General features: G+C 42.5%; 3 protein-coding genes across 3 annotated transcripts; 1 reads left to right on the top strand and 2 right to left on the bottom strand.

Moving 5' to 3' along the window:
- The first annotated feature begins 12171 nt into the window (after window positions 1–12171).
- LOC108413447 (zinc finger protein 850-like) lies at window positions 12172–26544 on the top strand. The gene is made up of 5 exons (XM_037543371.1): window positions 12172–12481; window positions 17580–18583; window positions 22828–23083; window positions 23385–23444; window positions 25373–26544. Exons 1-5 carry the CDS (start codon window positions 12397–12399, stop codon window positions 26203–26205), a joined length of 2238 nt encoding a protein of 745 aa, XP_037399268.1. The 5' UTR covers window positions 12172–12396; the 3' UTR covers window positions 26206–26544.
- Window positions 26545–27128: 584 nt separating this feature from the next.
- On the bottom strand, window positions 27129–32107 carry LOC108413448 (lysozyme C II-like). Its single transcript, XM_017685963.2, has 5 exons — window positions 31954–32107; window positions 31726–31859; window positions 30290–30448; window positions 29811–29886; window positions 27129–29082 (listed from the first exon to the last, which is right to left on the bottom strand). The coding sequence occupies exons 2-5, from the start codon at window positions 31853–31855 to the stop codon at window positions 29016–29018; spliced, it is 432 nt and encodes a 143-aa protein (XP_017541452.1). The 5' UTR covers window positions 31856–31859; window positions 31954–32107; the 3' UTR covers window positions 27129–29015.
- A 10976-nt stretch (window positions 32108–43083) lies between these two features.
- Window positions 43084–47711, bottom strand: LOC108415232 (fish-egg lectin-like). Its single transcript, XM_037543372.1, has 5 exons — window positions 47620–47711; window positions 45814–46041; window positions 44292–44338; window positions 43864–43991; window positions 43084–43473 (listed from the first exon to the last, which is right to left on the bottom strand). The coding sequence occupies exons 1-5, from the start codon at window positions 47672–47674 to the stop codon at window positions 43332–43334; spliced, it is 600 nt and encodes a 199-aa protein (XP_037399269.1). The 5' UTR covers window positions 47675–47711; the 3' UTR covers window positions 43084–43331.
- Window positions 47712–53251: the final 5540 nt, after the last annotated feature.

The following is a 53251-nucleotide window of genomic DNA, read 5'->3' on the forward strand; positions in this document are numbered from 1 at the left end:
CCTCCAATCACATGCTTGCCTCATACCTTAAACACAACAGTGCATCTAACAGTCAATAAACACAGAACAATACTGCAGATTCGCTACAATATGATAGTGCCTGAGGGAGACATGGCATTACTGAGGTAAATATGATAGTGGCTAAGGGAAATGTGGCATTACTGAGGTAAATCTGCTGGTGGCTGAGGGAAATTTGGCATTACTGAAGTAAATATGATAGTGGCTGAGGGAGACATGGCATTACTGAGGTAAGTATGATCGTGGCTAAGGGAAATGTGGCATTACTGAGGTAAATCTGCTGGTGGCTAAGGGAAATTTGGCATTACTGAGGTAAATCTGCTGGTGGCTGTGGGAAATTTGGCATTACTGAAGCAAATATGATAGTGGCTGAGGGAGACATGGCATTACTGAGGTAAATATGATAGTGGCTAAGGGAAATGTGGCATTACTGAGGTAAATCTGCTGGTGGCTGAGGGAAATTTGGCATTACTGAAGTAAATATGATAGTGGCTGAGGGAGACATGGCATTACTGAGGTAAGTATGATCGTGGCTAAGGGAAATGTGGCATTACTGAGGTAAATCTGCTGGTGGCTGAGGGAAATTTGGCATTTCTGATGTAAATCTGCTGGTGGCTGCGGGAAATTTGGCATTACTGAGGTAAATCTGCTGGTGGCTGAGGGAAATTTGGCATTTCTGAGGTAAATCTGCTGGTGGCTGAGGGAAATTTGGCTTTACTGAGGTAAATCTGCTGGTGGCTGAGGGAAATTTGGCTTTACTGAGGTTGTTCTGGACTGAGTTCATTTCATGGGTAATTGGTGTGTTATTTCCTCCTCCTGCCACTAGGTGGTGTCTTGAATTCATGGTGGGCATGTAACACTTAGAAGAAGTCACCTAGAATCTTTGTTTTCAGTCAGACTAGTTCGGGGCATGGTAAATTGAGCAGCTGATGAATCCAAACTCATGTCTGTGAGTATTTTTGAAGGATATTGCTTGTATAAATATATGATGCGTATATTTACGCATATTGGTAATTTCGTTGAAGTAACAATTGTTGATTAGTAGCTTGCTAGGCTAGTTGTAGGCCATATGCTTGGATATGTGTATTAGATATTGTAGCAGTTACATATTTTATGCTGATTGTGTGTTTTATTTTGTTTCTTCATTTTAGTTTTACACCTTTTGCATGCTGTCAGTTTGAATAAATTTACCAAATCTGACCAGTGTGTTATGGGAGTCATCTGTCTGTCTAATTGAAGAAGGGGAACTCTTTAATGAGGGCAGAACAGTAAAAAGACGAACTCAACAGTGATTTCTACAGCAGCGAGTAAAATATCCTGCCTGTTCTACATCTCCCAGTTCCAAAATGTCAGTAAAAGAAGAAAAGGATTATGAAACAAGGTCAGGGTGTTCACGCTCATCTAAAACATCGAAATCATCGAAGCACTCTGTGAGATCTGCAGCTAGCTTGGCTGCATTGGAGGCACAAGCTAAGGCAGAAGCTGCACGGGCAAGAGCGTTGTATGCACAAAGGGAGATTGATGTTAAAGTAAAGAAGGCTCAGCTGAAAGTAGAGGAGACGCGTCTTGATGCCACATGGGAAGCCATACAGCAAGAGAAGGAGGCCGACGCCGCTTGTGCTGAAGCTAATGTATTGGAATCGGCAGTGGTTTCGGCAGCTATGGGGGAGCTCAGTGGAGTTTGTGATGTCGACCAAGGCTCATTCTATCATTCAGCTGAGAGAACAGAGAAATATGTTCAAGAACAGGCTGCTTATGTGAAAGTTAATGAGCGCACAGACGATCCAGAGCAGGATAAAAAGGCGGATTTTATTCTCTCAGCAGCTGTTAACCTCAACTCTAATGATAATTCTCAGATACATCATGAGCTACCAAGTCAAGGTGACAGTCAACATTTGTCTTTGAAAGCCACAATGCCAACTGCAACAGCTGCTTATTCAGAACGGCCACCAGGGCAATTCACACCAAAAAGAGAAGGTGGATTTATTGCATCACACTCAGCATCTGAACCAAAGAACCGATGGACACCCAGACGAGATACAGCGGATTGCAGCTATCCAAGGGGAGAAGAATCCAGTGCAAATGTATCAGTGCTGGGAAGGTTCTTAGCTCGCCGTGAGCTACTTACAGCTGGACTCACAAAGTTCAATGACAGACCCGAAAACTACTGGGCTTGGAGGTCCGCCTTCTTTAATGCCACTGAAGATCTGGGTCTGAAGCCTAGTGAGGAACTTGACCTGCTGATTAAGTGGCTTGGTCCAGAATCTGCGGAGCATGCAAGGAGAGTGAGGTCAGTTCGTATCAACCACCCTGGTGAGGCCCTCAGTATGGTCTGGCGAAGATTAGAGGAGGTTTATGGATCACCAGAGGCCATGGAGACGGCTCTCTTTAACAAGCTTGAACGGTTCCCCAAGTTCTCCAATAAAGAACCCAAGCGGCTACGAGAATTAGGTGACCTTCTCCTGGAGATACAGGCAGCCAAGGAGAATGGGTTCCTGCCTGCTTTGGCTTACCTGGACACAGCGCGAGGCATTAACCCTATCCTGGAAAAATTGCCATTCAACCTTCAGGAGAAGTGGATGGTGCACGGTACGAAGTATAAAGAAAAACACCACGTCATCTTCCCACCCTTCTCCGTGTTCGCTGACTTCATATGTGCTGAAGCAAGGATGAGGAATGATCCGAGCTTTGCTGCCGCAGCTCCCAGCAACACGCCACCTAAAGGGGAGAAATTCTTACCAAAGTCAGCTAAAACCCCGATAGCCGTGCATAAAACAGAGATGGCCAATCCTGCCAAGGGGAATGAGACCAAGGGTTCAGACAACCTGAAGAAAGAGTGTCCCATACATAAAAAGCCCCACCCCCTACCTAAGTGCAGAGCCTTTAGAGCGAAACGGCTGGACGAGCGTAAGGCCTTCCTTAAGAAAAATGGCATATGCTTCCGTTGTTGTTCCTCAACCTCCCACCAAGCTAAAGACTGCAAGGCTATCATCCAGTGCTCTGAATGCAACAGCGATAAGCACATTGCAGCCCTTCATGCCGGTCCTGCACCATGGTCGAGAAAGCCAGCTAGCGACCCCTCTGAAGAGCATGGCGGGGAGGGAGAGGAATCTACTCCTGCTTCAGTCACTACCTCAATCTGCACAGAGGTTTGTGGAAACAGCGCGACTACTAAGTCATGTGCCAAAATCAGTCTGGTCTACGTATATCCTAGAGACCAACCTGAGAAGAAGACAAGAGCATACGCCATCTTAGATGACCAGAGTAATAGGTCACTAGCCAGGTCAGTGTTCTTCGAGATGTTCAGTGTAGCCGACAACACCTCTCCCTACACACTCAAAACTTGTGCAGGTGTGTCAGAGGTTGCTGGCCGCAGAGCCAGGGGGTTCATCGTGGAGTCGGTTGATGAAAAGACCAGTCTAGCTCTGCCTACACTCATCGAGTGTGATCAGCTTCCTGATAATAGGGCAGAGATTCCCACGCCAGCTGCTGTGATGTACCATCCGCACCTGAAGTCCCTAATCTCTAAGATACCTCCTCTTGACCCTAAGGCTGAAATCTTACTTCTTTTAGGAAGAGACATGATTCAGGTGCACAAGGTCCTTGAACAGCGCAATGGCCCCCCACACGCTCCTTTTGCCCAGCGATTAGCCCTCGGCTGGGTGATAGTAGGGGATGTGTGTATTAACGGTGCACACGTACCCTCACCTGTGAACACCTACAGAACCTACATTCTTGAGAACGGACGTTCCAGCGTTCTGTGTCCCTGCCACAACAAGATCGAAATCAAAGAGAAGCTCAACCCCACTTGCCAGTTCCAGAGTCGTTCAGTCTCAGAACAACTGTCCTTGCCAAATGACAAAACGCGACACATGGGGGAGTCCATCTTCTGTCACACAAAGGACGATGACAAGACGGCTCCATCTATGGAAGTTATTGCTTTCCTGAGAATTATGGAGAAGGAAATGAAACAGGGTGATGACAATAGCTGGCAGGCTCCACTCCCCTTCCGCAGCCCACGTCAGTGTCTGCCAAATAACTTTGAGCAGGCAAGGACCCGTCTCGCTACAGTCATCAGGACACTCAGGAAACACCCAGAGAGGAGAGAACATTTCACTGAGTTCATGAGCAAGCTCTTCGAGAATGGACATGCTGAAGTGGCACCGCCCTTACCACCAGATGAGGAGTGCTGGTATCTACCGTTCTTTGGGGTATATCATCCTCAGAGGCCTGGACAGGTGAGGGTGGTATTCGACTCCAGTGCACAACACCAAGGGGTGTCCCTCAATGATGTCCTCCTCACGGGCCCAAACATGAACAACAGTTTGCTCGGGGTACTGCTGCGATTTAGGAGGGAGCCAGTGGCAGTGACGACTGACATCCAGCAGATGTTCCATTGTTTTGTTGTACGTGAGGACCATTGGAACTTTCTGCGCTTCCTCTGGCATCGCAATAATAACCTGGATGATGACGTCATAGAGTACAGGATGCGCGTACATGTCTTTGGAAATAGCCCGTCACCGTCCGTAGCCACATACGGGCTCCGAAGAGCTGCTGCAGAGGGAGAGAGGGAGTATGGCATAGAGGCTAGGCTGTTCGTTGAGAGGAATTTCTATGTTGACGATGGCCTTCTGTCTGTCCCTTCAGAAGAGGAAGCCATCACGCTTCTTCACAATACTCAAGACATGTTGGCCCTCTCCAACCTCCGGCTTCACAAGATCTTGTCTAACAGGGTGGCTGTGATGAGAGCCTTCCCTCCTGACGATCTCGCTAAGGGGATGAAAGCCCTGGATCTCAGCACAGACCCCCTTCCCATGCAGAGGAGTTTAGGGGTGAGCTGGGATATTTCAGATGACATGTTCACCTTCCAAGTTGCTGATGCAGAGAAGCCTTACACAAGACGTGGGGTCCTGTCAACAGTAAACAGTCTGTTTGACCCATTAGGTTTCGCTGCCCCTGTAATCATTCAAGGAAGGTCCATACTGAGGGAGCTCACCACAGAGTCATGTGACCGGGATGCCCCTCTCCCTGAGGAAAAGTACAGAGAATGGAAGCTGTGGAGGGACTCTCTGAAGGAGCTTGAACAACTCAAGATCCCGCGCCAATACACCTCCATCTCTCTCCGCCAGGCAGGCAATAAGGACCTGTGTGTATTCTGCGATGCTTCCACTACTGCTATAGCTGCTGTTGCTTATGTGAGGACAACCAATGCGGGCAGTCATGTGGAGGTGGGCTTTGTATTCGGCAAGGCGAAGCTTGCTCCACGTCCAGAAACAACAGTGCCAAGGCTCGAGCTGTGTGCTGCGGTCCTGGCTGTAGAGATTGCAGACGCGATTGTGGATGAGATGGACACCATCTTTGACACTGTGACCTTCTATTCGGATAGTAAGGTAGTCCTAGGCTACATCCACAATGAATCAAGATGATTCTACGTCTACGTGAGCAACAGGGTGCAGCGCATTAGGAGATCATCAAGCCCTAAGCAATGGAAGTACGTGCCCTCCGGCCAAAACCCCGCTGACCACGGCTCACGAGCAGTCCCAGCAGGCAGCCTAACTCACACCACATGGCTGTGTGGACCACCATTTCTGTTGACGCCAGCTGAAGTCGAACCTACACCTAGATCCTTTGACTTGGTCGACCCTAGTTCTGACTCGGATGTCCGCCCAAACATCACTTGTCATTTCAACAGGGTTACCAGTGACAAACTTGGCCCTAAGCGTTTTGAGAGGTTCTCCAGCTGGCGGTCACTCAATCGAGCAGTTGCTAAGCTCGTGCATGTTGCCCACTCCTTCACACAGGGGAACAGCTGCAAGGGTTGGCACATCCATGAAGGGCCCTGTCCCACAGAAGACTTAGAGGAAGCAAGAAACGTCATAATACGGGCTGTCCAACAAGATGCCTTCGCAGAGACGTTGGAATGCATTCGGGGAGGACTAGCCATTCCTAAACAAAGCCCACTCCTCAGCCTGTGTCCTTACCTTGACAGTGCTGGCATTCTCAGGATTGGAGGACGTCTGTCCAAGGCAAACCTGGATGGAAGAAAGGTTAGTCCTATAATCTTACCTGGGCCGAACCACGTCACAACGTTGCTCATTCGGCATTGTCACGAGCAGGTCCAGCACCAAGGACGGCACCTCACCGAGGGTGCTGTGAGAGCGGCAGGCCTGTGGATTATCAGTGGGAAACGGCGCATCAGCAGCATCCTTCATCACTGCTTCACATGCAGAAGGCTACGCAGGAAGATGGAGACTCAAAAGATGGCTGACTTACCTGCAGACCGTCTCGGCGCAGATCCTCCCTTCTCATTCGTGGGTGTGGACATCTTCGGACCATGGATGGTCACGGCACGGCGGACCAGAGGAGGGCTGGCTGGCAGCAAAAGATGGGCTGCGCTTTTTACGTGTATGAGCACCAGGGCCACACATATAGAAGTACTGGAATCAATGGACTCTTCAAGCTTCATTAACGCTCTACGACGGTTCTTCTCAGTCAGGGGGCCAGCAAAACAGATCAGAAGCGATTGTGGTACCAATTTCGTCGGGGCCTGTAAGGACTTGCAGATCGACTCTGTGACCAGCGACAAAGGGGTGCAAGGATATCTCAGTGACAATGGGTGTAAGTGGATCTTCAACCCACCACACTCTTCACACATGGGGGGCAGTTGGGAGCGGCTAATTGGACTGACAAGGCGTATCCTGGACTCTATGCTGTTGAAGGTCGGCCCAGCTAAGCTCACACATGAGGTCCTGACTACATTCATGGCGGAGGTCTCTGCTATCCTCAACGCCCGTCCTCTGGTTCCTGTGTCCACAGACCCTGACTCCCCATTCATCCTGACACCAGCGACACTTCTCACACAGAAAGTCGGAGCCCTTCCTCCTCCCAAGGGTGAATTTGACAAGAAGGACCTCTATGGCAAGCAGTGGAGGCAGGTCCAAAGCCTCGCCAACACCTTTTGGCATCGATGGAGGACTGAGTACCTCCCCACTCTGCAGAGACGCAGGAAGTGGGAAAAGGAGAAACGGAATCTGAAAGAAGGAGATGTCGTCCTCTTGAAAAATGATCAGTTGCAGAGAAACGACTGGCACATGGGTATCATCATCAAGACCTTCCCTAGCACAGACGGGAGGGTAAGGAAGGTGGAGATCAAGACTGCAAAGGATGGGTCAAGCAAGACATTTCTGCGACCTGTCTCAGAGGTCGTCCTACTCCTCTCCCCAGAGACTGACTAGGGTTTATTCTTCTTTAACTCCCCTTGTTAAAGGTGGCATCTTTTTAGATACCAGGCGGGGAGTGTTCTGGACTGAGTTCATTTCATGGGTAATTGGTGTGTTATTTCCTCCTCCTGCCACTAGGTGTCTTGAATTCATGGTGGGCATGTAACACTTAGAAGAAGTCACCTAGAATCTTTGTTTTCAGTCAGACTATTTCGGGGCATGGTAAATTGAGCAGCTGATGAATCCAAACTCATCCTCTTTTGAAATCTCTTGTAGACGCATCGTCTGTGAGTATTTTTGAAGGATATTGCTTGTATAAATATATGATGCGTATATTTACGCATATTGGTAATTTCGTTGAAGTAACAATTGTTGATTAGTAGCTTGCTAGGCTAGTTGTAGGCCATATGCTTGGATATGTGTATTAGATATTGTAGCATTATTATATTGTTATATTATATTATATTATATTATATTATATTATATTATATTGTAGTTACATATTTTATGCTGATTGTGTGTTTTATTTTGTTTCTTCATTTTAGTTTTACACCTTTTGCATGCTGTCAGTTTGAATAAATTTACCAAATCTGACCAGTGTGTTATGGGAGTCATCTGTCTGTCTAATTGAAGGAGGGGAACTCTTTAATGAGGGCAGAACAGAGGTAAATATGATAGTGGCTGAGGGAGACATGGTATTACTGAGGTAAATCTGCTGGTGGCTGAGGGAAATTTGGCATTTCTGTGGTAAATCTGCTGGTGCCTGAGGGAAATCTGGCATTTCTGAGGTAAATCTGCTGGTGGCTGAGGGAAATTTGGCATTACTGAGGTAAATCTGCTGGTGGCTGAGGGAAATTTGGCATTTCTGAGGTAAATCTGCTGGTGGCTGAGGGAAATTTGGCATTACTGAAGTAAATATGATAGTGGCTGAGGGAGACATGGCATTAATGAGGTAAATATGATAGTGGCTAAGGGAAATGTGGCATTACTGAGGTAAATCTGCTGGTGGCTAAGGGAAATGTGGCATTACTGAGGTAAATCTGCTGGTGGCTGAGGGAAATTTGGCATTACTGAGGTAAATATGATAGTGGCTGAGGGAGACATGGTATTACTGAGGTAAATCTACTGGTGGCTGTGGGAGACATGGCATTACTGAGGTAAATATGATGGTGGCTAAGGGAAATTTGGCATTACTGAGGTAAATATGATAGTGGCTGAAGGAGACATGGTATTACTGAGGTAAATCTGCTGGTGGCTGAGGGAAATTTGGCATTTCTGATGTAAATCTGCTGGTGGCTGCGGGAAATCTGGCATTACTGAGGTAAATCTGCTGGTGGCTGAGGGAAATTTGGCATTACTGAGGTAAATATGATAGTGGCTGAGGGAGACATGGCATTACTGACTTAAATATGATAGTGGCTGAGGGAAATTTGCCATTACTGAGGTAAATCACCTGGTGGCTAAAGGGGAAATTTGGCATTACTGAGGTAAATCTGCTGGTGGCTGAGGGAAATTTGGCATTACTGAGGTAAATATGATAGTGGCTGAGGGAAATTGTGCATTACTGAGGTAAATCTGCTGGAGACTGAGGGAAATTTCGCATTTCTGAGGTAAATCTGCTGGTGGCTGAGGGAAATTTGGCATTACTGAAGTAAATATGATAGTGGCTGAGGGAAATTTGGCATTACTGAAGTAAATATGATAGTGGCTGAGGGAGACATGGCATTACTGAGGTAAATATGATAGTGGCTAAGGGAAATGTGGCATTACTGAAGTAAATCTGCTGGTGGCTGAGGGAAATTTGGCATTACTGAAGTAAATATGATAGTGGCTGAGGGAGACATGGCATTACTGAGGTAAGTATGATAGTGGCTAAGGGAAATGTGGCATTACTGAGGTAAATCTGCTGGTGGCTGAGGGAAATTTGGCATTACTGAGGTAAATCTGCTGGTGGCTGAGGGAAATTTGGCTTTACTGAGGTAAATATAATAGTGGTTGAGGGAGACATGGCATTACTGAGGTAAATCTGCTGGTGACTGAGGGAAATTTGGCATTACTGAGGTAAATCTGCTGGTGGCTGAGGGAAATTTGGCATTACTGAGGTAGATATGATAGTGGCTGAGGGAGACATGGCATTACTGACGTAAATATGATAGTGGCTGAGGGAAATTTGGCATTACTGAGGTAAATCTGCTGGTGGCTGAGGGAAATTTGGCTTTACTGAGGTAAATATAATAGTGGTTGAGGGAGACATGGCATTACTGAGGTAAATCTGCTGGTGACTGAGGGAAATTTGGCATTACTGAGGTAAATCTGCTGGTGGCTGAGGTAGACATGGCATTACTGAGGTAAATATGATAGTGGCTGAGGGAAACTGTGCATTACTGAGGTAAATCTGCTGGTGGCTGAGGGAAATTTGGGATTTCTGTGGTAAATCTGCTGGTGGCTGAGGGAAATTTGGCATTTCTGTGGTAAATCTGCTGGTGCCTGAGGGAAATCTGGCATTTCTGAGGTAAATCTGCTGGTGGCTGAGGGAAATTTGGCATTACTGAGGTAAATCTGCTGGTGGCTGAGGGAAATTTGGCATTTCTGAGGTAAATCTGCTGGTGGCTGAGGGAAATTTGGCATTACTGAAGTAAATATGATAGTGGCTGAGGGAGACATGGCATTACTGAGGTAAATATGATAGTGGCTAAGGGAAATGTGGCATTACTGAGGTAAATCTGCTGTTGGCTAAGGGAAATTTGGCATTACTGAGGTAAATCTGCTGGTGGCTGAGGGAAATTTGGCATTACTGAGGTAAATATGATAGTGGCTGAGGGAGACATGGTATTACTGAGGTAAATCTGCTGGTGACTGAGGGAAATTTGGCATTACTGAGGTAAATCTGCTGGTGACTGAGGGAAATTTGGCATTTCTGATGTAAATCTGCTGGTGGCTGCGGGAAATTTGGCATTACTGAGGTACATCTGCTGGTGGCTGAGGGAAATTTGGCATTACTGAGGTAAATATGATAGTGGCTGAGGGAGACATGGCATTACTGACGTAAATATGATAGTGGCTGAGGGAAATTTGGCATTACTGGGGATAAATCACCTGGTGGCTGAGGGAAATTTGGCATTTCTGAGGTAAATCTGCTGGTGGCTGAGGGAAATTTGGCATTACTGAGGTAAATCTGCTGGTGGCTGAGGGAAATTTGGCATTACTGAGGTAAATATGATAGTGGCCGAGGGAGACATGGCATTACTGAGGTAAATCTGGTGATTGAGAGAAATTTGGCATTACTGAGGTAAATATGATAGTGGCTGAGGGAGACATGGTATTACTGAGGTAAATCTGCTGGTGGCTGAGGGAGACATGGTATAACTGAGGTAAATCTGCTGGTGGCTGATGGAGATATGGTATTACTGAGGTAAATCTGCTGGTGGCTGAGGGAAATTTGGCATTACTGAGGTAAATCTGCTGGTTGCTGAGGGAGACATGGCATTACTGAGGTAAATATGATAGTGGCTGAGGGAAATTGTGCATTACTGAGGTAAATCTGCTGGTGCCTGAGGGAAATCTGGCATTTCTGAGGTAAATCTCTTGGTGGCTGAGGGAAATTTGGCATTACTGAAGTAAATATGATAGTGGCTGAGGGAGACATGGCATTACTGAGGTAAATATGATAGTGGCAAAGGGAAATTTGGCATTACTGAGGTAAATCTGCTGGTGGCTGAGGGAAATTTGGCATTACTGAGGTAAATCTGCTGGTGGCTGAGGGAAATTTGGCTTTACTGAGGTAAATATAATAGTGGTTGAGGGAGACATGGCATTACTGAGGTAAATCTGCTGGTGACTGAGGGAAATTTGGCATTACTGAGGTAAATCTGCTGGTGGCTGAGGGAAATTTGGCATTACTGAGGTAGATATGATAGTGGCTGAGGGAGACATGGCATTACTGACGTAAATATGATAGTGGCTGAGGGAAATTTGGCATTACTGAGGTAAATCTGCTGGTGGCTGAGGGAAATTTGGCTTTACTGAGGTAAATATAATAGTGGTTGAGGGAGACATGGCATTACTGAGGTAAATCTGCTGGTGACTGAGGGAAATTTGGCATTACTGAGGTAAATCTGCTGGTGGCTGAGGGAAATTTGGCATTACTGAGGTAAATATAATAGTGGTTGAGGGAGACATGGCATTACTGAGGTAAATCTGCTGGTGACTGAGGGAAATTTGGCATTACTGAGGTAAATCTGCTGGTGGCTGAGGGAGTTATGGTATTCCTGATGTAAATCTGCTGGTGACTGAGTATAATACGGCATTACTGAGGTAAATCTGGTGGCTGAGGGAAATATACTGTTACTGAGGTCAATCTGATTGTGGCTTAGGGAGATATGGCATTACTCCATTTAAATTCTTTATAATTGCAGAATACTGTAATTTTAAATAAGGAAACTCAATTTTTAATAATGTCCTGATGTGATGACAACCTTATAGTCAATTCTATACAGTATAGACAATATGTCAAATGTTGAAATGTTGTTTTTGTAAAATATATGCCCATTTTGAATTTGATGCTGGCAAGAAATTGGCTGACCTATTGCAAAACCTATAATCCCCAGTAAAAATCAAGAAATGACTACAAACTCAATAAACCCTAATAGAAATCCTAATGACCTGCTACAAACCCTATAAACCCTAATAAAAACAAATTTTATAAAACCCTATTAGAAACCTTATGTCCAAACTTTTTTAGCAGGGCATCTGGGTATAAGAAATTCTGTAAAACGTTGTCCAAAGTCAGAAATGATTAATTCAGATTACAGTGTAGATTACAGACGTCTGTTCACTCTTATAATCAGGAAATCTGAGACATACCCCACCACAGTCAGTGCTTATGCTCATTCTGCCCAGAAGAGGGCACTGCTGCAACACTTTGCATGTGATGCGCCTCAAACCAAAGGAAGAAGAAGAGAACAAGGAGGAAGAAGAAGACGAAGAGGACAAGGAGGAAGAAGAGCACTACACTGTTACACAAACTGTTCAGACTCAGCTCAGATAGAGACAGAGACAGCAGCTGGTCAGATGGTCAGAGAACTTTCTGCTCATTAGTTTTCAGTCTGAGACAGTGCTGGATTGAGGTGTTTACTGTCTGAGAGGGAAGTCTGTGAAAATGTCCAGCGTTAAAGAGGAGTGTGAAGATGTCAGTGTGATGGAGGCGACTGGACTGAAGACTGAAGACCAGCAGATGGACAGAGGTCAGTGTGGACTCTATATATTCTGCGTAATCAGGGTTAGGAAGGTTCTTCTGGTATGAATGTCAGATAGAGCTCCAACAGATGGTAATACAGAAGACATTTCAGGGGAGACTGCAGATTAAGTGTACACAAGATGCGAGAAAGGTCTTCGTTGGTACGTCATTTTTTATCAGTGTTTAATTATTATTCAAAATGAATTTCTAATTAAATGGATTCTCTGCTTCCAACACACCTGATCCAGCTGTTCAGCTGTTGAGTATATGTGTTTGTGTTAAAGCACGAAAAGCACTATAATGTGCAGATCAGTTGAGAAGCACAGGATTAGGATTAGATAAACTGGGTGTAGAGACCCAGTTTAGGCCACGCCCATGCTTTGCATGCTTTTTACTGATTTGCATTGCACAATTCTATTTTTTGGTTGTAAACTAAAATTAGAAGTCCACAAAAAGGCTGTTGAGTGGTGGGTTGCACGAAAAATAAGATTAAAAACCTGATTCTAAGATGCAAAACAGGGCCAAGAATATGTCATGTAGCTGTTGTCGGAATAAAATCTCATATCTCCAAAATGGTGACTTCACAGGAGAAGGAAAAACATCATTTACTTTTAATGTAAGGCAATGGAACCAGACTTTTTCCCCTCCCCAAGTCATTTTGGGGGGTTTCTTTTGGTCTGTTCATCTTGAAATTTACAATGTAAAGAGCAACAGGCGTTTTCAAATTATGTCAAAAACTGAAAAATGGACATAGGAGTGTTTTCCCACTTGTAAATTGTGCTTGAACGCCTAACAAAGTCATAATTTTCAACTTGTAAACTTGGAGTCCTATTTGATACATAAGTTTGAGTTTTGACGTAACACAATCTTTTACATGAGTGAAAATAAACACACAGATTTCAGTTAATGGGATAAATACGTACCTGATGTGCTTCCTTTAGATCTATATGCCTTTTAATGCATCTATGAATGAGCACCCAAATGAGTGAAGTCACATGTACTGGTTAACCATCTGGTATACAATCCTCCAATGAGCACTCGAATGCAGCAGTAGTTGGCGTAAAGCTATCAACAGTCAGGAGGCCTCCTTAGCCACCCAGCCACAGGGACCTCAGGACCTCATACTATCTATGTCCGTGTGTGCAGCAGAAATTTTCTATCAAGTGGGTTGAAAAGTTAGTTAATTTGCTATCTGAGAATTTGTTGTTAAAAAATGCTATCCAGTACCCCAGATACATTATTTTAGCTAGTTACACTATCTAAGTAATCATCTAAGTTCTGGTGCCGCTGTGAGTGGCAGCCTGTCCATTAGCTCTGTCTTTTGTATACTGTTTTTCCACTTTTCCCTTACTTTTTCTTTTTTCTGTTCACTTGTTTTGCATTTTTAGTGACTGTTTTTTGTAGTATGAAGGACATGGACATGGTTTTCATGCATATGGGCAGAAATAACTGTTTACACAAAAGAAGAGCTGCTGGCGCTTTGAAAAATGGTCGCGCCTGCACAACGCACTCCATTCTGGAGGAGCTATTATCCAAGCCCTGGATAACCAGCGATGTCAAAGGCCTGCTGAACAAGAAGAAGAGAGCCTTTAAACATACAGAGAGAACTCAGTCCAATTGCGAGAGGACAAGGAGTTCTACAGGGTGAAGGTGGAGCAGAAGTTAAGGGAGAATAACATGAGGGAGGTATGGAGTGGTATGAAGTCCATTACAGGTTGCAAGCAGAGGACGGACAGTGCGTTAGACGGTGGCGCAGAGAGAGCCAATGAGTTCAACATCTTCTACAACCGGTTTGACTGCCCTGTTCAGATCTCCACAGCACCTCCATGTCCAGCAGTCACCTCCACACCCTCCCTCTTCTCAGCTCCTGGCACTCCAGTCTCTGTCTGCCTGGATATCAACACCTCATCTGCTCCTACTGATATTCATGCCACCCTCCCAGACGCTGATGGCACAGACATCACAGCCCCAACACCCCCTCTCTTCACACATTAACACGTCAGATCTGACCTGCAGCACCGCTATAGCTCCCCCCCCCGCACATCTTCACTGCAGATCAAGTTAGATGTGAGCTGAGGAAACTCCACACAAGGAAAGCAGCTGGTCTGGACAAAGTATGTCCTAGACTACTTAGGTCCTGTGCTGCTGAGCTGTGGCCGCCCCTACGGCACATCTTCAACCTGAGTCTGCGCTTGGGGAGGGTTCCCACACTGTGGAAGACATCATGTCTCATGCCAGTACCCAATAGGGGGCGACCCAGTGAACTCAGTGACTTCAGGCATGTTATTCTAACATCCCATGTCATGATGACACTGGAGTGCCTTCTCCTACATCTTCTCAGACCCCAGGTTCAACATGCAACAGACCTGGTCTCCTGGCTTACTGACTACCCCACTGGCAGACCTCAGTATGTCAGGCTGAAGGACTGTACATCAGAGAGTGTGGTCAGCAGCACAGGACCACCACAAGGGACTGTACTTTCCCCCTTTCTCTTCACACTGAACACCCCAGACTTTCAGTACAACTCTGAGACGAGCCACATGCAGAAGTTTTCTGATGACACTACCATTATGGGCAGGAGGAGGAGTACAAGACCCTGGTGAAGGACTTTGTGGAGTGGTGCGGTGGGAGCAACCTGCTTCTGAACAGTGCCAAGACCAAGGAGATGGTGGTGGACTTCCACAGGGTTAGGCCACCCACACAGCCAGTCTCTATTGAGGGGGTTGAAGTGGAGAGGGTAATGACCTACAGGTATCTTGGGCAGCAAATGGATGATAGGTTCGACTGGTCAGCCAACACAGACATCCTGTACAGGAACGGTCAAAGTAAGTTCTGCTTCCTGAGGAGGCTGAAGTCCTTTAACATCTGCAGGAAGCTTCTGCAGATGTTCTATCAGACCATGGTTGCCAGCTGTCTTTTCTATGCTGTGGTGTGCTGGGGAGGAAGTATAAAAAGGAGAGACGAGATGCGACTGGACAAGCTGGTCAGGCGAGTGGGGTCAGTGGTCAACGTGGCTGAGGCAAGAACACTACACAAACTGCTCTCCATTATGGAGGATGATGGCCACCCACTGCACACCATCATGACAGGAGGAGCAGGTTCAGTGGCAGGTTGCTGTCACAGAGCTGCTCAATCGACAGATTCAGGAGATCCTTTGTCCCCAGAGTACATGTACAGTCATTATTGCAGTGCGTGTTTCCTCTCAGGTTATAGATCTTATTACAGATTCTTGTATTTTTCTATTTGTATGGTTGCCTGTAGAGAGGATCTGTTATTTGTTCTCCCTGTTATACTGTCTGGACCCTTATTACTATTACTGTACTGTGTTGTGCATCTGCTGCTGGCTGCCAAATTTCCTTTGGCATCAATAAAGTATCTATCTATCTATCTATCTATCTAGATACTAGTTGTGTTAGCTTGCTGTAGGCAAGCTCGCTAATTAGCTACCAAAGTAGGGAGGATTTGATATTAACATTTGATATTAACATATTAAAACACAAATTTGATTCAGAGTGATACAGAATAAGGAGAATATTCACAATAGCAGTGCTAATAATGTGCTGCCTTATAGTAGAATATAGACTTAAGCGTTTTGATCTCAAGTATTTTTATCTGCCTCTACATTTATATTTCAGTATTTAGCAGACACCCTTATCCATAGTGACAAAAAGTGCTTTGTCTATTCAGAGAAAGTATCTTTGCTAGTTACCAATAAGTTAGAGAGAAAGTTGGTCCTGACCTCAGATATGGCTGGAAACCGAAGTCTGTGTTGTTACTCAGAGAAAAAGGAACAGAATTAAACACAGCGCAATACTTTTCAATACGTGCAGTACAATAAAGACAGTGCTCACGTAAGTAAAGAGATAAATACACACATAAAGAGATGTGTCTTCAGTCTCGGATTGAAGACCTTGAGAGACTCTGCTGTTTAGATAGCCAATGGGAGTTTGTTCAGGACTCCAGCACAGAGAAAAGCCTTCATGCTTGTCTTCCACATCTCTTGAAGGATGGCGGGTCAAACCGAGCTGTACTTGGGCTTCAGGTGAAGTTCGAGATTTCACCATTGCCATCAAGTCGGTACGTGGCTGAACTTGGGCAGATTGAAGACGAGCCGTGCTGCCACATTCTGAATGAGCTGCAGAGGCTTGATGGCCTGCATGGGAAGACCACTTGAGATGACCAGAGACTGCACTAGCACCTGGGTAGCCTCTCGGGTGAGCAAGGGTCGGATCCTACGGATGTGGTACAGGAAAAATCTGCATGACCGAGTTAGGTTTGCTTTATGAGCTGAGAACGATAACTGGCCATGCAGAATCACACCAAGGTATCTCATGATTCGGTCAAGTAATTGGACAAAAAAGTCCTGGCCGATCACTCTGTGAGGTCAGTTTTTCACAGCGATTTCGGGATAGAAAAGGGACACTGTGGAAGTCAATCTCTATATATCTGGCCCTTCCTTCAAGCCGAAAGGGTACTGAAATAGCCCAGTGTTCACATTATTTTCCAGCCTCGCAGTCCAGCGATTTCCAAATTACTAGTTTTTAAACTAGCTGGAATGTTTACCCCCACAAGGGGCATGGTTTTCCCTCCAAAGACGAAACGCTCTGGGTCTCTATTGGAATGAGATTGCTCGAGGTGGGGGCAGGAAATGGTTCAGCACAAACACGGACATAAAATCACTACTTATTGTATTAATGTTAATTGAATTTATTATAAAAGTTGTACTGTCTTCCTAAATCCCTCTGTTACTTCTTTCCTTTGACCTCTTTTTCCTCAAATCTGACTTAAGTTTTTCTCTTTAATAAGCCTTTTCTTTCTCCTCCACTGCTTAGTTTTTTTAAAAATTGAAGTGAAACTTGTGTTTGTGAAAGGCGCTATGCAAATGTGACTTATTCTTATTATCATTATTATTGGTAGTAAATAAATGCTTTTAACCACAAATGCGTGCTTAAATGTCTTTTGTTCAGTTTCACATCAATTGACTGGAACAGACCTTATGCATTTAAGACCCAGATTGTCTTTATATGACTTTTTCAGCTAGTATTTGTTTGATTTGCAAGATTTTTCATTTGATTAATATAACTTGTTTTCCTTCTTTATTACAGAAGAAGTGCTACGAGAAGACATCAAAGAGGAACATGAACCAGAACTGACTCTGTTTCAGGAGGAATATATTTCACAGGGATCTCACCAAAACACCGAGCCTGGGAACAACGTCAGTAATTCCTTCCACCACAAAGATCACCCGAGAATCCATACTGGAAAAGAAGCTTTCAGCTGTTCCCAGTGTGGGAAGAGCTTCACCTCTGCGAAAGCTCTGAAACGCCACATGGGCGTCCATGACGGAACAAAACCTCACCAGTGCCCTCAGTGTGAGTGGAGTTTCAAACGATTCCCGGATTTGAAACGGCATGAGAAAACTCACACCGGAGAAAAGGCTTTCCCTTGCTCTCAGTGTGGAACGCGCTTCTCCTTACCAAGATTCCTTAAAACCCACATGTTGATTCATGACGGAGAAACGCCGTTCACCTGCTCGCAGTGCGGAAAATGTTTCTCGGCTCCAAGCCATCTTGAAAAACATGCAAAAATTCATACTGGAGAAAAGCCGTTTACCTGCTCTGAGTGTGGAAAACACTTTAGACAATCCTGCAGCCTTAAAATTCACATGATGATTCATACTGGAGAGAAACCATATACCTGCTCTGAGTGCGGAAAAGGCTTCTCAGTGCCAAGCCATCTCAAAAAACATGCAAAGGTTCACACTGGAGAGAAGCCGTTCGCTTGCTCTGTATGCGGAAAACGTTTTACAAAAGCATGCAGCCTCAAAACCCACATAATGATTCATACTGGTGAAACGCCGTTCTTCTGCTCAGAGTGTGGAAGAGGCTTTCCAACTCCGTCTGGCCTGAAAAGCCACCTAAAGATTCACACTGGAGAAAAGCCTTATACCTGTACTGTGTGTGGGAAGAGTTTTTCAGCATTGCATATTCTTGTAAACCACATGAGGATTCACACTGGAGAAAGGCCTTTTATCTGCTCTCACTGTGGAAAATGCTTTAAGCAAGTTAGCACTCTAAATAAACATAAGAAGAGATTTCACGAAACTGGGTAGGTCAGTTGAACTCTCTTAAAAATAGGTTCCAAATACTATTGAGTACAAATACAGATGGAACAACGACAGATAATTCCACACACCCATTTTCTTTTCATTTGGGGGGTGCTGGAGTCTCTCAGTGGTCTGTGGTTGGAAGGCAGAAAACACCCTGGAAAGGTCAGTAGTCCATCGCAGGGCAGACAGACAGACAGACATATATTCACACACACCGAGGGGCAATTTAGTATCTTCTGTATGTCTTTGGACTTTGAGAGGAAACCGGAGAACCCGGAGGAAACACATGCAGACATGGGGGAGAACATGCCAACTCCACACAGAAAGGAATCTGGTTGCCCGGCCAGGGAATCAATCCCAGACCCTTCATCCTTCACCATGGCACCCCAGATAAACTAGTACCGGCCCCAGGGCTAAACGTGGACTGTGGACAGCTTTTAATTGGCCCTTTAAGGGTGTGTTATAAGTGACCCACCAGCCAGTTCGTTGTAGTTTTTCCCTTCATCTAATGGTGGTAGCACTGCTGCAAAATTACAGCGTAATGCTCCAAATTAGATAAAGTTAAATAGCAGTTCTTCCCTGATTAGACCAATTTTACTTAATGACACTTGTTCAAAGGTACAGCTATAAACAATCTTATAAAAACTGAAATTTGGGAAAATGGAAATATGAATACTTTTTCCATTGGGACCCAAAGCTAAGTGTGAGTGCCTCAAATGTCAAAAGACTGTAATGAATTTAATATCAGTAGTCATTTCAACGAACATTCAGGAGAGGGCAGAGAAACTAAACTGTGAGCTCCCAGAGTTTCACAGCACCAACTTATCAGAGACATTTCAGTAGATCATTAAATATTAACTGTATCCGATCAAACAGAAACTTGGCTATTTATCCCATTTATTCTGCTCTTCTTGTTTCATAAAGTTTACAAATTTTAAAAATGAGCAAATTCCGAAATTGTTCTGATCAATCAAACAATAAATGAACTCATGCATCTTTTATACAGTGATAGGAAACACAGTAGCTTACAGAAAGCTCAGATAGTTCTATGCACTAATATTTTGAAAACTTCTGTAAATAATATTTCAGCCTTGCGTATTTGATATATGATCAGGCCCTTTCTAAAAAACATTTTGACACCCCTGGTTATGAGAATAAGTACACTATATTGCTAAAAGGAAAATATATTGTCACACATCCAAATCATTGAATTCAGGTGTTCCAATCACTTCCATACCAGACATACAGGTCAACGCCATTTTTGCATTAGCGTTATAAGAAGCACCGAAACGCAGTCCAAATAAAAAAAACCCAGTATATCCATTTATTGCGATTTTTAGTTTTCTGCATAATTTGATCCAGGCAGCTGTCTTTGACATTGTGTGAAACTTTTATGAATAATGGGCCAATAGAAATCCTCCAAAATTGCATTGGATAAAATATTTTTACATTAAAAGCAAAGAATGTTTTTGCTCTCTTGTAAAATGATTATTTTGCAGATACTTGTTTGTGATGACATCATGCCTCAGTTTGACAGTCTCTAGGCAAACCAAGTTTCTTAAGCTGTCTTATGAAGAAAAGCCCCCAACAAGACAGCAGTGGCACTCTCCCACTTAAGACATCAGCTGATGTTTGTCTCCAGGAACTTTACCTTTTAAAATGTCAGGCTTTTAATTCAGCTTATTATTCAGTAACTGCAGACACTTCATTGCGAACTGGCTGAGATATTCGTAGATTATAAAAATGTGTGATAAAACTGGGCCCTGGCCATTTAAGTGATATAGGCAGCAACCCTCTCCGCCTTCTTGCCAGTAACATACCGTAAATACAGAATAAATTGGTACATAATTTCCTGCTTCCTGCCTCACTTTAACATTAGCACAAGACAGTCTACAAATATATGTTTTTCTGCATTGCATCAATTTAAACTAAAGATTAGGGTCTAGTTTCTAAAACTTGTTTAAAATGTTCCTCCACTTTGTCAAAACGACTGATCCAGAATCAGATTTAACACAGTGCAATGTTGCAGTCCTCTAGAACAGCGCCTCTAGTCTCAAAAAGCTAGAAGGCCAGTCTTTCCCTGCTGATGATTCGCTAACAGAATTATGGAGGTACGAAAGTGATATTCGGTCCAATTTTGCTGCTGTTGCTGAGTAAAATGGAACATTAAGTCAACCATTTTCAGCTGTCTAACATTTTATTTTCAAAAGTTTTAATTATACAAACTATGCAAAACGTTTTATTTTATTGGTTTAGAAGTTGTAAAATTAGGCTTTGATTCAAACGTGTAGGGAAAATGCCTTGTAACATGCCGTTTTGCAGATAAGATAGCTTATCTAATGGATTTAAGCTACAAGTTAAAGTATGGCTCACTGAAGCATACAACGTAGATGTATGTTATTTTTGTGTTTTATGAGCTTTAATTGTCCTAAGCAGCGTTTAACCCAGTGTGGCTAAATGACTGTATTAGCTACGGCACTAGCACTGAAACATAAGGGCACTGGTGGAAATGAGCGCTATTGCAGCAGAGGCTGCTTATTAAGTGCTGTCTTCATTAAACACTGCCATGTGGTATATGAGTGGAGGTCACATGTTCATACGATAAAACATTTAAACCTTTATGAAATCCTTTATATAAAATAGGATATACTTAAGGTTTATTTTATTAAGTAAACTTTGTTAAGTAAAGTTCAAGTGTATTTACTTCACGTGGTAAGTATACTTATATCAATTTACTACTTGTATAATTGTAAGTGTACTTTTTCAGTTCTTCTCTGGACTAAATTGACAAACCTTTTATTAAAAAAAAAAAAAAAAAAAAAATATATATATATATATATATATATGAATATATATATATATATATATATATATATATATATATATATATATATATATATATATATATATATATAAATTGTGTGTGTGTGTGTGTGTGTGTGTGTACATTTTTTTGTATACTTGCAAGCATAAGCCAAGAACACTTAAGTATAATTTTAGTTAGCAGGTTAGCATACTCATTTCTTGTTTGAAAAAGAAATAGAACACACTTGAATAAACTTCTACACCATTTAAACCACTTTAAACTGTGTGAACATGTTGGCCCAGGATGACTCTTTATATGAGTCATTCTATGGAAACATTTACAGACATATTACACTTGAAGAACATGCTAGGGTTACAATTTATTTATATTTTAAAATAAAGCAATAATTTATTTGAACAATTACACATTCTTGATTCATCAGTTTAGCAATATAGGTTTTAAATCAATCATCTAGAATCCCAAGCACCACAGAAGAGCTTGTCCTCACAGGCCGAGGACATATTTTGAAGAAAAAAAAAAGTTTTTTCTGCAATTTTAACTGCAATAATCTGTACATGACTATGGAATATATGATTTAAATGACAAAATATTATAAAATATATAACGAAAGTCCTCCAGGTGTCGTGTCACTGGTGTTACTGCATCTCTTATTTGTAAATAAAAGTGACACCGATGATGTCACTCGACCTCCTTTGACCTGTTTTCTGTGGATCTATGAAGAAAACCTCATGGTGAGTCCACTGAGTCTCTCAGTTCTCAGAGATCTTCTCATTCAGCTCATGATCTCATATGAAGCTTTTAGCTGATGTCACTGGTGTGACCGACTTTATTCTGAGGTCACTGTGAAAAAATAGAAACACAAATGGATTAAATTCCATATTTTAGTGGACGTTCCTTGATGGACAGCGTGTGGTTTGATGTTCTGTAAAATGCACTGATCATTAAAAACGTCTCTGGTGTTTCCTTTATTATGAGGATCACCAGTGAGGAGCACCAGTGACTCCTATGGACAGTTAGAAAAGTGGACGTTTCTGTAGAATGACCTAGATGTGATAACACACTTGGGGTCCAGGTTTACTCATAAGGTACCCCACCCTGGCCCCATCATTAACCTATATAAGGGAACACAATAAGGGGCCCATGTGATTGTTAACCTGTGTGGGGCCTGTATGGAAATGTTGGCTGAAATGTAAATTTAAGTGGGCTTGTTGTTTTTTCTCTTCTGCTGAGATGCACAGTCTCCCCTCATTGATATTCATACAGATCAAATCTGTGGTCTCTGAATAGTTTAGTCCCATTCAGACAGTCTGATTGACCATCAACAGAGCAGTTAGAGACTGTCTGAGCTCCATTAACTCCGCTGGATTGGTGAGAGAGCAAGAAACACTCACAGCTGTCTGCTGTGAATTGGTGTTAATGTGTGCTGTTCTCTGTGTGTGAGATGCAGCAGTTTAACTGCGCTGTTAGTATAAAACCTCACACTGTGGGCCTTCAGCTCAGACTGAGAGAGGTCAGATGGTCAGAGAACTTTCTCCTCATTAGTTTTCATTCTGAGACAGTTTGCTCTCTGGGAGGGAAATCTGTGAAAATGTCCAGCATTAAAGAGGAGTGTGAGGACATCGGTGTGATGGAGGTGACTGAACTGAAGACTGAAGACCAGCAGATGGACAAAGGTCAGTGAGGACTCTTTTGGGATGAGATAAATTGCTTATACAGATGATTAAGTAACATCCTGTCAAGCAGCATTTGTAGGTAATAAAAAAAATCCTTTACAGTGAAATAAAGCTCTGCTGATTGCTCAACACAGTTAATTCTCTCGTTCCACCTTAAATAGTGCAGCAGTTATATTCTAGCACCTCGGGCACCGTTTACAGTGGAACTGGAAAATTCAGTCGAGAAGCTGAACGAATGAGAAGAGACTTCAGCCTCAAAAAAAATCACCCTCTGAGACAGTAAACTGTTCTACTTTTACAGGAAAGGTTCCTGCTGGAGATGTGAGAAAAGCAGCTGAGCTGAAGATTGAAGCAGAGCAAAGTAAGTCTGTGTTTTTGTTTATATTTTTAGTCTATACTAAGACATTAAGACACACTGAGACACATTTACAGCCAAGATGGTAAAATGTTGTGGCTCCCAAGGTGGTTCGATTTTTGTTGAAAGGACAATCGGCTCTTGGTAACATTTGGGTTGCGACCCCTGCACTAACAATAGGCAGCAGTTTCCATCTGCATGAAACAAAGCAGCACTGTGTGAAACAAGCTAGGTTTAAAAAATGGTTTGGATGAAATGAGTTACACAGATACTGATACGTGTCTCTGCAGCTGATAACACAAAGCATGAAACGTTTAGGAAGTATTTTAAGCCCAATAACTAACAAATTTTAGAAATGAAGTGCTCAAACAGCATTTTCAGAGATAACAGACACTGCATGACATAGATAAACATAGCTGATGCTGTAAAACACACCTTCGGATTATCTTACAAATTTAAAATCACAGCGTTAACAAACAATTATTACTGTCCACCAAGCATGTGGCAGAGTTTCCTCATCTCTCATCTGTGAGGAACATCACTGGATATTTTAGATTATTATATATTTAGATATTTATATTTAGAATGTTTAGATTTTTTCAAGGACAAAATCAGCATAGGGCACCTTGATTGTAGGGAAGCAGCGTCGCAGCAAGAAACATGAGAAAAAAATGAATGTGCATATCGCCCCCTACTGGTTTGACCTGTCAATAACACCACCTTACACCAACATAAAAAGAGCTTTAAGGAGAAGCTTTAAAGATTTTTCTTACCCAATCAATGATGTTCAAAATGCGGCACTGCAAACTGTGGACTTTAGAACGTCTTGTTCTCTTAGAACTGCGAGGTTATTGTTCATTGATGTTCTTGGGAAAATAATTTTTGCAGGATCTGAAATCTACGGACGTCCAGAGTGGTCATGAGCTATGGCTATAAGTTTTCTGGATTGTTATCTTGAGATCACAGCTTAATTGTGTTGTGATCTTAACATAACTTTTGTCATCAAGATCACAAGATAATTAAGTTGTGATTTCAAGATCACAAGATGAAATTATCTTGCGCTCACAAGACAGTTTGTTATATTCAGATCACAATTTAATTATCTTGTTATCTCAAGATAACTTTAATTATCAATTTCACAAGATAAATAAGGTGTGATCTCAGGATAACAACATTTGTTATCTCAAGTGTACAAGATAATTAAGTCATGATCTCAAGATTATCTCAAAACAGTCAAGTTCTTATCTTAAGATTATGACTTAATTATTTTGTGATCTCAAGGTAACAACTTCATCAACTTTATCTTGAGATCAAAAGAGAGTTAAGTCATGATCTCAAGATAACAATCCATAAAATTATAACTACATAACAGCCTCTCTAGACGTCCGTAGAAAACATAACTTTGTAACTAAAAATGAATATATTAGAACGAGATGTTTTTCTATATTTCCTGAACAGATTAATGATATAGTTAATATGCACTCAGTTCCATTGGTCCACCAGAAGATCCAATCACAGATTTCCATTGAAAATCTCCTGGTACTTCATGGTACCTATGTTTATAGTTAGATGACAGAAAAGCTTTGTAAATACTTTGTTACCATTGAGTTGGCACTAAATTGTAGTTTTAGTGAGAATTTTTAAGTATTTTTTTTTTGCTGATCATTGGACAAAATAAACTTGCGTCCACTTCCAGGCAGGTTCATTACAGCTGTGGTTGTTTCAAATCTTCCTAGCAGTGAACTTTGACATTATCGAGGCGTGTAGCTATTTTTTTCTTGTCGTGGCTGATTAATTTTCAGCCACTGATTCAGTCTGTTTTAAGTTGTTAAACAGTTTTTGTGTATGTCTGCTGATGCTGGGGGAGCTCTTATGCAGTACAACTGTATGAAGTACCGTCTTAATTGTTGTTCCTGTTTTTTTTTTTATTGTAGAAGAGATTTTACAACACAACATTAAAGAGGAGCACAAACCAGAAGTGAAGCCTTTTCAGGAAGAATGTAGTTCACATAATTCTCATCAAAGTCCAGGAAGAAGCCTCAGCGATTCCTCCTCCCACCAGAAAGATCACCCGAGAATTTGTGGAGAAGATGTCTTAAGCTGTTCACAGTGCAGGAAGATTTTCATTTCCAAGCAGGCTCTGAAAGCCCACATGGGAGTCCACGAAGGAATGAAGCATCATCAGTGCTCTCAGTGCGCCTCCAGGTTCTCACGCTTATCAGACTTAAAACGACATGAAAAAATTCACACCGGAGAGAAGCTCTTCAGCTGCTCGCACTGCGGAAAGAGTTTCAGGAAATCCAGTCACCTTAAATCCCACACGATGATTCACACTGGAGAAAAGCCGTTTAAGTGCTCTGAGTGCGGAAAAGGTTTCCTACAGAAGAGCCACCTCAAAGCCCACATGCTGATTCATGCTGGAAAAAGCCCGTTTGCCTGCACTCAGTGTGAGAAGAGCTTCTGCACTGCCAGAGGTCTTGTGTATCACATGTACAAACACACAGGGCACAGGCCTCACCAGTGCCCTCAGTGCGGGAAGAGCTTCATACGAATCTCAGACTTAAAGCTACATCAAAAAATTCATACTGGAGAAAAGCCTTTTAGCTGCTCTCAGTGCGGGAAGACGTTTGCTAGATTATGCGCCCAGACAGTCCACATGAGGGTTCATACGGGAGAACGACCTTTCAGTTGCTCTCAGTGTGGAAAAAGCTTCAAGCAGTTAACTCATCTAACAGCACATCAGAGGAGAATCCACAAAACCGTCTAACTGATGGATTAAGAGTTCTAAATATGAAGCAGATAAAACGATTACAGAGATTCTTCCTGCTGCTGTTATTACTGTACATGATGGTACCTCTTTATTCGCTAATGTGAACAACATTGCCACCCAAATGTGTCCATAAAGATTCCTTTTAGGGTCGATACACAGATGAGAAGGTGACAACTGACAAGTTATTCATATAGTATAAACTCTAATGCCAAACTTTCTATTTTTAATAAGAGCAAAACTGTCATGCTGTTGTCAAGTGATTTTCTGGATGTTGGTGTGTTTGTTTACCCATCTCCAAGCCTCTCCTCAAGGAAGCCCAGTATTATATGTAGTTAAAAAGCAGCTCCTGGTTTGACCAACCAGTGCTCAGTAAATTTAGCTCATGATGTAATTGATGATATTAACGAGTCTCTGTGGCGGCTGTGAAGGTGTCCAGGAAAAATATGGACCCGAGAAATTCTTGTTACTGTTTATAGTTTTTCTGTTTATTTGAATTATGAATGTGACTTTATTCTAATGTATATTGTGATAAACTCACTGCTGAGGACAACTGGTTAAACATTAGTTTAGATGCCTAAAACCTTCGCGCAGTGCTGTATGAATCTGAAAGTAGAAACATTTTCCCAAAATTTGAAAATTTAAAACTGAAGTATTCTTAAAAGAAGATGGCAAAAACCAACAACAACATAAATTGTTGAAAACAACTGATAAAACAAACATTTTACTGCCGCTCTGGAGAGTGAGTTAGCAGCCAAACAACATGGGACCCCCGAATACCAGGGGGATTTCACACAGTGGTCTACACCAACCAGAAGATACAGCTGAAACTGTAGTCAGACATTTGTCCATTGTGGAAAATCATGGGATTGTAACAGAAGAAACGTGGCTCGTCTTTGTTTGTTTATACTGTTTATTGGATGCCTTTTCTTATGCTGAGATACATACAGAGCGCTGACATTAAAGCATTACAATCATTTCCCATTTGCACATTTTCCTCCTAAAGCTTGGATAATATAATGCATAATACATTTGCAGATGAGGATGTTTATCCAAATAAAAAATGACATCATGTTCTGTCTCACGTGGTTTGAGTTCCTGGACTATAAGTTTGTCAGGTATTATTGTTTTCTAAAAAAATAAATAAAGCACAATATAGCAAAATAATAATAACAATAATAATAAGTAGTAGTACAGTATTGTTCAAATGATGGCACAGATTATGATTGTGTCAAACGTAATAAGCGCTGCCTTCTCAGGTGGTATTCTGAGGCAGGAAGGTACCCAGTCATGGCACTGACTTACGAGACAGCTCGGGCAGCAAAGCACCAAAACGATGCCTTCAGTTTCAGACACACCAATACAAAACAGTTCTGCATCTAAAATCTGATTGGCTGAGCTGCGTTTGAAGCTGTTGTAAATGACCTGATATAAACTCACCCATGACGCCTCACAGTGACTGAACTCCTACTGCTCCACATCACCAAAGATCCTTGTGCTGTTAATGGAATAATCTTTGGTTCTAATGCTGCTCGATGCCGTACTGATGAAGCAAGAACCCAGTTCTGTTTAAAGTGAGTGGCTGGCAACTTATGTTCTTAACTAGAACCAGGCTGGTCGGATAGCTAACAGGCTAAAAGCTCCATCGTTAATATCACAGGCTTGAATTAAAGCACTTACAGTCTGATTTACTGTAAACCTGCAATATAAAAGTCTAAAGAACATCACCCGAATGTCTTACGAGCTTCAAATGTCTGTGTTTCAGTCAGAAGTCGCGTCAAACCCAGGCTGAATCCCAAACGGCTCTGTACTCCCTTATCAGTGTTCTAGCTAGGGTAGAAGGGTAGAAGTTCTAGCCTCTACAGCCAAACACTACCTCATTTATCGAGTGTGGACATGTCTAAGGTGCAAACGACTGTTTCTTAGCTGTGTTCTGCCCAGTATAAACTCCTACATCGTGCACTATGTAGGGAGCAGGGAGCCGATTGAGATGCAGTCCCAGTGTGAGAAGAGGGGCGGCGCTGGGCTGGTGCTTAAAAAGACTCATGGTGGTGAGTTGATGACCAAAAACTACTTATAAAAAGTGTTTGTGTTGTTATATGCTCATTATTTTATGATAAAAAGTTCAAAAGTCAGTGGAATGACTGTAATATAAATTGAGGGGCCACCGAATGCTCTTCTACTCTGCTTTGCGTCATGCCTAACAACATCACTTCCCTGTGATAAAACTGCAGTAACGCACGGCGTCTTGTGGCTCAGTATACAGTTATATGTTTATGGAAAATATTATTTCATATTTTTAACTGTTGGGTAGCAATAATACAGTTGTATATAAAGTATGTATATATATATATATATATACAGTCTGAAACTCATGTTGTATTAATAAAGTACTTTTTAATACAAAACATGGGGTTCCTTCAGTTTACTGTCAGCTCAGTAATACATGTGGCTTTGAGAAAGCACAGTAATTAATATGCTATTCTTTTTGTTTTTGTATTATTGCTCTGATCTGTTGGGCATGTGACAACAACGTAGGAACCAGCAATGACGAGTCTGAAGGACAGGTGTACTGGATACGCTTGGGTACAATTACCATGCACTATTTGTTCGTTACTGCACAAGTTGTTATTGTTTATTTGTTCCAGTTTTGTTAATAAATATGTTCATATTCAGTTAATCAATTTCATCATTTCGTGAACTCCCCCCTTCCCTCCATAGCTTTGTCCAAACCCCCGAGCTCATTTCAATCTGAAATTTTCCTTTAAGCCCTGATTTCGGCCTGTGGTCCGTCATTCAGTGATCTTCGTTTAAACTCCACAGCCTGCGATGAACGATCTCACATCTTGGTTCTTACAACGTTTACGCCAGCCCACCCTAAGAAAAAGATTAAAAACATTTCAGTCATTTATTTAGCCAGGCTCCTTCTGTAGGTTCACTAGAGGGCCCATATCCTGCATTTCCCCCCTGAGGTACGCTTGTAATGTTTATGTGGTTTTATGTGCCAAAAACAGTCCAAATTTATTGTTATATTTTCCAGCTTCTCATTATTGCTTTAGAACTGGGGTCTTCAGCACTGGTTCTGGAGGCCAAGTGTCCGTCACATGTTCTAAAACACCTGATTTAACTGATTTATTAATTGGCAGGTTTGGCGCATGTGTTTTGTGTTGGCCAATGACCAGTCTGTGCTGGAAACCCAGGACTGGATTTGAATATTCCTGCAGGTTTTGTGTTACCATGATTTTAAGATTGATAAATCACCCTGGAAAAGGATGGCATGCCCCATCCAGGTGAGGTGAGAGAAGCTGCCCCAGGTGGAGGAGATTATGGCCAGCCTTTTTCCAGTTTAGCTTCCATATATGGACTGCAGGGACTGGAGAGTGAAAGGCATGTTTGGAAACTTCAGCAGTGGTTGCCTGTGTCTTGTGATCCCTTATTAGCCCTCGTGTATATAAGCCCTGTGTTTGACCTGGTCTGTGTTGGTCTTTGTTGGATGTGTTTGACTTGCTGGTCTTGGTTTGATACCAACACCAAACTCTAACTATTTAAAGACAAAAGCGTTTTTTCGTGATACGGGCCCTTTAAACCTGATTATTTAGCCATACCACGCTGAGATGCCCTGCTGACGCACTATGGTCTTGGCACAGCGTATGTCAGCGGAGATGTCATCAGTCAGTAGCTCTGTCGGAGGAAACAAGCATGAAGACAGTTACATGAGTCTCATCCGTTTCACACAGAATATGGAGGGGAATTTGAGCAAGAACTGCACGGTGGTTTATGTTAATGGGTCACTGTCCATTTCATTACACAGGTATTATTACATTCACACTGGGCCTCGTTCACCAGACGTTCTTAAGAAGGAATTTCTTCTTAAACTCACTTACGCAGTTTTCACCAGTGTTTCTTACGTGGGATTTTTTCTTAGGTAAGAACAGAATCTACACACTCAAAGCACAAAGGTGAGAACAGATCTGAGCTTTAAGAACATTTTCTTTTTCTTTGAACGTTTCTGAAGAACACGCTTAGGAACAGACTTAGGAACATGTTGGAGAATGAGGCCCAGTGTTTTAAGAAATATTCTTACGGCTGCAGGAGATTCGACAGATGTTATGGCTGGGGAACTGGCCATTAGAACACCACCAGCGATTGTTGATCTGAAAAATGCCGTAGTCCCATGAGCCGTCAGGGTTTTTGTTGATGGTCTGAGTGTTGTAGCTGGACTCCGCATTGACTAAACAAACCCCTACAGATAACGGAGTAAAATGAGCATTGTTTAAATTTATCATGAATGGTTGACTAAATATGAGTTCATGAGTTTTTGTAAATGAAAATTATAAAATTAAGGCTTGTTTAGTCTAAACATATGATGAATCAACTCACAAATCTTGTGATTTGAGGTGCTTCATAATCTGACGTGCAGTGCAGTTGATCATTACCACACAGCAATTATGTGTTTGGTGAGTGTAGTGGGTAACTACGCTGTAGACTAGGGTTCAGTCCCCCGCCTGGGTACCCTACACTATGCCGATAAGAGCCCTTGGGCAGGACTCCTTCTTTTAAGAGGATCTCGCTCCAGCTGAGGCCGTTTTTGCATTTCAACATCTTAGTATATCTTGCAGGAGAAATTTAGTGATTTGTACGCTGCTGTTATGCTGTATGAGTGAAACATTTAGCTGTCATTGCAAGTACATTCATGGCATTCAGCAGGCGCTAATATCCAGAGCAACTTAGCACTTTTTGTCCACTCAGAAAATCCCTAGCTAACACTTTTATTCTGTACATGCATTATTCTTTTCTTATTTCCCTTTTTAACTGTATATTTCTGAATTATTTCAGTAACAAAATATATAATATTTTAATATTATTATAATAACATAAAATATATGCACCCTCCCGATTTATTTACTGAACACTGTGTTTGTTTATTGTGCTGTTCCATAGCACAGCTGTGATTTTCTAAACATGGTACATGAACCTTACTGCAGTTTACAGCACCAACTGTTCATTCATACAAATATATATACAAATCGCTGCTGTCTGAACAAACCTTGTATCTCAAAAATGGTAAAATTTACAGGATAACAAAAAACATGCTTTACTTTTAATGTAAGTCAATGGAACCAGACGTCTTCCCAAGTGATTTTGGGTCATTTCGTTTTGTGCATTCATCATGAAATTTACTCACAATGTAAAACACAACAGGTATTTTCAAACACTTTAAAAAATGGTGATACGAGGTTTTGTTTCCGACAACAGCAATATGTACATATTTATATATCACACTTGTCGGAAAAAACCTCATATCTCCATTTTTGTTGTTTTTTGTTTTTGGACATAATTTAAAATTGTCTGTTGTTCTTTGCATTGTGTGTAAATTTCACGATGAATGCACTAAACGAAATGACCCAGAACTTCTTGGGAAGATGTCTGTTTCTATTGACTTACATTAAAAGTAAAGCATGTTTTTTTCTCTAAAGTTACCATTTTGGAGTGTAATTGAAAAGATCTTGGAGCACTCACAGTTAGCCAGACTGACGCCACTGAAGCCGGACATTCCAGCCGCTTTCAGCGTTCTCGCGAGCTCGCATCGGCTAAACCGCTTGGCACTGGCTGCCGCCGCTACCAGCAGAAGGAGCACCCAAATCTTCATTGTGCTGCAGGAAGAGGATGAATGTCTGGAGTGTTACTGGGCGTTGTGTGTGTTCTGTCTTGCACCTCTCAGTGATATGTGTATATATATATATATACCCTTTGAGGAACTGCTGCAATTATCGGAATTCTTTCTGGAGCTTCCTCAAAGTAAATTCCTGGTTGTATTGTGTTTAGCTTAGTCAACTGATTGTTTGTCTGGCCTCGTTGGACAAATTGCGCAAGAATATATGTCTCTAATTTAATCTATGGTTTGAAAATCGCAGCACTTCTGATAAGCGTTTAGAGATAAGAAAAGACTGATCTTGGTCACAAACTGCACATGTATGTGTGGCTGTGAAGCAAAGGCAGCGGTGATCAGCTGACGAGAGAGGAAGTCTCTGCTCCTTGTCTTGCACTTTCCACGTGATTCTGAATCCACAGCAATACACACTTCATTACAACACAGGAGAAACGTGTTTTGACCCTGTGGTGTATTCGGTGCGTTCCTTTATGCTGCTTTGTGTCATTTAGGCCCTGTATCAGTTTTCATAATACTGAGCTGATTCTTTTGCACCTAGCAAATAAGTTCTGGCCCAGATCTGGGTGCTGGATCAGGTGCAGAATCAGACTGCTTGCACGCATGCAGCCAAACGTGAGCTGGGAGGCTGTGGACCAAACATGAGGCACTATAATTTCCCTGCTTCTTTCCCAGGAAAAGACCAACAGTGCCATTAATCAGCCAAACAACAAACAGAACGGTGTAAGAAGTCCAGCCTAATATACAAATGCATGTTGCTGCTGTCGGAAGAAAACCTTGTATCTCCATTTTTGTCGTTTTTTAGTTTTTCCCATAGTTTGAAAGTGCCTGTTTGCACTCACATTGTGTGTAAATTTCATGATGAATGGGCAGTCGAGGGCTGGAGGTTGGGAAACTGGCTCTGTGACCGGAAGGTCGCCGGTTCGATCCCCAGAGCCGACATTCCATGACTGAGGTGTCCTTGAGCAGGACACCTAACCCCCAACTGCTCTCCGGGCGCTGCGGATTGGGCTGCCCACCACTCCGGGCAAGTGTGCTCACTGCCCCCTAATGTGTGCTCACTAGTGTGTATGTGGTGTTTCACTTCACAGATGGGTTAAATGCGGAGGTGAAATTTCCCCGTTTGTGGGACTAAAAATATATCATTTAACCAAAAGAAATGTCCCAAAATGACTTGGAAAAACGTCTGGTTCCATTGATCTACATTAAAATTAATGCATGTTTTTCCTTCTACTGTAAAGTTATAGTTTTGGGGATACAAGGTTTTCATCTGACAACAGCGATAAAAAAACACATATCACATATTAATATACATTATAAATTACGCTCATAGTAAATCACAGGAAAATACACTGCTCAAAAAAGGGAACATTAAAATAACACATCCTAGATCTCAATGAATGAAACATTCCAGTTGAAAATATTTATTCATTACATAGTGGAATGCGTTGAGAACAAAATAACATAAAAATGATCAATGTAAATCAAAATTATTTTCCCATGGAGGTCTGGATTTGGAATTATACTCAAAATAAAAGTGGAAAATCAAATCACAGGCTGATCCAACTTCAGTGGAAATTCCTCAAGACAAGTCAAAATGAGTGTTGTGTGTGGCCTCCACGTGCCTGTATGACCTCCCTACAACTCCTGGGCATGCTCCTGATGAGGTGGCGGATGGTCTCCTGAGGGATCTCCTCCCAGACCTGGACTAAAGCATCCGCCAACTCCTGGACAGTCTGTGGTGCAACGTGGCGTTGGTGGATGGAGCGAGACATGATGTCCCAGATGTGCTCAATCGGATTCAGGGCTGGGGAACGGGCGGGCCGGTCCATAGCTTCAATGCCTTCATCTTGCAGGAACTGCTGACACACTCCAGCCACATGAGGTCTAGCATTGTCCTGCATTAGGAGGAACCCAGGGCCAACCACACCAGCATATGGTCTCACAAGGGGGTGAGGATCTCATCTCGGTACCTAATGGCAGTCAGGCTACCTCTGTCGAGCACATGGAGGGCTGTGCGGCCCTCCAAAGAAATGCCTCCCCACACCATTACTGACCCACTGCCAAACCGGTCATGCTGAAGGACGTTGCAGGCAGCAGATCGCTCTCCACGGCATCTCCAGACTCTGTCACGTCTGTCACATGTGCTCAGTGTGAACCTGCTTTCATCATGAGCAGCTAAAATCCTGTGTTAAGCAAAAATGGCAAAACATTTCACTGTCAGAGCTACAGCAGCATCTCCTCAGTTCCCAAACACTGACAGAGCACTGTTAAAGAAGAGGTGATGAAACTCAGCGGTAACCAGACCCGTCCCAACTGTTTAGGAACATGTTGTTGGCATCAAATTCAAAATGGGCAAATATTTTTCAAAACACAATGAAATTTCTCAGTTTTAGCATTTGATATATTGTCTTTGTAGGATATTCAAATAAATATAGGGTTTAAATGATTTGCACTTCATTTAATTTTGTTTGCATTTACATTTGGCACAGTGTCCCAAGTTTTTTGGAAGTGGGGTTGTATTTCGGAATGCAGAAAAAGTATGAAAATAGAATTATGCATAAATAGAATTATGTATCTCATAAAAAAGCAAAAAGCTCTTAAAGCAACAAGATATGAGCTGAATGAACTCATAAGAAACAATCACAATGCCCTAAAACAGACAGCCGACAAGACATATGAAAGTTTTAGATATTCCATATCTGTAGATATATATTTTATAGATATATATGATCACCAATATTCATTCTTAATCGGGACGAATTTGGCTTCTTTGCAACATCTGAGACATTTAAATGTGACAAATCAGCATAAACACTTTTTCACAGCACTGGAAAAAAACGTCTGGGCAACGTCAACATGCTGAAGTTCACCTCCTCAGTACTTTTACTGCTTACTGCTGACGACAGGCCCTTATCAGCAAGGACTGGAAGGAAGTTTTCCCCTTCACCTCCTTCCTCATCACCCTCCATGTTGTTGTTTTCACATCTGTCCCTCAGCCAATCCCAGGTAGTTACCTACAAAACAACTGAAATAGCTCAAACTCTGCCCACCCAATCCATCCATCCATTTTCTAAGTCGCTTCTCCGTCAGGGTCGCGGGGGGTGCTGGAGCCTATCCCAGCAGTCTTCGGGCGAAAGGCAGGATACACCCTGGACAGGTCGCCAGCCCATCGCAGGGCAGACAGACAGTCACTCACACACTCACACCTAGGGGCAATTTAGCACGTCCAATCGGCCTGACTGCATGTCTTTGGACTGTGGGAGGAAACCGGAGGACCCGGAGGAAACCCACGCAGACATGGGGAGAACATGCAGACTCCACACAGAGAGGACCCCGGTCGCCCCCATCGAACCCAGGTCCTCCTCACTGTGAGGCGACAGCGCTACCCACCACGCCACCATGCCGGCCCACCCAAACCCCACCCCTTTATTATTAATTCCAGCAGCACTGCTGTGTCTGATCCACTCGTACTAGCACAACACAAACTAATAAACCACCACCACCACCACGTCAGTGTCACTGCAGTGCTGAGAATGATCTGCCACTCAAATAGTACCTGCTCTGTGAGCGTCCATGGGGGTCCTGACCACTGAAGAACAGGGTAAAATCAGGGGCTAGCAAAGTATCAGAGAAACAGATGGACCACAGTTCTGTATAGAACCATAAGCAACACATTCTCCATCAATCTAAAGAACCATTTCACCATGCAAGGAACCTGATAAGCATGCAAATGGTTCTTTTTCTGTATTTAGGTATGGAAAGGTAATAAAATCAGAAACACTGGGTGGAAAATACCTGCACAGACCTATAAACGATAAACTATGGAGAATTGTTTAAATTCAGCAGGGTGGTGGACTTTATTTGATCCGATGTTCAGTAAATGTTGGTGAAATCTGACTGAACTGGACTTTATTTGATCTGATGTTCAGTAAATGTTGTTGAAATCTGACCGAACTGGACTTTATTTGATCTGATGTTCAGTAAATGTTGGTGAAATCTGACTGAACTGGACTTTATTTGATCTGATGTTCAGTAAATGTTGTTGAAATCTGACCGAACTGGACTTTATTTGATCTGATGTTCAGTAAATGTTGGTGAAATCTGACCGAACTGGACTTTATTTGATCTGATGTTCAGTAAATGTTGTTGAAATCTGACCGAACTGGACTTTATTTGATCTGATGTTCAGTAAATGTTGTTGAAATCTGACTGAACTGGACTTTATTTGATCTGATGTTCAGTAAATGGTGTTGAAATCTGACCGAACTGGACTTTATTTGATCTGATATACAGTAAATGTTGGTGACATCTGACCGAACTGGACTTTATTTGATCTGATGTTCAGTAAATGTTGTTGAAATCTGACCGAACTGGACTTTATTTGATCCGATGTTCAGTAAATGTTGAAATCTGACCGAACTGGACTTTATTTGATCCGATGTTCAGTAAATGTTGTTGAAATCTGACCGAACTGGACTTTATTTGATCCGATGTTCAGTAAATGTTGAAATCTGACCGAACTGGACTTTATGTGATCCGATGTTCAGTAAATGTTGTTGAAATCTGACCGAACTGGACTTCATTTGATCTGATGTTCAGTAAAAGTTGTTGAAATCCGACCAAACTGGACTTTATTTGATCTGATGTTCAGTAAATGTTGTTGAAATTTCTGGTTCAGTACCTGCCTGATTTTTTGTGATTTGGGAAATCACATTAAACAGTATTCTAGGATTATACTTATTATTCTCGATCAGCGAGGCCAGATATGCTGAGCGAGCTTCAGTGAGAGCATTTCTATCCTCTATAAGGCCGTCCTTCCAGGCAGTGTAGAACACTTCCAGCTTGGAAGACTGCAGCATAAACAAAGGGGGAAAACTTAAATTCAGACAGACATCCATGTATTATTCTAAAATAGCAGCTTTTCAGCATGAGCAAACCATTATTGTTAATATGGTTAACTGTAACCTGTGCCCCTTCTAGGACACCTCCAACCACTAGAAGAAGTCAGAGAACCATGACAAGCTGTGCAGCTGTGCACGCTCTACTTAAGGAGCGCTCCAAAGGCTCAGTGCTCAGTTTTGAGTTTACTGGCACATGCATGTCGCTCTGCTGAGCCGGCAGATTATATTCTCTCAGGTCTCGAGTTTTTGTTAACTGTTCCCCAGTTGTTTTCCTTGTGTAAGTATATGAAAAAAGTTGTTGACTACTTTAGTTTTCAGAAACTCTTTTGTAATAACTCACACTGTTGACATGTTGTTGTGATTAGTTATAGGTTTTGAAAAAACAACAGTGGCCAAAAGGAACAACAGGAATGGCCTCACTCAACATCCTTCCAGGTCTGAAACCCCTTCTAACTCCATCCTGGTCTTGTGTCTAACTTTCTGGCTCCATCCTGGTCTGGTGTCTAACTTTCTGGTTCTATCCTGATCTTGTGTCTAACTTTCTAACTCCATCCTGGTCTTGTGTCTAACTTTCTAACTCCATCCTGGTCTTGTGTCTAACTTTCTGGCTCCATACTGGTCTTGTGTCTAACTTTCTGGTTCTATCCTGATCTTGTGTCTAACTTTCTAACTCCATCCTGGTCTTGTGTCTAACTTTCTGGTTCCATCCTGGTCTTGTGTCTAACTTTCTTACTCCATCTTGGTCTTGTGTCTAACTTTCTTACTCCATCTTGGTCTTGTGTCTAACTTTCTATCTCCATCCTGGTCCTGTGTCTAACTTTCTAACTCCATCCTGGTCTTTTGTCTAACTTTCTAACTCCATCCTGGTCTTGTGTCTAACTTTCTAACTCCATCCTGGTCTTGTGTCTAACTTTCTGGTTCTATCCTGATCTTGTGTCTAACTTTCTAACTCCATCCTGGTCATGTATTTAACTTTCTAACTCCATCCTAGGCTTGTGTCGAACTTTCTGGCTCCATTCTGGTCCTGTGTTGAACTTTCTGGCTCAATCTTGGTTGTGTGGCGAACTTTCTGGCTCCATCCTGGTCGTGTGTCGAACAACATCTACATTATGAAGGTGATTTACATTTATGGCATTTGGTTGATGCTCTTATCCAGAGCAACTTACAATTTGATCATTTTTTTACACAGGTAGGCGAAGGTGGTGTTAGGTGCCTTATTGGTATAGTGTAGGCTGCTTGCCCTGGTGGGGGATTGAACCGCAGTCTGCAGTGTAGAAGGCAAAGATAAATCTTTACTTTGATTAACCGAATATGAATCCAGCTTATTTTTTCCAACATACATATCCTGTGATGTTTGGCTTTGTTTTGAAAAGTCTGGGGTACTAGGAAAGAGGCAGATACCTTTAGTAAAATATTTATTTTGAAAACAGTCCTCTATTTAGATTTCTACTTGAATACTTTATTATAATTCATGTATTTAAGTATCCAGTGTAAAAGTACTGGGAATTCCAGCTGATTTAGAATAGCTGTGTTATTACAGAGACTTGTGGTGCGCTCACCCAGGGAATCTAACTCCTGTCTGCTGCATGGAGAGCAGAGGTCTTACCCACAACACTATGCATTGGTGGCCAGGCTGGGATCCTCAGTGAGCCACATCAAATGGGCAGTCGTGGGCTGGAGGTTAGGGAACTGGCCCTGTGACCGGAAGGTTGCCGGTTCAATCCCCAGCGCCGACAGTCCATGACTGAGGTGTCCTTGAGCAAGACACCTAACCCCCAATTGCTCCCCGGGCGCCGTGGATAGGGCTGCCCACCGCTCTGGGCAAGTGTGCTCACTGCCCCCTAGTGTGTGTGTGGTGTTTCACTTGCATGGATGGGTTAAATGCGGAGATGGAATTTCCCCGGTTGTGGGATCAAAACAGTATCACTTAAATGGCTCAGTTCACCAATAAGAACCAGCTGTTTTAGCTGCTAAACAGCTCTCCATTCAACAGCATTGCCAGTTCTTTCAAACTCGGCCAATGTCAGCAATATTCCGGTCTTTGTGTCTTTTTAGAGCCTCAGTTGTTAAATGGCGTCGTATCGTATCTTCTACTTAACAAAGTGATGTTGTACTGATCATTGTTCAGAGGCCATCTAGGAAATCTCCCTTTCATTATCTGTCTTTGTTTTTATATAAAAAATCTCAAAGTTAGTAATGACACTAGCAAATATCCATGTTTTAAAATATAAGTTTATTTCTTCTCGACATTGACATCACGCCACGCATCTGATGAGTTCTAGCCAGGATCCGGACTCCATCTCCCAGAATCCTTAGGGAGATCACTTTACTCCTGACCTTTCCTCACGTTCCTATCAGCGCTCTAGATCACCGGAGTACTGATGTGTGCCACCTGTGTTGTTGATCATATGACTTTCTCAGTTAAGTTTATGAGCCCAGGCTTTAGTCCTAGAAGGTTGCGACATATCGTATCTGTTTGTGATTTACTGAGTGTTGCATCTATAGTTTGTATTCTGTGAATGAACAGCTTTTCATTTCTCAGACTCTGCTTTTTGCTCTGCCCTCTGGTTTGTTTGCCCTTGTTCTCTGATTCCGGTTTTGGACCTGTTTGCTTGTTTTTTGATGACGCCTTGTTCCTGCCCCTTTTTGGACTGTTACTAGCGTGATATGTTTGTCTGTTTGTGTCTGCCGTGTCTTTTAGATGTGACCCCTGCATGTTTTTCGACTACGATCTTGGACGCTGATTCCACTAGTAAAATCTCATTTTTGTTCTCTAACCACAAGCATCTAATTTACGTTGGCGCGTTACACATCACCTCTAGTTTTACTCTGAAGATGCTTACAGCAGAGCAGACTTAGCGATGGAAATGTGGTGTCACAAGGCCAAAATCTGTGAAGTTTCTCATTCGCCAGTTTCTTATTTAAATTTTCCCGTTCCACCTTAAATGATACAGCTGTTACACTCTGGCACCTTAGGCCCCATTTAAGGTGGAACGGAAAAAGTTGAACAAGAAGCTGATGAATGAGAAGCAACTTCAACCTCATATAAAATCGAAAGTCGAGAGACATTTTACAGAGTACTGTTCCACTCTTGTGGAAAAGTTTCCTGCTGGAGATATGAGAAAAGCGGCTGTAGCTGAGCTAAAGCTTGAAGCAGAGCAAAATAAGTCTGGGTTTTTATTCCTATTATACTTTTTAGAGCGTTTAGTACATTAACACACACTGAGACATATTTACAGCCAAGATGTTTGATTTTTGTTGAAGGTATGAAATTACTCTTCTTAACCGACCCATGCTATAAGCAAACTGTTCTTGCTGGTGTCACGCATCCCTCCGGACTTGACACCTCCATGGACTCCATCTCCCAGCATCCTCTGGGAGCTCATGTGACTCCTGACCTTCCACCCTGCTCCAATTACCATTCAGCCTCTCCTGAATACTAATGAGTTTCACCTGTCACTGTCTTAGTTTGCCTAGTGGGAGTAGTACAAAGCCTGGGCTTTTAGTTTAGATCTTTGTGAGGTGCATTTGCATTCTTTTCTGTATTTTTGGACTTTTCCCTTTTTGCCTTTGCCCTCTGGACTCTGTTTTCCAGTTGTTATGTTTGTTTGTTTGTACTTTCTGTCTCTGTTGGATTTGACTTTTGCTTGTTACCTGAATGCGACTTTGGATCACAATTTCACAAGTAAAGCTTTTTTCCATTTTCTATCCACGAGCGTCTGAATCATTCTATTATGTTGCAGCTCAAGATGAAAAGTCACAGATAGGTAAGAAACTTTCACACTTCAAGTGAGCTCATTTCATCTATTTGTCTTGTGTTAAAAACAAGACTCTTCAACTGGGTCAGCTCCAGGTGTTCATTTAAATTAGTTTGCTCAAATAGTCGATTTGTTTGTACACAATACATAGCTACAACCTCATTTCCAAGAAAATTGCGCAAAATGTAAATAACAAGAAAAATGAAATAATGTGCAAATCATTTAAACCCTATATGTATATGTATATTTGAATTTGATGCCAGCAATATGTTGTACAATGCTTAAAAAAAACAAAAGCATCTGGTGGTTGATTGGCAGCAGGTCAGTAACATGATTGGGTCTAAAAAAGCGTCTCAGAGAGGCGGAGTCTTTTAGAAGTAAATGTGAGGAGGTTCACCATTCTGTGAATGACTGCACCATCAAATAGAGCAACAATTCAAGAAGAACGTTTCTCAACATAAAACAGCAAAGAGCTTCTGCTTTTCATCGTCTGCGGTACAATATCATTAAAGACTCAGAGAATCTGGAGAAATCTCTATCTGTGAGGGACGAGGCTGAAAACCAGTATCTGCTGGCCGTGATCTTTGGGCCCTCAGGCAGCACTGCATTAAAAACAGACATGATTCTGTAGTGGAAATCACTGCATGGGCTCAGAAACACTTCTGAAAACCACTGTCTGTGAACACAGTTCATCACTGCATCCACAAATGCTGTTAAACTCTAAAACACGAAGAAGAACCCAAATATAAACAGGATCCAGAAACGCTGCCACCTTCTCTGGGCCTGAGCTCATTTAAAATGGACTGAGGGGAAGTGGAAAAGTGTCCGGCAGTCTGACGATTCAACATTTGAAATTCTTTAGGAAATCGTGGACACTGTGTCCTCCGGGCTGAAGACCACTCAGCTTGTTATCAGTGCTCAGTTCTAAAGCCAGTATTCATGATGGTTTAGGGGGCATTAGTGCACATGGCATGGGTGACGTGCTCATCTGTGAAGGCTCCATTAAAGCTGAATGATATAAACATGTTTTATCAACATCTGCTGCCGTCCAGACGACGTCTTTTTCAGGGAAGGCCTGGATTATTTCAGCAAGGTGATGTTAAACCACATTCTGCATGTATTACAGCAGCACTGCTCCGTATTAAAGAGTCCGGATGCTAAACTGACCTGCCTGCAGTCCAGACCAGTCACCACGGAGAACATTTGGCACATTATAAAATGAAAAATATGACAAATGAGCTCCTGAAACTGACGATCAGCTCAAATCCTGCATCAAACAAGAACAGAAAACATTTCACTTTCAGAGCTACAGCAGCGTCTCCTCAGTTCCCAAACACTGACAGAGCTGTTAAAGAAGAAGTGATGAAACACAGCGGTAAACAGACCCGTCCCAACTGTTTAGGAACGTGTTGTTGGCATCAAATTTAAAATGGGAAATTTTTATTAAAAAACGTGTGAAAAAAAATGTGATTTGTGGTCTTTGTACTACTTTCAGTTAAATACATGGTTTAAATTACTTGCACATCACTGAATTTTATTCTTATGTACCATTTTGCACAGCGTCCAAACATTTTTGCAAATGGGATTGTATTTTTTTTTAAGATTTAGTGTTTTCTAAAAATACTTTCCAAAAATGTAAAGTAATCGTATTGTAGCAGGCTGCTGGTGCCTGAGCCTGATGGTGTGGCTCGGCAGATGACCACGTGCAAAGGCTCATGGTAGCACACCTCCAACAAAGGGACTGTTTGTTGTTTAATGTGGTTAATTGTTGTGTACATGTAGTTTATGTTATTTGGTGTCGGGGAGTAGATGTGCACCGTCAGGGGCTAGAGGTGACCTCTCTCTCAAGTCCAGTGTCTTATAGGTGCTCCTTTTTACCGGTGTGTTCAGTAAAGAGCACTTGTTACAGCAGAATCATGGTCACTTGGGTGTTTCTTCTGCTGATACCACAGGATTCTGAACACTGTCTTTACAAAGTGTAACTGGGATGTAATGCAAATGCTTATATTCTCTTTTCTGAATACATTTTCCCAATACTTGTATTTTGTTACATCCAAACTGACATTAGCATCAAAGTAAAACTAAATGTAATGCTTGCATCTGGGAGAAATGAACAACTTTTAAATATATATGTTATATTTGTAAATCTGCTAATGTCATTACTTTGAGATTAATTTGATTCTTATTAGTGAACTGAGCCATTTGATTTAACTCACTGAGGAGCCCAGCCTGGCCACAAATGCATAATACTAGTGGCTGGTGGTTGAGTACAGTGTAGTGGGTAAGACCTCTGCACTCCATCCAGCAGGCAGGAGTTAGATTCCCTGGGTGAGCGCACCACACATCTCTGAAATAGCACAGCTATTTTAAAGCAGCTGGAATTACCCAGTACTTTTACATATGATGAGAGGACTTCTGTTTTTTCAAGAGAAATATTTTTCTAAGGGAATCTTCTATAAGCTTTTTTCCTAGTACCCCAGACTTTTCAAAACAAAGCCCATAAATCATAGGACATATATGAAATGGAAAAAATAACACAAGATTCATATTTGCTTAATGCTTAATGAAAGTAAACATTTATTGCATTGGGCGTAATATTACCTTCTTTTTTCAGCCTAGCAACATGTGAAAGTTTTGGTTAAATGCAATAGAAAAGGTGGAAACGTAGTCAGGAAAGAGTTCCAGTCACCATTATAGATCATAACTTTTGTGCTGCTGTTCATCCTCAGAGACTCTAAGATGAGATGAGGTGTCTGATCTGGACTTCACTGCAGGGCTCTAGAGCTCTCTGCCCTTTCATTCGGTGCAGTCCATGATGCGGTCATCTCTGCCGATGAGCCACAGGTGGCCGTTATCGTAAGAAACATGCTTGATTTTCTGAGGAGATGGTACTTGGCGCCACCCAGTGCCAGTAGGGTTACTTGGTGAAACACCATCCCTGCAAGACACCAATCAAATCAAATTGGTCATTTGGTATCAAGACAAGGTCTCTCATTTCAAGACTCATCTACCACTCTTCCCCCCAGTTTAGTCATGCCTAATTCTAATCACTAGTTAATGGGTCGAATACCATCCAGTACCACCAGCACCAGAAGGGCGACTGCTAGCACAGGCTTCGAGGGGCCATCCTACCCACCCCGAGGCCGAGACCAATTGAGCTCTCTTGGACTCCTGGCCACGGAGTCCAAGAGGTCACCAGGTATGAAAAACGTGATCTCCTGATGATAGAGCCAATGCTTAGATGGTTGCGCCACTTAGGAGCTGCTCACCTACCACATTTGTTAACAAACATCCACTACACGCAATAATAACTGCTTAATAAAATTACCTCTGATAGACCTCTCCAATCGAACTGACCCCGAAGACTTTTCCATCCGTGGAAACCTCAATCATGGAAAGACCTCCAGATATCTGCTCCCAGTTTAAGGAGCCAGCACAAGTCGTTGGAGTCACATCCTGAAATAAAGCAGACTCAGACTGAAAATTAGGTAGGAAGCATGGTAGAGGCTAATAAAAGATATAAGATAACAGTAGCAAACATGTTAAAAAAGACTTTTAAACATCGCTGAAATAAAAGTACAATCAATAGTGTAACAACAATTTTGAAACAACAGATTGGGAGGTTCTCCGTGACCCACATGGTGAGGATGTTGGTGGTCTCACTGATTGCATCACAGACTACATAAATTTCTGTGTGGAGAACACCCTACCCACCAAGACTGTACGGTGTTTTTCCAATAACAAGCCCTGGGTTACCCCAGATCTGAAGGCCCTTCTGGAAGAAAAGAAGAGGGCATTTAGATCTGGAAACAAAGAGGTAATGAGGAGAGTACAGAAGGAGCTGTGGAGGAAAATCTGAGCGGGCAAAGACCAGTACAGGAAGAGAACGGAAGGCCAGCTTCAACAGAACAATGCAATTGGAGTTTGGAGGGGTCTTAAAACCATCTCAGGTTTTCAGGAGTCCAACAGGCAGCCTGTAGGAAACCTGCAATGGGCAAATGACCTCAATTCCTTCTTCAACAGATTTGATCTGGTAGCTGACCCTCCCTCAGCCCAGCTTACACCCCTGCTTTCAGCTCCCCGCATTCAGCCCTGTGCTCCTCTGTCCCTAACCAGAGAACAGGTGAGGAGGGAACTGAGGAAGGCAGCAGGTCCAGACAACATCAGTCCTGGGATCCTGAGGCACTGCGCAGACCAACTGTGTGGGATAGTAAAGGACATTTTCAACCCAAGCCTGAAACAGGAGAGAGTGCCAGTACTCTGGAAGACATCGTGTGTAGTACCTATCTGAATGGCTACAGACCAGTGGCACTGACCTCACATCTGATGAAGGCTTTGGAAAGACTTGTTCTTGCCCATCTTCGTTCACTGATGGGACCTATGGATCCTCTGCAGTTTGCCTACCAGCCAGGCATTGGAGTGGAGGATGCAATAACTTACCTACTCCACAGATCCCTCGCTCATCTTGACAAGGTGGGAAGCACTGTTAGAATCATGTTCTTTGATCTATCAAGTGCTTTCAACACCATCAAGCCCTAGGGAGCAAGATGGAGAAAGCAGGGGTGGATCACCATCTCATCACATGGACTATGGACTGCCTCACAAATGGACCGCAGTATGTGTGACCTAAGGACTGTGTATCAGAGACACTGCTCTGCAGCACGGGGGCCCCACAGGGAACAGTCCTGACCCCATTCCTCTTCACCTTCTGCACCGCCGACTTCATCCACAACACCTCAACCTGTCACTTCCAGAAATTCTCTGATGACTCTGCCACCGTTAGCTACATCTCACATGACGATGAAAGGGAATACAGAGAAGTTACAAGGAATTTTGTGGACTGGTGCCAGCAGAACTGCCTCCAGATCAACACGGCTAAAATCAAAGAGCTGGTGGTGGATTTCCGCAGGACTGAGTTCTCCTCACCCACTTCAGTGAACATCCAGGGTAGAGACATTGAGACTGGGCAGCATCCTGACCAGCTGCTTCACAGGCTGGTACGGCAGCTCCACTGCTGCACAAGGGAAAGTCCTAGTTTCCAAGCTTGAGTCGTTAAACTGGCCACAGCCACAGTCCCACCAGATCACGAACACAAAACCTGCTCAAACTATATACACAGTATCAGACTCTCTCCATGTTCCTGCTGCCTGAGTTTACTTGGACTGAGCACTTGAGCAAACTTTCAGGACATCATTTATTGAACATTGAACTCTCATTCACACACTGGGCTGGAGGCTATTTGTTGATATTTGTTGGCTCTCAAGTAAGAGCAACTCACCTGGAACAATAACCCAATCTCCTCCCCCAAGTTTGTAGATGTAATTGTTGGAATCGACTCCCCAGACGCCAGCAGGTCCCACACTGACGTGCTTCAGAGATCCAGGAACCTGGATCCAGCTGGTGCTGTACAGCGTGTAGATCTGATTATTGGAGTTGACCCCAAACACTTGACCATTCCCAACATCAAGCTGCTTCAGGCTGCCTGGAACCAACCTGCACTCTAAAGCTGGGAGGACAGACAGACAGACAGAAAGACAGAGATATTACAGCAGCAATTCACATAAATCAGCCAACACAAATAAAGATGAACAAACTGAGCAAATTGCAAATATATGCAGTAAAGAATTAAGACGTCCCATTAAATATGTTTCTTTATTTTAAAATATGGACCAATATTTGATCTTCTTTTCAACGATGTCTATAGATAAAGGTGATGTAATTGCATTGCCTTTGCAAAATCAATAAAAAAATTGATAATTTATTTAACAAAAAAATGAAAAAAAGATGCCAACTTTTCCTGAGGAAAAGGTAAGAAACCCTGTACCCTAATAGATGGTATTTCCCCCTTTAAATGAAAAACCTCAATTAGACGTGTCCTATACTAGTTCTATCCTTTCCTATGCGTCTACGAGTCTCTGGCATCGACAGAAATTTTTCCCACTCCCCAGTGCGGAACTCTTTCAGCTCTCCATTTCTTTCTTTTGAGCCTACCTTTGTGGATTTACTGCAGTGTTTTGAGGCATCGTCATGTTGCACATTTAACCTCTGCTTTACCTCTAATATTTGGACAGTTTCATATTTTCCTCAAAGCAGCAAAGAATTCAAAATGAATTATATGATGGAGAGCTTGCTAGGCCATGCTGCAGCAAGGCAGCCCCAAGCCGTGACACTTCCACCGCCATGCTTCACAGCTTGCATGAGGTTCTAGTGCTCAAACGTTGAATCCATCTGTCCAAAGCACAATGATCCAGAGGTCCTGGTCTTTGTCTAGGTGTTCTCTGGCAAAGTTTAGTCTTGCCCCAAGATTGAAACAGCAAGAGGTTCCTCCTTGCACACTTCCCATGAAAATCAAACTCGGTAGATTCTGTGGTAGATTTAAGCACTTTAGTATCTGCTATGGTACCTCATGCCTGTAGGTCTTGTGTTGTCATTTCAGGATAGTGGGACATTTCTTTATGCATCTTGCGGTCTGCTCTTGGCCTGAACTTGATAGGACGACATGATGGTTGTTGTTTTAAATGTCCTTCACTTGTAAATTTTCACTTGTTTCCGGACAGTGGAAATTCTGATTTCCGCTGTCTTGACATCTGATTTACATTGACAACCTTCTTTCTGAAGGCGTCTCGCCAGGGTCTGAGCTTTCAATAAGACTATCTCCTCCAAAATCCTCTCTGATAATGTTCTAATCATGTGCAGCTGCTGTGATGCACCTGATTCTAATTTAAGGCATTTTAAGTAGTAATACATGTGGGGTGTCTTAACTTTTTACTTACAAGAAAATTGTGTTTCTGTTAAATATATTTTACAAATAAGAAGAAAAAAACCATTTTTATCTGTTTCATTATCTTATCTTCATCTCTTAATGTTGCTAAAATGCAGATCAAATGTCCAAGCATTTATTTTTCAAATGGTTTTATTATGAATATATCTCAAATGTTCTAAATGTCTGTGTCTAAAACATTTTTTTGCTTGATAAAAATGTGTGGATTTATGTATTGTGAATATATTGTATAGCACAAAGAAATCTGTCTGAATGTTCATCCCTTACTGTATACGTTCATTTTAAAGAGAGCCATATACTCACCCAGAGAGGTGAAGCAAAAGCTGAGGAGGACGAAGACGACTGCTGTTCTCTCCATGGCCTTTGGTCAGTGTCAATGTTTGTCTTGGTTAGATCTGAAGTGCTGAGTCTGAGCATATCTGGAGAGCATAAATACTCCATGAAAGAGGAACTCAGTCAGGTGAATCTGATGAGGAGGTGCCAAGATAAACCAAAACAGGCCAATCAGGAGGGAAGGATTGTGGTGAGACTGTCCAAATAGAGTAAACTTGGAGTAAAGGGGTGAACCTTCCCACTAAAACAACAACAGCAGCTCATCCAGGGAGTCACAAAAGAACCCAGATGAACATCCAAGGAACTGCAGGCCTCACTCAGTTTAGATCATTTCAGTTTTTATGATTCCACTATTTGAAAGAGACTGTGGAGAGAAAAACACTAACTCTAAAGAAACAAAACACTCTGTTAAGGATGAAACAAACCCTATGAAATCCTTTTATATCCAGTGTAAAGCTAATTCAGCATTCCACAATAAGAACATCATTCCAACAGTGAAGCATGGTGGTGGTAGTGTGAGTTACATGAAATTAGAGTAAATAAGGAATACTTTTTGTGTTTCTATAGAAGTAATGTTTATTGTCTACTTTTACTTGTCTTTTTTGCTATTTTAGTTGTTTCTTCCTTGTTTTAAATTGCATTCTGCACTGATAGCTGATCACATGACTATCAGATGTCTGCACAAAAATATTGATTGTCTGTGTCTCCAATAGATGCACCAATGTTTGGTCAAGTGTTTTCCTCACTTACATCGGGATGTCTTTTGCATGTGTGCTCTGACTTGCATTTGACATGGTGCTTAGCAGTTGAACAAACAGCTGAAAGAAAAGGGTTTTCCAGTTGTGCCAACACTGATATAGTGTGATGGGAATCAACCTGACAGAAAAATTATTTTAAATAATCAGCCTGAGATCACAGATGTCTTTGAATCTATATTCTTGCAGAAAGGGAGCAGTTACACAATGAACATAGTCTACATTGAGAACATTGAGCCAACACCTACTATTACCTTGTGATGAGCCAGGGTGTATGTCATGCTTCCCTTTGGGCCCCCCCTCAGCTCCTCCTGTCTTAGTATATCATAAGAACAATGCAGCATCTCATCTGTATACTTGTCTTACTATGTCAAAGAAGGAGAAGTGCACTGGTAGGCCAGGGGTGAAACAAAGGAGAAGTGCACTGGTAGGCCAGGGGTGAAACAAAGGAGAAGTGCACTGGTAGGCCAGGGGTGAAACAAAGGAGAAGTGCACTGGTAGGCCAGTGTACGGCTAGGATAGGGGTGCATTAAAGATCATTATACTATTGTTAGTAAGTGGTTACAACATTGATATGATAGTGATCATTGACTTAGAGTATAATACTGATTTTTCGAACACTCCCCATTAACAGAAGTGGTTAAATTCCTGGTTTGGATCCCCACAGAGCCACACCTGTCCCCTGAACATACATCATGCTGTGGTGGAAATGTATTTAATAGTGTTGAAATACGCCTTTTGAGCTTTTATGCTTAAGGATGATTCTAAATGTCACCATGGCCGAGAGATAGCAGGATTGTTTTGTTTCTTAGGAGGTAAGTGGAAGTGACCTCGCTATGAGAACAGAAGCAGAGTGTGCAGATAGAGGCAGCAAGGCAGTGGTGCCCAGCCACAAGGCTACGGGTCGAATCTGGATGTTTTGCTTGGCTGCTCGCTGTAAACAGGTCATATAAGATAAACATGTAAGAGAATGGTGTACAATTGAGAATAATGCTGACTAATGCTTACTGCCATGAAAGGAACGTAAGGGCGGGGGAATGACAGAAGGGAATAAGCAGCACAACACACAGCTAGAGAAGATTTGGGAATGGGAGAGAGAATCCATTTTTTGTCATGTTGGCTTTTTAATAAACTTGTTACTCATTTTGATAAAGACTCAGAGGCTCAAATTCATTTTTTGTCACGATTTTCCACCACAATACCTTTGACCCCATTAAATAAGATTTTAGCCACATGCATTTGCACTTAGTAGTCAAATGTGTCTGCAGTTAGTCACACTGCAATTGTTAAATGAATTGATTGCTGTGAGGGATGGAAAATGCAAATCGTTGCATTAAGCAGCAACAAATTACTACTGTTTTATCTGCTCAGCCTCCTCATCTGCAGTTCATTTTGTGTCTGTCCATATTCCTATTAAACATCTCATTTCGTCTGGTCCCAAACATGAGCATCATCCATGCTTATCTTCCTTGCGGACTCAGATCACAGCTCGTGTGATAACTAACTGAGCTGAAGGTTTAATACATTTTTAAAACAGTGATCTGACAGTTACTGAAGCTTCAGCTAGATTAGGTAAGAAGCTGAGCTTTTCCTGTAAGAACCTCAGGCAGCCGAGTGAGTTTAACTTCCCTCTGATGTTTTTGAGCTTCTCCTGTTCCAAAAGGATAAACTGGACTTGAATATCGATGAGGTGCTTGAAATTTACTACAGATAGCTTGTGTATTTAACAAAAACAAAGATGAGTGCAGTGAGGAGGAAAAAGGAAGAGAAAAATTTGACTACACTTTCTGAAGTAATAATGCAAATACACATCAATACCCATAATTCAATGCCCTTAAACCAAATCAACCAAAAGCGGTAAGTGGCTGAAATATCATGGCTTCTGCTGGTTGCTTCGTCTGCGCAGAGTGTGGCCTGTTCAGCCTAACGCCCTTTTCCGCCTCTAGTGATAGCGATAGTGTTTGTGCTAAGTGCCAGTTAGTTAGCTCTCTGGTGGAGAAGGTCGACCAGTTAGAGGTGCATCCAGGGATTATTAAGGGATAGGCAGCCAGAGGCAGCGTTAGCAGCTCCGGGTACCCTAGGGAGAGTTAGCACCCCCTCGACTCCGGCGTCAGAGCCCTCACAGCGGGGCGAATGGGTGACGACTCGGCGGTCTAGCCGGAAAACTAAGGCTAATGCTAACGCTGAGGCCAAAGCTAGCCCACCGGAACACCACGCTCCTCCCATTCGCGTGTCAAACAGGTTTCCCCGCTCAGTGAAGCACCCACTGTGAAGCCTGTTAAAAGCACTCTGGTCATAGGAGACTCAATTGTTCGACACGTGAAGTTAGCCTTGAGGCGTCACCTAAGATCAACCTTATTGAGACTGTGTCTTTGCCCCGGATTAAAACTAAATTTAATCACAGAAAAACTCAATCAGTCCATTTAAATAACCTAATCAACATATATCCATGTTCTGATGATGGCACTAACACCTTAGATCTAAAACTTGGACTACTCAATATAAGATCACTAAACTCTAAAGCAGTCGTCGTAAATGAAATTATAAGTGATCATAAATTTGACTTTTTCTGTCTTACTGAAACGGGTTAGACCAGATGAATATTCAGCTTTACATGAAGCCACGCCTGTAGGCTATAATTATGCACATAGGCCAAGACAATCAGGCAAGGGAGGTGGATTCTGTATAATATACCAAAATACTCTCGATATCAGTCAGAAACAATGTGACACCTTCACTTCCTTTGAGGTCCTTTCCATTCACGTTACAAATGGAAACCCGGACCTTAAAACAAACAGCTCGGAAATTAGAGCGGAAATGGCGTCAAGCCAAACTGGAAGTGTTCCACTCTGCCTGGAAGGACGGCCCTATAGAGTATAGAAATGCCCTCACTGAAGCTTGCTCAGCATATCTGGCCTCGCTGATCGAGAATAATAAGTATAATCCTAGAGTTCTGTTTAATGTGATTTCCCCAAATCACACAAAATCAGGCAGGTAATGAACCAGAAATTCCAGCAACTCTCACCAGTGAAGTTTTTATGGACTTCTTTAATAATAAAATTGATAATATTAGACGACAAATTCAACCCACAGTATTAAATCCAAATTGACCGTCCTCTGACGTGGCTGATATAGAACAAAACACAGCTGTAGAAAAGAGCCTGGAAACCTTTTACCCACTCCCACAGCTGGAGCTAGAGAAGATTATCTCTTCTGCAAACTGCACAACCTGCACACTCGATGCAATTCCATCAAAATTACTCAAAGAAGTACTGCCAGTTATTATAAACCCTATCTCAACTATAGTAAACTCGTCCCTTAGTCTGGGCCATGTACCCAAAGCTTTTAAACTAGCAGTTATCAAATCTCTGATCAAGAAATCAAATCTTGATGTCGCCGTTTTGTCTAATTACAGGCCTGTTTCTAACTTACCGTTTATATCAAAGATCTTAGAAAAAGCTGTGGCCCAACAACTTAGTTCATATCTACATCTTCTTCTTCTTTCGGCTGCTCCCTTTAGGGGTCGCCACAGCGGATCATCTGCCTCCATCTTGCCCTATCCATTGCCTCCTCTACTTTCACACCAACCATCTCCATGTCCACCTTCACTACACCCATAAACCTTCTCTGAGGTCTACCTCTTCTCCTTCTACCCAGCAGCTCCATCTCCAACATTCTTTGCCCAATATATCCACTATTCCTCCTCAACACATGTCCAAACAATCTCAACCTGGCCTCTCTGGCTTTATCTCCAAACTGCTCCACCTTCACTGTCCCTCTGATCTGCTCATTTCTAATCTTGTCCATCCTTGTCACTCCCAACGAAAATCTCAGCATCTTCATCTCCGCCACCTCCAGCTCTTTTAGACAGAGCCACAGTCTCCAAACCGTACATCATAGCAGGACGCACTGCTGTCTTGTAGACCTTCCCTTTCACTCTTGCTGCTATTCTTCTGTCACACATCAGCCCAGACACCCATCTCCACCCACTCCATCCTGCCTGCACCCTCTTCCTCACCTCTTTTCTACACTGTCCATTGCTCTGGATGGTTGACCCAAGATATTTGAAGTCATCCACCTTTACGACCTCTACTCCTTGCATCTTCACCTTTCCACCTGCCTCCCTCTCATTCACACACATGTATTCCGTCTTGTCTCTACTGACCTTCATTCCTCTCCTCTCCAGTGCAAACCTCCACCTCTCCAGATTCTCTTCCAATTGCTCTCTACTCTCACCACAGATTACAATTTGCAAACATCATGGTCCATGGAGCCTCCTGCCTGACCTCATCTGTCAACCTGTCCATCACCCTTGCAAACAGGAGGGGGCTCAAAGCTGATCCCTGATGTAACCCCACCTTCACCTTGAAACATAAGAACCATATATATGAAAAACTCCAATCTGGATTCAGGCCACACCACAGCACTGAGACAGCTCTAGTTAAGATAACTAATGATCTTCTCGCCTCTGATCAAGGCTACATATCCCTGTTAGTGCTACTTTACCTCAGCGCAGCTTTCAATACAATAGACCACAATATTCTCCTAGAAAGAGAAAAACCCCTAGGGGGGGTTTCTGTACATTCTTACATTCCTGTTAAAACTTTGTCTTTACTGGAATTCTGTGAAGCAGTTTTGTGACATCTGTTGTAAAAAGCGCTACAAATACATTTGATTTGATTTGATTTAAACATTACACATTATACCAACCAAGAAGCAATGTCATGTCTGAGGAACAAAATTTTTGTGTCTTGCGTGCAGAAACCCAGACATTCAGCTGGTCCATTAAACAGCGCACAGTCACAATCATGGACTGAAGCCAAGTACATAACAAGTGACAGTTTCAA

Source organism: Pygocentrus nattereri, chromosome 12 (assembly GCF_015220715.1).
Source record: "Pygocentrus nattereri isolate fPygNat1 chromosome 12, fPygNat1.pri, whole genome shotgun sequence".
NCBI classification, from domain to species: domain Eukaryota; kingdom Metazoa; phylum Chordata; class Actinopteri; order Characiformes; family Serrasalmidae; genus Pygocentrus; species Pygocentrus nattereri.

Excerpts from the sequence above, each read along its gene's own strand:
- LOC108413447 (XM_037543371.1), top strand. The coding sequence starts at position 12,397 with ATGTCCAGCGTTAAAGAGGAGTGTGAAGATGTCAGTGTGATGGAGGCG. Across the intron at positions 23,084-23,384 it reads AGACCAGCAGATGGACAAAG|GAAAGGTTCCTGCTGGAGAT; the intron begins GTCAGTGAGGAC and ends CTACTTTTACAG. Across the intron at positions 23,445-25,372 it reads GAAGATTGAAGCAGAGCAAA|AAGAGATTTTACAACACAAC; the intron begins GTAAGTCTGTGT and ends TTTTTATTGTAG.
- LOC108415232 (XM_037543372.1), bottom strand. The coding sequence starts at position 47,674 with ATGGAGAGAACAGCAGTCGTCTTCGTCCTCCTCAGCTTTTGCTTCACC. Across the intron at positions 43,992-44,291 it reads GAAGGGCCTTCAGATCTGGG|GATGTGACTCCAACGACTTG; the intron begins GTAACCCAGGGC and ends GCTTTATTTCAG. Across the intron at positions 43,474-43,863 it reads ATTGGAGAGGTCTATCAGAG|GGATGGTGTTTCACCAAGTA; the intron begins GTAATTTTATTA and ends GGTGTCTTGCAG.
- LOC108413448 (XM_017685963.2), bottom strand. The coding sequence starts at position 31,855 with ATGAAGATTTGGGTGCTCCTTCTGCTGGTAGCGGCGGCAGCCAGTGCC. Across the intron at positions 29,887-30,289 it reads CTGTCGAATCTCCTGCAGCC|AGCTACTGACTGATGACATC; the intron begins GTAAGAATATTT and ends TTCCTCCGACAG. Across the intron at positions 29,083-29,810 it reads CAGCAGGGCATCTCAGCGTG|GGTGGGCTGGCGTAAACGTT; the intron begins GTATGGCTAAAT and ends TCTTTTTCTTAG.